Here is a 72,089-nt window from a genome sequence, read left to right on the forward strand (position 1 = left end):
TAGCGGGATGGGATGGGCCTACCGTTTCATCCCATTTATCCCATCCCGTTTCGTCCCGTCCCGTTAATTTTGTCCCGTCCCATCCCGTTGGACAGCCATACTCTTCTCCACTTAAATATTAGGTTTTGGTCTGCGGCATGATTTGAATTCATGACGTGCACCTTACATATGCTCTTACCACTAGACCAAAGCTTTGAGGGGAGTGATCCCTTTAAACTTCACAAATATCTTTCTTTCACAGTGATGCATTAAGAATATGTCAACATTTGACTAGTCATTGACACATAAGATTGTCCAGGAAAGTAACAGTTCTGAGGTATCCTTGGAGTATATTCTATATAATGCAATGGTAGCAAATAACTTGGAAGAGTGAAATTGATTCTGACAGTTCAAAGCTCAAAAGTTTGAGGCATGTTTAATACGACTCTATATGTTTTGCTCTTAAGCTAGGATACTGACTGATTGAACCGTCCGAGCTCATATCATAACAAATCACTGGTGCAGCACCGACGACTAATTACAGTTGAATCAAACTGAAAAAATGTGAGCTTTGCTCAACCCTGGTCTGCATGTTTGGGGGAGGGGGGGGGAGCTTTGCTCAGCCCTGGTCTGCAAGTTGGGTTTTGTGCCCCCCCCCCCCCCCCCCCCCCCCCAGTGCATTAAGCTCTGTCATGCGTGGAATCTGAAAAAGGGCCGGCCACATTTGAAAGTTAACCAAGACAAAATGTAGTGAAGACCATCACATATAACACCATGATAATGGATCTTTGGAACTGTTAGAAAAAACTTAAAAAGAGTGAAACCTGGTCTACCAAATGCTGCATGAAGTACAAAATGCAGGTGACCCATCACAAGATAACTACAATATAAAGGTGAGGAAGTCATTTAGAGAGGAACTGCAATATTCATGGGACAAAATCAAACCCGGAAAAAAAAATACAAGTTAACAACATTGAGATGATCTTAGAAGTATCTCTCTCAAAGGAAAATGATTGGAAGTTTCAAACATATATATCCGTGTGCACTTAGCAGAAGCACAGAATAAGAGTTAACCCTTTTAACTTGCAATGCATTAGCACTTTTAGCAATTATGAGTATCACCAAGATTTTTCTTTTTAAAAAATTATAACGCCAAACATGATTTGTGTTTGACAAAAATTCCCACATATGACAGTCACCAACTGGGGTTGAATACCAGTGATACTACAACAATTTAGGCCTGGAGGTTCCACACTCATGGGCCTGCAGTGAAATGAGATTCTGCATTTCCTACCTCTTATTGGTTGGGTATACCTGTCCTTAGCATCAGATATCTGACAACTCTTTGTATGCAGGGTCCTGCATGTTGATATTTCTTTCTTTTGATGTTTAGATTATCAGCTGCTCCACGGTTCTTCCCCTGCCATAGCGTCTGCAGGATATTGTCCATTAAACGCTATGAAATTTTGCATATCCCATAGCTCCAGCAATACTTGTAACCCCAGGGGATCCTTGAGCCTCGATGATGATCGATTCCCAGAAGTGAGGGTGCCCCGCGCACTTCTCCAGTGCGATATTGACCCAGCGAGACTCATCTAATCAGCACGAATCAAAAGGCTTGGTGGTTCTCGGAAGATACTGAGTTTTACAGATAAGGACGCCACTAGCACTACAATTAGTTAAGTTAACAGGGAAGTTGACAGGGTACTGTTATTTACATGATCCTGGAGGCTTTGCATTAGAGATGCTGTGGAACCAACCAGACCTGAATCTATTAATTCCTCATAACACTTATAAGTTGAATTGAGATCAACCATATCTTGGTAGCCCTTGAGCAAGACCTTGTACATGCAAAGATTAGGCATAAAACCTGTCTTTAACATATCTGCCTTGAGCATCATGACACTAGTTATGTGCCCGGCTTCAAAATGACGTTTTATCATCATGGCATAAGTGGGTAAATCTGGATACAGATTGTTGCGTCGTAGATCCACGAAAAACTTATTGGCTTTAAAATACTGCCCATCTTTGCATAAACCATGGATTAAGGCAGAATATGTAACATTATTAGGGAAAGAAAGAACACCATTATTGGAGTCTACTTTGACTCCTGCAGATCCAGAACTGGTTACTTTCAAGAAAAATTTGATTGCATCATTAATCATTCCGTTCTTGAGAAATCCATCCACCAAACAAGTAAAAGTGAAAGTGTTAGGAACAACTCCAACCTCCATCATCTCCTTATGTAGCCGTAGAGCAGCTGTCATGCTTCCTTTTTTGAAGTGACCATCAATCAAAGCTGTATAAGCAACCACGTCAGGCTTCAAGTCTTTAATAATCATTTCAGTATAGACACCCATTGCAGCTTCTACATTCCCTACCTTGCAAAAACCATCTATCAATATAGAGAATGTGACTACATCGGGCTGGACACCCTTCTCTATCATCTGAGAACACAATGCCAAAGCCTTCTCCATATTTCTATCCTCGCAGTACCTATTAATCAATTGATTATAAACAACAGAGTTTGCAACCACCCCTGTTTTGTCAATTTTCTGCAAAAGCCTCTCTGCTTCGTCCACTTGCCCCACAGTACAATGACCCTTAATCAGTGTACCATAAGTCACAACATCCAGAGAAATACCAAGCTTTTCCATCTCAGAATGCATCTCTAGCGCTGTTGACACATCATACGAATTACAACAGCCATCAATCAGACAATTATAGACAAATAAATTGGGGCGTACCCCAAACTTCACCATACATGCAAAGAAATTCCTCGCTGCTATCACTTCACCCACTTTGCAGAGCATATCGATCAAGATACCAAAAGTAACAACATTCGGAAGAATTCCATGATTCGTCATTTCTTGATACAGCTGAAAGGCTCTTCCGGCATCAGCCATCTTGCCATAGCCATCCATCAGAGTATTATAAGTGTAAAGATTAGGCTTAACTCCAACCTCCCGCATTTTCATGAACATGCTTTCAGCTTCCAGTATCTTATCCTCACTGCACAACCCGCGTATCAGAGTAGTATATATCACAACATTTGGTTTAATCCCTTTCTCAGCCATCTCATCATATAGCAATTTAGCTTTCAAAATCTCACCTTTCAGACAGCATGCATCAATCAATACTCCATATGTCACTATACTAGGACATAACCCTAATGTGAGCATAGTCCTATAAATACCCCACACGAATTCAAACTTACCCATCTTCACAAACCCATCTAAAAGAGCATTACAAGCAGGCAAAGAGGGTAACTCCCCCATCTTTTTGTACACCCAGTAGGCATCATCAACAAAACCCATTTCTGATAACGCAATAATCAACACCCCAAACACATTAGAACTAAACCCAGAATCTATTTTACCCAGAGCATCGAAAATTAAAGAGCAAACCTTTCTGGGGTTGCTGGTTTTGCTAAGATTTTCGATGAGGCATTTTATCAAACATCTGGCGTCAAGATACAATCTAGCCCGGGTTAAGTAATGAATGATGGCTGAGTGTAGTGTAAGATCCTTTATTGGGTCTAATTTTTTGGATGCTGAGTTGAATAGCTGCATGGCTTGGGTAAGGGTCTTGGCATTGAGGATCGCGGCGGGTAAGTTTGATGAGACAGGGGAAGAAGAAAACGGAGATGCTGAAATAGTTCTTGAAATGGCTGGGGACTTTATGCAGAAAATGGATTTCAAGTTTTGAGAAAAGGACTTCGACATTGCTGCTGATCACGCTGGCGATTGTCAGCTGATTCCATATCTACATCTCCATTGGTTTCTGCTGTTTGAGTTGTATACTGAGATTTGACAATGGAGTAGTAGTATTGACTTGAAACAAATCTTGTTTTGAACTTGAAATGAAATATGCTCAAATGATGAGTGAATGTAATAAAAAATGGTAAAAAAACCTGTTGAAGTTTATAAACTTATATGTTTTGTGAAATCAGCCAAATTAAAATGAACATGTAATATATTTTTTAGTAAACTTCTTTAAACTATGTTAACCTCTTAATTTTGAAATATATTATTACATTTTTCAAAGAAATAAAAGCTCAATGGAATAAAATTGAAATTATATACCTCTCTTCGTTTTTTTTTTCTCTTTTTCAATTAGGTCTTTCAATATCAAGGCATTTTTTATTTTTATGAACTTTGTTCCTTACACTTTAAAAATTCTTAGTATACCTTAATCCTAATTTTTAAGGTGTTATTCGTATATAATTGCATTAAATTATGAAAATTCCACTTTAGCCAGTCATTTTTGCAAAAAACTCTATTTATTATCATGTCAGTTTTAGATGTTTCTTAATCTAACTATTTGATATATTTCGTCAGCAGTTATTTGGGAATTAAGTTAAAAGTTAAAATAGTTTATACATGTGATATGTGTTTGACCAAAAAGTATAAATCTTTGATTAAACTAATTAATTTTATGTAATGAGGGATTAAATCTAGTTGATATTAATATCCCTTTTATAACTAGCTAACACAAATAACGCAAGACATCGTTGGTGGGGGGTTAAATACAGTGTACATTTAATATTTCAAGAGAAGTAGTGATGGAAGAATATCAAACAATAAATAACAATAAATGACATTAACGTAAATAAGGAGAATGATTCACCCAATATCGAATGAGGTGGATGATTCTTCTTTCTAACAGTGATGAGTGATAGACAAATCCTAGAATATTGGAACTATTCTCAGATCTGATGGAAAAGTCCAGAATAATGGATGGTAGAATCATATTAGAAAGGTATCGTTTGTATTTTTTCTAGAGAGAGTCTTCTTCTCAAAAAGTGCTCTTATCAGAAAGAAAATATTACATGCCTTTTTCCCTCATCTCTTTTTCTATTTATACGAGACATATCCACAGTCAACCCTAAAAGTACCAGTACATAGAATTCAGTGGAATATTCTCTTAAATATCCTATTATAAAAACTAGTCGTTAGTATCGTCCTTGATACTTGACCTCGGCCGTTATTGACCGCCCGACTACGAGCCCCGCTGTCCATTAGTCGACCTCGGCCACGTCACTTTCTATAATACCACTCCATGCTAAATCCCATTGAGGCAGATTTTGACATATACAGTTAGTCCCTCCGCTATTGATGTCGACCCTGAGCGACCTCGATGAGCGGACTCTGTTAGTTATGGTCGAGAAGTTTAGATGAGCAGGTCGAGTAGTATAGTTTCAGACGAGGTGGAAATGTGGCCTTCCGTGAGCCGCAACCTAGGGTCACATCGTTTCAGAGAGACTTCATCTCAACACACGTCATTTTTACGCATTCTCGATATTGATGCCTGAACTCTTATAAATAGGGATACAAAATCCTTTGCCTTACTCTTTGTAATCTAAATATTGGACCTTCATACCTTCTTCTTCCTTCCTCATTCAGAATCCTTGCTCTTTTAATCTTACTTCCATATTCTTGCTTTCACTGATTATGGTGGCTCCTGCTACTCTTGACTCTTCTGTGTTTACACCTCCTTTATTTACAAACAAAGATGGTTAACGCGTCTTCCAGTTCTGGGGGGGGAGGGGAGGGGTACCTGGCCATGTTCCCTTGGCAGTGCGCTTGCCCCCATGACGATGGGGTTGCCATTGTTGTGGAGGATGAAAGCTTTCCTATGGTAGAGGAAATAATCCCCCGTAACGAGAAGGCTAGATCTGACTTTTCAAAACCGCCCGAGGACGACCCTGAGGCCACGGAATCGGTAATGGACGCGGTTGCCCTTGCTAATTTCAGGGTGAAATTCAAAATTGTAGCCCACATCAATCTGGTCCCGGCTGGGCGTGACGGGGTGCAGATTCATCGCCGTGGATATTGCGCATTCTATGCGTATCCGTTCTATGTGGGCTACTCATTTCCCCTTCTCCCATTGGTGGAGGAATTTTGCTGCAACTACGGTGTCTGCCCTGCCTAACTTTCACCTTACATCTACAAACTCATCCGCATGTTGATGAAGTGTGCGGAATTGGCCGACCGTGGGATCTCTCTTCGCCACCTGATGCACCTTTTCGCGCCCAATTTCTATAGGGGGACGATGTTGCATCTTCGTCACCGAGGAAGTAAGAGTTTGGTAGTGAAGATGGACGATAAAGAAAATCGTCTGGTCTGGCTTAGCTACTACTAAGCACTTTTTTTGTTCATTTTGATTGTAGACTAAACACTCTGCCCTTTCTTCATTCAGCTGAGACTTCGACCCCTTCTTTGGTTGCGGATATTCATGGATGGGTTAGTAAGGTCTTGCCTCACACGGCGAGGATTCACGAATGGCTGGCCTTTATCAAGAAGTTCAGACCTAAGATTTCAGTGACCAGTGAGTTTACCCGTTTTGAATCTTTATTGTCGTGGCCTTCTGGTTGCTTGCTTCTTATTGTTTTGTGGGGATCGACCTCTTAATCTTCTTTTTCTTCTCTTTTGGTTTTAGCCCGGGGATCCTCGAGGAGGTCGAAGGCCCCTACTCCTGCGTTTCGCTAGATGAACACTACAACGGGGTCCGCCTCTGTTGTGACTGTGGCCAAGCTTTCCGGGCCATTCACTTCTATTCAGCCTCCGATTTTGGCTAGATCGGCTCGATCTTCGACGGCTTCAATACCAGAGACTCCGGCCTCTCCCTTGCTTCATTTAATAGACGAAGAGTCTTCACCGAGTGTTGATACCCAATTTTGCCCTCATATTTTTTCAAATAGTATATATACCTTTCAAAACATCATTTTGCATCATTATTTAGTTTACAAAATCTATACAGGCATTTTCTATGATTTTTCATAATTTTTAGAGCTTTAAAATTGATTTTTCCTTACATTTAAATTACTTGAATACTTATTAATTACTCCTTCAAATTATTTTGTGATGACTTAATTACTTTAAATTATTATTTTTGCATCTATAATGCACGTTTCAAATATTTTTACTTCATTCTTATATAATTACATTAGTATTTATAAGCTATTTGCACAATCTTGTAAATATAGCCTATATTTTACAATTTTTATTACATTTGTCATTTTATTCAAGGTCAAAATAATATCTTACGTTTTTATAATCTTCTACTATTGTTTTAAAGTATTAATTTGCATAAATAGAATTTTTATAGTTTATTTAACTATTTTTTATTAAATTATTTTCCTCTTAATTTCCTATTTTAAAATCTGGCCCAAAATTGGGATTAATTTCGGACCAATTAAGGTCCAAATGAATCCCTGGCCCAATAACCTCAGCAGCCCAAACGACCCTTTAAAAATCCGGGCACAACCCGTTTATAATAACCCGCCCCACCTTCATCTTAATCTTGGTAGTTGATCTCAAATGATCAACGGCCCGAATTAAAACCCCCACTCTCCTTATATCCCCTCACCCAAACCCTAATCCCCATTTTCCTTCATCAGCCGCCTCTAAACACTCCTCCCTCCTTCTGAAACCCCTAGCCGCCCCCTCAATCTTCTTCGAATTCGTCTCAATCATGGATTCCTTCTGTGATTTCTTACCTTTTACGTGTTACCTCAGTATTACTTGCAAGACTATGGTGTCACTTGGTACTTGCCTAAACTTGGCAAGTACCATCTCTCAGATTCGGGCTCGTTCAACTTCAATCGCTAAGATCTGGACAATATCTCGTCCATATACACGGAAGAATAGCTGATTTCTCATACCAGTAGACGGATTTTCAAACGTTGAACCCTAATTAGGGTGTGATTTTCGATTTCTTTCCTTTACTGGTCGCTTTATGATTGCATGTATATTTTTTCTTTCCTTGTTTATGTTTGATTGACTTCTTTCCCTATTTACTCGTCTGATTTAACCACTATATAAATCCCTCCCCACTCCCATTTGAAGGGGATGAAACATCAGAAGGTTCACTAAAAACTGAAGCTGTTGTTCTATCATTCTCTGATTCTCTTGTTCTATATTTTGGTTATTGGCCGGTTGAAAGCCAAGGCCACCAGAATTCAATTTTTCAACTTTTCTTGGTGCGAGTACTGCCTGCGGTTCATCTGAAGCCTTTGAGAACTCTGATGCATTCAGATTCTGGGTTCTTGTTCTTTGTTGGTATTCAGAGTACTGTGGAGTTTTTTCTTTCTTGTTGTATGTTTATTCAACTGGTAACTCGTAAGTCTCCTGGCTTTGTTTTTTACAATTTCGTTCTTCTGTGTTCATGTCTTGTGTACTCACACCTCTGAAATTCCATGATCTAATGTGTTTCTGGGCTGTCTCTGTGTGCAACCTTGTGAGAATTGAACTTGTTTATGATCTGAACTTTTTAGCTTTTGATTTTACTTGAAATTTTCAGTTATGAGATATGTTATTTGTACATGCTTAACTGGAACAATTTGGACACTCTTAAGCTCGTATGTTAGTATCTGAGTATTTACCTTTACTGCCTGGCATGAGTGGCTACCCTTCTTTGTTCTGAATTCTTGTAATAGAATATACTCTAATCTATGTTGAGACCTTCACTCTAGCTGTGACCTGCTCTCATGCTATTTTGTCACTCACTATGCCTTTGATATGCTTAATCCTGTATCTTTAGTGATTAGTTGGGACCTTTAGAGTAGCTATCTTAATTTGTGTTTACTTACAATGTTTGATACTGTTTTTGTCATAATGTAAGTTGGCATATCTGTCTTTCTGATATTGTGATGGATGCCTAACATAATTTGAACCCCCTAGGTTTTAACTCCTTTAAGTTAGTGCTTGGCATTGAGTGCCTATGTATGTTAGTAATCTCATAAAACCTAATTCCCCTACTTTCTGCAAAAAATGTTTTCTGTCCAATCTTCTAAGCGTTTGAACTTGTGATATCAACCTGTCTTTTGAGTTTTTTTGATTCTCTTTGCTTGAATGTTCTTTGTTTAATTACCCATGTCATGTTTGCTTCTAAAATATAAGTGCACCTCTTCAAGTCCTATCATTTGATCACTGTTCTCTCACTCTCATTTGTTACCTACACTATTCTGAATCTATCACTCTTGGCCAGCTGAAAGCCAAGGCCACCAAAACTCTCTCTATTGACCTCTCTAGTGTGAGCACTGCTCGGGGTCCATTTGAGACCCTTGTGAACTCTGACATACTAGGATTTGGATTTTCTCCAGACATTAGTTCAACTGCATTGTTAAAGCATGTTAGCGTGATGCAGCGCGACACTATCTCATCCTCGAGTTTCATTTGTGCAAGTACTCAAGGGTAGATAATGCATGCGCCGCTCCTATCGTCCACCATAATGAGTCTTACATATGTATCTAATATTCGTAAAGTGATAACAAGCGCATCATAGTGAGGGAAAATGAAACCGTGGGTATCTGACTTATCGAAGATGATACTTTCTTCGAGTTCGTCATACCGTTCGTAAGTGATCGACCGTTTGAGCTTGTGGGATGTGGTGAACGTTACACTGTTGATTGAAGCGTTGTCACCGCCTCCGATGATCATTTGAATTATGCGAGTCGGTGAGGGTGGTTTCGACGGTCCCTGGTGGTGTTCACGTCCTCGGGTGAAGTTGGTCTTCCCTCGATCGCTCAGCAATTCTTTGAGGTGTCCTTGGTGAAGCATGTTTACGACCTCCTGCTTTAGGGCGATACAATCCTTAGTTTTGTGACCTCACTCTTGGTGGAACTCGCAGAGGGCGTTTGACTTTCTGGTGCTTGGGTATGACCTCATATTTTGTGGCCACTTTACTTTTGGTCCGAGCTTCTCCAATGCGTAGACTATTTATGAAGATGACACACAAAAATTGTGAGCGGATAATAAATGGGACATACTTCTCTAGTTCTGGTGAGTCCCTGTCCTTGGTCTAGATGGGCCCTCTTCGTGGAGGGAGGGGAGCATGATGGCACTTTTGATTTATGGATGATGCCTTTCTCTGTTAGGTCGTGGAGTTGCAAGTTCCCTTATGGCATAATTTCTTCGATCCTTCCTAGATACGGCCTACACCGAGGTCAACTGATGAGTTAGCCCATTCAGGTCATCTTCGTCTACACGGACCTCAACACAGTAGGCGTTGTGTATTTCATCCCAAGTTGTTAGAGGATATTTTATAAGCCAACTTAATAATTTTCTGGTCGCCCTTGAGCCATTCCTGTTCAGCCCGTTTTGGAAACCTGTTACAGCCATTCCTTCCAATACATTCAGTAAGGTCATCCTTACTCGGTTGAATCGAGCGAGAAAGTCCCTCAATCCCTTTCCGGGCGATTGTTTGATGGCAAATATATCGTTCACTCTTGCCTCCGCCTTTTTGGCCCCAGCATGGGCCGTTACGAACTTATCGGCCATCTCTTCGAACGTTTCGATGGAACGTGTGGTAGTTGTGAATACCAAGTTAATGCTCCTCCGGTGAGGGTCTCGCCGAACGTTTTCAACAAGATGGAGGATACTTATTCTTTGGCGAGATCATTGCCTTTTACCTCAGTGACATAGTGAGTCACATGATCTTCGGGGTCGATCGTACCATCAAATATTTTCAGATAAGGCGGCATTTTGAAGGGTTTGGGTATGGAATGCAGGGCGGCTTCATCACTATCGGGTTGCTCAATGAACCGACCAACATCTCTTTTTGGCAAGAGTTTTGGAGCACCCGGTATTTTGTCGACTCTTTCTTGATGCTCTTTAATTTGGCCCCGAAGCATTTTGTTCTCATTTTTCATTTCTTGCATCTTCCTCAGAATTACAGTGAGGGTGTCGTCACCTGCATTATTAACGTTGTCAGTGATACCTGTTACTGGAGGGAGAGGGTCGTGCTGCTCGGCCATTGTCGGTGTAATGCTAGTCCTTGTGTTTTCTCTAGCTGCCTCCTGAGCGGGATTGTCGAGGATGCTGGTTAGCGTGTTTGTTAGCCAAGCCTCGAGTGGTTTTTATACTGCTGCTGGCGCCTCTTCCGTCGTGGACGTAGAAGCTCCTTTACCGCGGGATGTTGTGATACTGCCGTGGGGGAGGGGCGACCCAACTCGCCTGGGGGAGGTGTTGGGCGTTATATCCTCACCTTCTGTTTCAGAAATCTCATTGATGGTGTTCAAGAGGTTGGTGGTGAGATCGGCTACAGCCTTCGTCCTTTCTTCTCCATTACCTGCCATGTCTGATTCATGTGTACAAGTAAAAAGAAGCTTTGTTTTTTTTTTTTGTAAACTGTGCTAGTTATAGATCTAGGAGAATGAGGGATTAAGCCTAGTTGATATTAATATCCCTGAATTTATAACTAGCTAACACAAATAACGCATGATAGAGTTAGTGGGGGTTAAATACAATGTACATTTAATATTTCAAGAGGAGTAATGATGGAAGAATATCAAGCAATAAATAACAATAAATGGCATTAATGTAAATAAGGAGAATGATTCACCCAATATCGAATGAGGTGGATGATTCTTCTTTCTGACAGTGATGAGTGATAGACAAATTCTGGAATATTGGAACTATTCTCATATCTGATGGAAAAATCCGGAATAATGGATGGTAGAATCTTATTCGAAAGGTAGCGTTTGTATTTTTTCTAGAGAGAGTCTTCTTCTCAAAAATTATTCTTTATCATAAAGAAAATATTTCATGCTTTTCCCCCTTGATCTCCCTTTTCTATTTATATGGGACATGTCCCTAGTCAACCCTAAAAGTACCAGTACATAGAATATTCAGTGGAATATTTCCTTAAATAGCCTATTACAAAAACTAGCCATTAGTACCGTCCTTGATATTTGACCTCGGTCGTTATTGACCGCCCGGCTACGAGTCCCGTTGTCCACTAGTTGACCTCGGTCACATCACTTTCCATAATACCACTCCATGCTAAATCCCATTGAAGCAAATTTTGACCTATACAATATGCAATTCTACAATATTAAAATTTTGAAAATCACTAGAGAATACTAGCTCAAGGTTTCTCTTTTATTCAAAAAGTGGATATGAGGTATTGTTAACTAGAATATAATATTCAAATATACGATACTATTAGGTTCGTTGTTTTTTTTTCATTTTCATATATTAAAAGTATTATAATCCATATAGGGTGTTTTTTACCTTTGGAAAATTTTGAAATTTTAAAAAAAATTATGGTGTTGATGATCTCATTCTATGAATTCACTTAGAGTTCTAGGTTAGAGATTCGTTTTTCTAGACACAAAAGGTTTAGGAGGTAAGCGAAATTCACTCAATATTCGATAAATATAAAGTTTAAATTAAAACGATCTTGAAATGGAAAAAAGAGAGAAGAAATTTAACTTTATAGTTTAAATGCTGAAAATATCTATCTTATATAGATAAAGATTTTCCACCAGAATCGACTGCCTTTTACTCTCATCATCCAATATATAATATTTTCTTCAAGTAACACCTTCATTTAAATTAAAAAAATTACAATACTATTAATAAGCTGACATGAGAGGTCAAAGAAATTGAGGAAGATAAAAAATTTTAAAGAAGAAAATAAAATATGTCGAGAAGAAAATGAAAATGGTTAGAATTGAAATCCAAAAGAACAAATAGAATATCAAACGAATGCCAACTCTCCTTATCTTGTTTGGCTTATATATACAAAGATTAAAGAATACTCCCTCCGTTCACTTTTACTTGTTCAGTATTTTAAAAATAGATTTTCACTTTTACTTGTCATTTTTAACACATCAAGAGAACCCACAATATTAATTACTCATTTCAAATCATTTTCTCAAATCCATTAAAAATATGCATCAATTAGCATGGATATCATAGTAAATTATGCACTTTATTTATTATTTCTTAAGGGGTGTGCAAAGTCCATAATGGATAAGTAAAAGTGAACGGAGGGAGTACATTAAAGTGGGAAAAGAGAGTAATTAGAGCAATTAAGGTGGAGATTGGGAAACTGACTATTGGAATTGCTAGTAATGTAATAGGAGTGATATTTAGTGTAATTACACATTATTACACATTAATAGACATTAATCATAGGAATTAGGGAAGGAGAAGAAAACCAAAATATTTAGAATTATTGGGGAATAATCCAAAAAATAAATAAATAAGAAAATAGATAAATAGGATCCTTGGCCAAAGAGAGGTGCCAACTCATCTCTTATTTTCCCTACTTTATTTTGAATCATGCAGCAGTTATGACATTTCCTTAGTAGCTAATACCCTAAAAGAAGATTTAATAAGAAAATAAGGAACAGACAGAAATTACCTATACTTTATTATTTTACACAATATATTAATATGCTTTAAAATAACAGGTTGATAATCTCAAACCCCTCTCATATATTGGATTTGAAAATGCTTCTTAGCTGCTACATAATAAGAACTTGGTGCATCATGGATCTCCCTATATTCAATTATATAATTAAATACTAATTAAAAGAGTATTTTCTCTAACAATTTAAACTTTTAAATAGTTGATCGCACAAATTAAACGTAATACAAAAACAAACAAATATCACTGCAAGGTGTTTAGCTCATAAAAAGAGAATTACGTACAGTCATACATGAGAGGCGTGTTAAGATATAATATAATTAAATAATTAGCATAAATTTTTAAATGAGATGATCGTAAAAATTTAACATCCTATCAATTAATATGGTGTCTCATTAGTCTCATAATCTCCATCGATCTCTTCATAAAGAACTTGGAAAAAGGCAAGCATAAACCGGACCAAACTTGGAATTCTTTCAAGAATATAAATAGTTTGTTGCAGCTTCATAGCCTTTTTGTGTATTAACACGGTTTCTGATACTTGCTATCAATATACGAAACACGAAAGTAAAAGTAGGGAAAAAATTTCCCTTGATAATGGCACGGTAACCCTATTGTAGACTTATAAAGGTATGCTTTCTTGTAGATGTACGTAATAATAAGCTAACATTTGCTATTTACGGAATAAAAAAGACCTACTTCCTTATTCTACTTTTAGTGGGATTTATAAGAAAACCACCGCCCCTTTTTACTTGAAGTGGGATTTCAACCATGATTATTATGGAATTATTTTTTCTACTAACAGTTGTTACTTTATGGAAAAAACTTCCGACCAATCCCAATGAGCTTATAAAAAATAAATAAAGATCTTACACAATTAATGATATTATAAAGGATGTTTACATTATCATACTACTTAAAAGTTAATAGTAGTAGTAATTCATAGAAAGTATAGATTGACAACTTAAATAGAAGGTTTTCAATTACATACTAAATTTGTTAAATTACATTGAGATATGTCAAAACTCAATTTTTATCTATGTCTAATTGTCTATAACTTAGATTAAATAAATGTTAGTAATAAAATTCTAGATTATATGGAACGAAAAAAAAAAAGAAGCAAAAATCAACTTGCAACAATTAAAACCAAAGCACTAATTTCACCATATTTTTCATTCTTGACATGGGACCAGGGTAATTTTTACTTATGATAAACATAATGGATTATTCAAAATAATCCTCCTCAATTGTAATATTCACACTGATTGACATCTAATAGAAGAATCTGATTCCAGTTCTGCGGAGTTTTCTACATCAACTGCAACTGAGCTCAGGGTTCCATTGGCTGCAAATAAGGACTTCTTAATTAAGAACCTAATTAAATTTCAATACCTGCTATCTCTGTAAGTCATGCCCCTTTTTATTTTTTGATTCACGGAATACAAATATTGTATGACTATAGTGAATAACAAGTTTGTTTTAAAGCTTGAAGTTACAATTTGGAGTTAGTACAAGAGTTAATGATTCTGCTGGTTAACCTAGGTTGAGTTTTGAGGTGGATTTATCACCGCATCTAGGATCGGGTCGGATATGAGCGAGTCGAAAATGGGTAAATGCAAAAATGAATAAATTATCCGATCCGACCCATATTTAATATGGATAAAAAATGGGTTAACACCGGCGGATAATATGGATATCCATATTATCCATGGCTTCTTGAATATGATCACTTGAGAAACTCCCAATTTGAGGCTTTGCAAATGTAAACATTAAACCTGTCACACCTCCTTTTTCCCGAGGGAGCGGGGATAGGGAGTTTTTCCAATTAAAGTGACATTAATCGAAATGGGATTATTTATTAGATTAAGAGTCGTCACTTGGAATAATTTATGGTGTCCCAAGTCACCGGTGTATTTTAAATCCCAAATCGAGTAAATTGACTCTATTTTTACAGTCCGCGAACACAGAAGACCGGGTAAGGAATTCTGTTAACCCGGGAGAAGGTGTGAGGCACTCCCGAGTTCCATGGTTTTAGCACGGTCGCTCAACTATTAATAATTGGCCTAATTATCTGATCTATTACACATTTGAAACCTACTGTGCATTTTTTACTTTTAAAATCGCTTTTAGTATTTATGGACTTCGTTTGAACAAGTCGCGATGTCGCGCACTCGTTTGTTTTTGTACACATTGTGAATCGCATCACGTGAAACGCACCCGCGACTTACAACATGTTTATTTTTATTATTATTAAAAGTTGTGGTCAGGTCACATGAAATGCACACCCGAATGGGATTTACGTATCGTGGCCATGCCACGGGAACCGTACCTATAGTCACGATGATTTATTAATCGCGCCTAAAGTAAGCTACAACTGTACAAGAATTATTTATCTCACTAAGTTTGAGATTGCTTATAAAGTCTTAAACCATGGAGTCATTACTGGAGATTAAAGTAAACCGATTTGGAAACAAAAGGATCGCTATTCACATGTTGAATTACTAGGAAATTACTCCATTCAAGAGTTAACATACTTCACTCTCACTACTGTTTCAAGGAATCAAATGTTAATATAGTATAAGGACTCCATTTCACACCGTGAATCAATTCATCAACTGCATTTTTGGGAAGAAAACTTAACATGCCATAAGGGAAATGAGATTTAGAGAGACCTATCCATGACTTTGACCAAATACAACTAGTTTTTATACATAGTCACAAATGTTACATACCCATATGATGTGATTTAAACATATGCAAAATTGTTGCGTCAAATTCTTTATCCAAAAGCAACCAATATACTTTGAGTTCAACAAAGGGGAAAGAAAATCAAACCACAAACCTCACACCCAATCTTTTACAATAATGACCATGAGAATTCTAGACTTTGCTTAAACTGTAACTTTACAACTGCCTTTCAAAGTCCAGTCACTTTTTATGCGGTCATTAAAATAATTATGTATATAACCAATGCATCAACATAAGATATAACACATATTTATTTGATTCCAAATCGGCAAGGAACATGTTTAATTCAGTAATTTGAATGCCAAAATGACTTGAAGTAAAAGAACAAAGGATCATATCATAGAAATCGTAATCATAAAGTAACAAGTAACATATTCAATAGATCAAACACGGACTAGCAATTTTGAACTAGCAACAGTGACTTTGAAGATTGAAAACAAATGGAGCTAATAAACGATCATTTTACTATAATTCCAGAATTTACATATAGAGTTTGGGATATGTACCTAGGATGTAGAGAGATAATCAGGATTTGCCAAATACGGGCTATATATAAAAATCAACGAGTTTGGAGCTCGACAATGAAGTGAATCGGCATCACTCTACAGCAATTTGAGAGTGTAATCACTCTTAGAAGCCCAGAAATTAACCAACAAATTAACAGAAAACCAAATAGCTCTTTGAAGCTACAGATCTAAACTAGCATTTTTAGGCATTTGGAGCATTTTCAACTACTGCTCTTGTTTTTTTAGCTACCCTCAATTTTCAATCTCAAAAACGAAACTGCAGATGGTGGGGTGAGTCTATGAGTATGGTCTGTGAGGGAGGTGAGAGTGAAAGAATGAGAGTGAGAGAGGGGCGGCGCTAGGGTTCTCTAAAGGGTGGGGGGTCCGATTCTCTATGTCTGGTGTTGAGAATCCAAAGTGAGGGTGAAATTAGGGTCTATTTTAGAGATGAAGGGGGATATTGGGCCGACGGGTAGTGGGCTGGGGCGAATGGAAGGAAAATGGGCCACTAGAAGCACCTGGCCCAAAACTGTAATGAGACCCCATAGCCTTCTCTTTTCTTTCTTTGTATTTTGCAAGACTAATCAATTTATTTAACACTCCTAATTCCAACTAATTTGCAAAATTAACCTAATGACCTATTTTTTTACAATTAACTAATTCAATTATCTAACAAATGCATGTAGACTAAATGTATTTTTTGGTATTTTAGTGTTTTACAAATGCAATTAATTATGCAATTAAAATCTAAAAAATGTAAAAATTAAAAATATTTTTGTATTTTCTTTAGGATTTAAAATGCAACTTAAAAATGCATCAAACATGAATACGTACAAAGCAAACTAAGTAAAAATATAGAAAAATAATTTAAAGCTATTTTTTGGATTTTTTAGGAGTAATTTTATATTAGGGCAAAAATTAGGTGCTCACAAAAGCCCCTCTTTGCTCGAAAACATGAAGAGTTTTCGGGCAAAGACAAAGTGAGCAATTAGGAGTAATTTTTGCCCGTTTGATACTCCATGGGAAGCATTTTAGAAAAGTTCGACCGAACTTTGCTTCGGAGGTTGCCTACATATCCTTGGCTATAAAGGAATCAAGTCAGTGTAGTTCTGGATGTTTTGGTAGATGGGACTACCGAGACGCTGTGATTTCACTGTTGCTGCTGCTGCTCTTTCTTGTTGAGCTTCTTTTTACACCAAAGTCAAAATGAAAAAGAAACTAATTAAGCCTATCAGCTACGAGTTACAAGATTCCTATCTATGAGTCTTGAATGGTTCTTCATGCGGACTTTTGATTTGAACCTTGATGCTTGCTAGCTGCAGGTGCTAGTTCTTTCTTCTTCATCTTTTCGGATCAAGACGGGACATGCAAAGCTTGTGACTTCAGCCATGTCTTGAGTAGTTCACATCTTTCATCGCTTCTGCATTTTGGATTCACTTCTTTTCTTTTTTTCTTTTATTATGGATTGAGACTTCTTCCTTTGGTCATCTCGGACTATCAGCTCGCATTCTTGAGGCGAGCTTCTCCTACTTCTAACTTGAATTGAATTCTAAAATGACTTCCTTCGTTCTTCAGGTGGGCGCCTGATGCTGACTTAAAACCTGAAATGAATTCCCTCATTCTCCAGGTGGGCGCCTGATGACTTACACTTGAAATGAATTCCCTCATCTCCAGGTGGGTGCCTGATGCTGATTTAAAACTTAAAATAAATTCCCTCATTCTCCAGGTGAGCGCCTGCTGACTTAAAAACTTGAAATGAATTTCCTCATTTTCCAGGTGGGTGCCTGATGTTGACTTATCACTTGAAATGAATTCCCTCATTCTCCAGGTGGACGCCTGATGCTGACTTAAAATCTGAAATGAATTCCCTCGTTCTCCAGGTGGGCGCCTGCTGACTTAAAAACTTGAAATAAATTCCCTCGTTTTCCAGGTGGGTGCGTGATGACTTAAAAACTTGAAATAAATTCCCTCGTTTTCCAGGTGGGTGCCTGATGACTTAAAACTTGAAATAAATTTCCTCATTCTCCAGGTGGGCGCCTGATGACTAAAACTTAAAATGAATTCCCTTATTCTCCAGGTGGGCGCCTGATACTACAACAAAATAGACAAAACAAAAGAAACTTTTCTGCCCCAGTTTGCACTAGGAAGATTTGTGAGTTGTTAGCATAACTATAAATCACCTATGCTATTGATGAATGATGCAATGATGAGAGTAAAATTGAAGACTCGACTAGGGTATGCGTCTCTTAAAGAAATAAAAATCTGAAAAACTCAAACTAGGAAGTGCGTCTCCTAAATTTGAGATTGAGCTTGCGGAAAACTATAAACTAAGCTTGACTAAACTAAAAACTAACCCTATTCTCCAGGCGGGACCCCTGATTTCAAGAAAACTAAAGATTGATAACTTAACAAAACTAAAAATTGACCTTTTTTTTAATCCAGATTTCCCTTTTTTTAAAACTTATTATCCTAGGAGAAAATTCATCAGACTAGGTCTTTTTTTTTATGGTATCTTAGGAGAAAGATTCATCAGACTAGGATTTCGATCCTAGGAGAAAATTCATCAGATTAGGTCCTCTTTTTTTGTTATCTTAGGAGAAAGATTCATCAGACTAAGATTTTGATTCTAGGAAAAAATTCATCTGACTAGGTCTCTTTTCTTTTTTTTGGTATCTTAGGAGAAAGATTCATCAGACTAAGATTTCTATCCTAGGAGAAAGTTCATCAGACAAAGATTTCGATCCTAGGAGTAGGTTTTCTATCTTAGGAGAAAATTCATCCGACTAAGATTTTTATTGGGAGAAAATCCATCAGACTAGGAATTTTTATCCTAGGAGAAAAAATGTGAAGAGCAATGGCAATATTTTATGCACACTAGCAAGACAAATAGAGGCAAAGATTTGAGAAACTTCCATTTGTCGGCTCTTCTCTTCTCTTTTTTTTCTTTTGAACCACTTTCCTTGCACTGCTTTGTTCCTGTTTCAAACAAAGAAAATTTTGTCAGTTTTAAAAGTGGTGGTCGGTTTGTAGCCTTGAGTCTTGGGCTGCTTGGCTTTTGCTCAATCAGCTTGAGTCAGTTTCAAGAGACTTTTTGCTTTACATCAACCCTGATCGTTTCACACCTAGTACCATTTGTATTTGTGGCTCAATCAGCCTTATCCCAACTGGAGATCTTTGCTTAGGTGATCTTTTCTATGTCTTGAATGTCTTTCTGCTTTTTGAGCAATTTGTCTGTCAGAGAGAATCACAACTGGTAAGTATCTTTTGCATGATGTGCACACTTCATAGTTCTTGTTCAGTACTACAGAGAGCCAAAGCCCCTGATCAACCTCGAGGTTATCTTTGCTTGCTTTAGTCAAGTAGGCTGACAATGGTATTTTTACTTTGTGCAACTGAAAAGTTAGTAGCAGATTTTGAAATCTTTTCTTGCTTGTTTTGACAAGGACTAACTCAGAGTGAAGGACACAATGATGCCAAGAAACAATATTAACAAGAAATGCCCATGTCGAGAAGGACATAAGGAAGAGTTTATTTTTAAATAGCTAGTCTTAATGAATCATGGTATGCATTTTGGACTTAATGGCCGATCTATCAAACTAATCCAATCTTTCCTTTTACTATTCTTATGACCTTTGAAGTCGGGCTTGCTCGTGCCAATCCTTTACATCAGCTTCACAACTCACTTTCGACTAGTGGTGCCCCGAGAGATTTTCAACAAGCCTCTCTCATTTATTTATCTCTACTTACCGTCGCCTTACAGTGCCCGTGAGGGTTTTTACTAGTAAGACTCTCTCATTTTTCTTTTATTTTCCTCTTTCTTTGCCTTCTTGTGTGAGCAACTTGACGGTGTTCTATGTCGTGTGACAACTGTTGCTCATTGCATGCATCTCTTGGCATTCTTGAAAGTTGATTAGGAGGTCTTTATTTGGAAGGTTTTTGGATAGGGTTGGAAAGAAGGGACGGCACAAGGCTCCACGTAGACTCAATATGATGGGTTGTACACTTACAACTCTCAGAATCGACTCTTTAAAAAAAACTAAAACAAACTCATGCCCCAGTTTTATATACTGGGGATTTTTGGATTTTTTTTTTTGAATTCTTATTTGGTTAGACCGAACCGTGTAAGACTGCCTACGTATCGTTTTTTAAGGAATCAGGTCTAATGTAGTTCAAACATCTGACCTAACTAATTTTTTCATCTTTCTTTCTATTTTTTTTTCTTCTTTTTTGTTTCAAAACAAGTTGCCTTAGCTTTAATTTTCTGGGGACATGGACTTTGACTGTTCTTTTTTTTTTTTTTGAACTTTCTAAGAGTTGTCCCAGTTTGTATTCTTGGGGCATGGACTTTTATTTTATTTTTTTCATTTTTTTTTGGACTTTTAACTCTATACATGATTCCAAAAGAGGGTGGTTGAAGAAAATAACACAGGCTCAAAAGGGGTAACAAAGGGTATAAAGTGTTTGGGTAGCAGAAAAAGGGCCTCCCTGCCTCAAGAACGCCAAACATAGTATCCTTTTGCGGTCACAACATTGATGACCATGTTTGTCTTCTTGGTTTGTCGTGGTCGAAAGACACTTTCCATCCCTTAATGTCAAACTTTCCAACAAACTTCAATTGATTCTTTCTCAAACCCGATCTTCACAATGATTTGAAGGTAAAGATCATTAACCTCCTCGGGTCATTTTATTCGAGCTTAATTCCAAAGTATTTCAACTCTTTATTCATCCCCAAAAGTTCTTTTTTCTCATTTATCCAATTCCAGCTTAAATCAGTTTTCTAAGATCTGGCCAAAAATTCCGCATGCATGTCATATCACTAAAACTAGCTGGAAAAGAACTAAGCATGGAATGACACAAAAGGACAAACTATATTTCATTGAGTAAACAAAAAGATAAACAACCTAAAATCCGAGTTACAACCCTTAAATAACCCGGCTAATGAAAATAGCAACAAAACGGACAAACAAGACTCACACAAACAAAATAGAGGGATAGAAGGGTTTGACTCAATCAAACAAATAAAATCTGGATCACACCCTAGAATAACCCAGATAATAGAAAAAACATCAAAACAAGCTACCAAGATTCCTCCCTGGTGAGGAGGGAATGGCTTTTCAATTGCTAAGCTTGACATTTAGCCACAAATTTGCTCATCAGAATTACCATGGCCTTCTCCAATTTCAGTCGGCAAGTTCTCGAGAGGATTCTCATACTCCATGTCACCACACATCATCCCCACAAAGTGTGCATCATCATGTGCATGTAAAGGATTCTGCGTGATATTCTGGGTGTCGTTATCTTGGATCACAATCAGTTTTTCCTGGATCATCCTTTCTATTTCTCTTTTCAAATCCCGATAACTTTCAACATTGTGACCCTGGGCAATTGGAATGGTATTCATACCTTTTAGAAGGGTCAAAGCTTCTTGCACATGGGTCCACATGATTTGGAGGAATAGGTGCAATCATGTCATAATGCTTTAATTTCTCAAACACACTTGCATAGGACTCTCCTATTGGTGTAAAATTATCTTTCAACCTTTGTTCCCCTCTATACCCCTGGCTTGGATGTGGGTTATAGGGCATTTGAAAATTTTATGGAGGTTGTTGGAGATTTTGCGGTGCTGGTGCTCGCCTTCTGGGGTGTCTTGGTGGCTGGACAACATACTGAAGTGGAGCAATAGAGTATTATGGGTTCTGAGGTGGATAGTAGTGCTCAGGGGAATCATCGGAAACCTGATGAGGCTGCTCATACCTTCGAGATGTTCTCCTAGGACCTCTTCTCGACCTTATTGTCATCATGGTTTCTTCATCCTTCTCATTCGTGTCACTAAAATTATCAGATTCAATCTGGACAGCCTGAGTTGCAGCTTTGAGAACTGCTTGACTTATAATTTTGCCTGTCTTAAGGCCATTCTCAACCATTTCCCCAATTTTGATTGCTTCCGAGAAGGATTTGCCCACCGCGGACATCATATTTTGAAAATAATCTGGCTCTTGAGCCTGAAGGAAGACAGTGATTAGCTCGTGGTCATCCATGAGTAGCTTAACTCTAGCCGCTTGCTCTCTCCATTTAATGGCATATTCCCTGAAACTTTCAGTTAGTTTCTTCTTCAGGTTTGAAAGGGAATTGTGGTCTGGGGCGATATCAATGTTGTATTGAAACTGTTTGACAAAGGCCTGGGCCCTATCATCCCAAACATGCCAGTGAGAGGTTTCTTGATCTATAAACCATTCAGAGGCTACCCCTGTCAGGCTTTCCATGAAATAAACCATTACTAGTTCTTCTTTTCCCTCCACACCTCTTAGCTGTTTGCAATACCTTTTCAGGTGGGCTATGGGGTCTCCATGTCCATCATACTTTTCAAATTTGGGAGTCTTGAAACCAAGTGGCAAACGAACACCGGGGAACATACATAGATCCTTGAAGGCAATACTCTTCTGACTTGCCGACCCTTGTATGTTTTTCAACTTTTGTTCTAAGCTTTTCACTCTTTTGGTCAATTCTTCTTGTGCCATCTTTCGGGTAGGCTTCTCAATCTTTGAAGGAAGATCAAATAGGTACGAGTGGTACTCAGGAGAATGGTATAGTTCTTGCTAGGTAGCAAATTGTGACTCATGACTTTTCTTTTGTACCATTGTTTGCTGTGGGATAGTGAAAACGGGCATAACAACAGTGATTGTCTGATTGGTTGTCAATGTCACACTTTGGGAGCGCGCAACAATAGTTCTAGTTGTAGTCATATAGTTGGGATAAAGACTGAACCCAAATGGATAGGATCGATCAGACAATGAGACATGAGTGGTAATAGTCGAGATGAGTGTGAATTTTGGGAAAACATGAGAAAGGGGTGGTCCTTGACCATTGGCCGATGCTTGACACATTTCAGTCATTTACTGTTTCAGTATTCTATTTTCCTCAACCATAGTAGATTCTTGTTGAACCCTCTGACCTTGAGTGTCTTGACCACTCGTAACAGCTTCAATGTCAGTTGCCAATGACATTTTTCCTTTGGATCTTGTGTTGATAGCTTACCACAAACCGATCACCTCAAACTTTCTTCTATAATTCAAAACAAGAGACAAGTTAGAATGGACTCAATCGGTCCTTATTATCATCATCATTTTTTTTTATTGTTTTTTTGGTCGGTCGATCGAACCTGATGTGGTTTGCCTACATATCATGTGGGAACATGAATCAGATCGTGCGTAGTTCGGGAGGATTATGAATAGGTAAATAAGCTAACACTTTTTTTTACTTTTGAAAACACTTAGACAATGAAAGCATTTAGGAAAAGAATATGTACTTTTCGCAATTGTTTTTTGTTAAATTTTTGAAAGAAAGGCTTTTAAAGAGGAAAGAAAATATTTTTGGATTTTTGGTTTTGGTTTTTTGATTTTTTTTAATTCTTTTTTTAAAAAAAAAATTGAAAAAAAAGACTTCTAAAGAAGAAAGAAAATATTTTTTGTATTTTTGATTTTTTGTTTTTGAATTTTGGGAAAAAGACTTCTAAAAAAAAGTAGAAAATATTTTTTTGGATTTTGATTTCATTTGTTTTCTTTTTCTAATGAAAGACTCCTACAAATAAAATATATTTTGGTTTAAAATTTCTTATTTTTTATTTGTTTGGAATTTTCTAAAGAAAAACTCCTAAAGAAGGAATTAAAGGAAAATATTTTTGGATTTTTAAAAAATGTGGGCCGAAACCGATTAGGTTTGCCTACGTATCTCACATCCGGTGAGAATCAGACCCGCGTCGTTCTGTCAGTTTTGACGGAATAGGGGAAATATGAATTTTGAAAATATTGGCTTATTTTTTCTCCTTTTTTTTTTCAAAATTTCGACAGAGTTTTGAAATGTTTCAAATACGTACCTCACTCTTGTTGTTTTCTCTTCTACTTGATTTTCTTTCCCTATTCTAGAAGTCGATCAACATACAACCCTAAGCAAATGAATACACAAGTAGCATGTAATGCATCAGGATGGTCTTTTAATTTGGGTACACCTGTTCAGGACGGACCCAACCCATGTGTTGAGTCCCAAAGTCAAATGTACGTGATGCAAATAAACGTTCCTACTAGGGATCCGACATGAGGCTATGTTATTCTAAATTTAAATCCTAGGTGTATTGTTCTAGACCTAGCTTACCTGAGCGGACAACTCGAGCCGGGGGGGGGGGGCAGCGTACCGGGAATACAGAAGCTTCTCCGGCTTTGCAACTTGTCCGAACCTCGTTCTAAAATTAGGATTTGACTCTAACAAAAAAGAAGCCACGCGAAGCGCACGCTTCCCATAAGATTTAGAAGACTCAGAGAGAAGAAGGGTTTCGTAGCAGTTTATATACAATTCACACAATATCAAAGCAGAAAAAGCGACATTTAGCACATTAGGCTCAAACACGTAAAAATCAGACAATCATGAAAGCCAATCATAACAGTTATTCTAAGCTCGAATTCTGAACCCTGAACCAGAGATTCAGGGTTCTCGTCCCCAGCAGTGTCGCCAGAGCTGTCACACCTCCTTTTTCCCGAGGGAGCGGGGATAGGGAGTTTTTCCAATTAAAGTGACATTAATCGAAATGAGATTATTTATTAGATTCAGAGTCGCCACTTGGAATAATTTATGGTGTCCTAAGTCACCGGTGTATTTTAAATTCCAAATCGAGGAAATTGACTCTATTTTTACAGTCCGTGAATACAGAAGACCGGGTAAGAAATTCTGTTAACCCGGGAGAAGGTGTGAGGCACTCTCAAGTTCCGTGATTTTAGCACAGTCGCTCAACTATTAATAATTGGCCTAATTATCTGATTTATTATACATTTGAAACCTACTGTGCTTTTTTTACTTTTAAAATCGCTTTTAGTATTTATGGAATTCGTTTGAACAAGTCGCGATGTCGCGCACTCATTTATTTTTGTACACATTGTGAATCGCATCACGTGAAACGCACCCGCGACTCACAACATGTTTATTTTTATTATTATTAGAAGTTGTGGTCAGGTCACATGAAATGCACACCCGAATGGGATTTACGTATTGTGGCCATGCCACGGGAACCGTACCTATAGTCACGATGATTTATTAATTGCGCCTAAAGTAAGCTACAACTGTACAAGAATTATTTATCTTACTAAGTTTGAGATTGCTTATAAAGTCATAAACCATGGATTCATTACTGGAGATTAAAGTGAACCGATTTGGAAACAAAAGGATCGCTATTCACATGTTGAATCACTAGGAAATTACTCCATTCAAGAGTTAACATACTTCACTCTCACTACTGTTTCAAGGAATCAAATGTTAATATAGTGTAAGGACTCCATTTCACACCGTGAATCAATTCATCAACTGTATTTTTGGGAAGAAAACTTAACATGCCATAAGGGAAATGAGATTTAGAGGGACCTATCCATGACTTTGACCAAATACAACTAGTTTCATACATAGTCACAAATGTTACATACCCCTATGATGTGATTTAAACATATGCAAAATTATTGCGTCAAATTCTTTATCCAAAAGCAACCAATATACTTTGAGTTCAACAAAGGGGAAAGAAAATCAAACCATAAACCTCACACCCAATCTTTTACAATAATGACCATGAGAATTCTAGCCTTTGCTTAAACTGTAACTTTACAACTGCCTTTCAAAGTCCAGTCACTCTTTATGCGGTCATTAAAATAATTATGTATATAACCAATGCATCAACATAAGATATAACACATATTTATTTGATTCCAAATCGGCAAGGAACATGTTTAATTCAATAATTTGAATGACAAAATGACTTGAAGTATAGGAACAAAGGATCATATCATAGAAATCGTAATCATAAAGTAACAAGTAACATATTCAATAGATCAAACACTGACTAGCAATTTTGAACCAGCAACAGTGACTTTGAAGATTGAAAACAAATGGAGCTGATAAACGATCATTTTACTATAATTCCAGAATTTACATATAGAGTTTGGGATATGTACCTAGGATGTAGAGAGATAATCAGAATTTGCCAAATACGGGCTATATATAAAAATCAACGAGTTTGGAGCTCGGCAATGAAGTGAATCGGCAGCACTCTGCAGCAATTTGAGAGTGTAATCACTCTTAGAAGCCCAAAAATTAACCAACAAATCAATAGAAAACCAAATATCTCTTTGAAGCTACAGATCTAAACTAGCATTTTAGGCATTTGGAGCATTTTCAACTACTACTCTTGTTTTTTTAGCTACCCTCAATTTCCAATCTCAAAAATGAAACTGCAGATGGTGGGGTGAGTCTATGAGTATGGTCTGTGAGGGAGGTGAGAGTGAAAGAATGAGAGTGAGAGAGGGGCGGCGCTAGGGTTCTCTAAAGGGTGGGGTTCCGATTCTCTATGTCCGGTGTTGAGAATCCAAAGGGAGGGTGAAATTAGGGTCTATTTTAGAGATGAAGGTGGATATTGGGCCGACGGGTAGTGGGCTGGGGAGAATGGAAGGAAAATGGGCCACTAGAAGCACCTGGCCCAAAGCTGTAATGAGACCCCATAGCCTTCTCTTTTCTTTCTTTGTATTTTACAAGACTGATCAATTTATTTAACACTCCCTAATTCTAACTAATTTGCAAAATTAACCTAATGACCTATTTTTCTACAATTAACTAATTCAATTAGCTAACAAATGAATGTAGACTAAATGTATTTTTTGGTATTTTAGTGTTTTACAAATGCAATTAATTATGCAATTAAAATCTAAAAAATGTAAAAATTAAAAATATTTTTGTATTTTCTTTAGGATTTAAAATGCAACTTAAAAATACATCAAACATGAATACGTACAAAGCAAACTAAGTAAAAATATAGAAAAATAATTTAAAGCTATTTTTTGGATTTTTTAGGAGTAATTTTATATTAGGGCAAAAATTAGGTGCTCACAAAGGCCCCTCTTTGCTCGGAAACATGAAGAGTTTTCGGGCAAAGACAAATTGAGCAATTAGGAGTAAATTTTGCCCATTTGATACTCCATGGGAAGCATTTTAGAAAAGTTCGACCGAACCTTGCTTAAGAGGTTGCCTACATATCCTTGGCTATAAAGGAATCAAGTCAGTGTAGTTCTGGGTGTTTTGGTAGATGGGACTACCGAGATACTGTGATTTCACTGCTGCTGCTGCTGCTGCTCTTTCTTGCTGAGCTCCTTATTACACCAAAGTCAAAATGAAAAAGAAACTAACTAAGCCTATCAGCTACGAGTTACAAGATTCTTATCTATGAGTCTTCTGAAGCTTGATCTTGAGTCTTGAATGGTTCTTCATGCAGACTTGTGATTTGAACCTTGATGCTTGCTAGCTGCAGGTGCTAGTTCTTTCTTCTTCAGCTTTTCGGATCAAGACGGGACATGGAAAGCTTGTGACTTCATCCATGTCTTGAGCAGTTCACATCTTTCATCGGCTTCTACATTTTGGATTCACTTCTCTTCTTTTTTTTCTGGATTGAGACTTCTTCCTTTGGTCATCTCGGACTGTCAGCTCGCATTCTTGAGGCGAGCTTCTGCTACTTCTAACTTGAATTGAATTCTAAAATAACTTCCTTCGTTCTTCAGGTGGGCGCCTGATGCTGACTTAAAACTTGAAATGAATTCCCTCATTCTCCAGGTGGGCGCCTAATGACTTTCACTTGAAATGAATTTCCTCATTCTCCCGGTGGGCGCCTCATGCTGACTTAAAATTTGAAATAAATTTCCTCATTCTCCAGGTGGGCGCCTGCTGACTTAAAAACTTGAAATAAATTTTCTCGTTTTCCAGGTGGGTGCCTGATGTTGACTTATCACTTGAAATGAATTCCTTCATTCTCCAGGTGGACGCCTGATGCTGACTTAAAACCTGAAATGAATTCCCTCGTTCTCCAGGTGGGCGCATAATGACTTAAAACTTGAAATGAATTCCCTCGTTCTCCAGGTGGGCGCCTGATGACTTAAAACTTGAAATAAATTCCCTCATTCTCCAGATGGGCGCCTACTGACTTAAAAACTTGAAATAAATTCCCTCGTTTTCCAGGTAGGTGCCTGATGACTTAAAACTTGAAATAAATTCCCTCGTTCTCCAGGTGGGTGCCTGATGACTTAAACTTGAAATGAATTCCCTCATTCTCCAGGTGGGCGCCTGATACTACAATAAAATAGACAAAACAAAAGAAACTTTTCTGCCCCAGTTTGCACTAGGAAGATTTGTGAGTTGTTAGCATAACTATAAATCACCTATGCTATTGATGAATGATGCAATGATAAGAGTAAAATTGAAGACTCGACTAGGGTATGCGTCTCCTAAAGAAATAAAAATCTGAAAAACTCAAACTAGGAAGTGCGTCTCCTAAATTTGAGATTGAGCTTGCGGAAAACTATAAACTAAGCTTGACTAAACTAAAAACTAACCCTATCCTCCAGGCGGGACCCCTGATTTCAAGAAAACTAAAGATTGATAACTTAACAAAACTAAAAATTGACCTTTTTTTTTAAAATCCAGACTTCCCTTTTTTATAAACTTATTATCCTAGGAGAAAATTCATCAGACTAGGTCTTTTTTTTTATGGTATCTTAGGAGAAAGATTCATCAGACTAAGATTTCTATCCTAGGAGAAAGTTCATCAGACTAGGATTTCGATCCTAGGAGAAAATTCATCAGATTAGGTCCTCTTTTTTTTGTTATCTTAGAAGAAAGATTCATCAGACTAAGATTTTAATTCTAGGAGAAAATTCATCTGACTAGGTCTCTTTTTTTTTTTTGGTATCTTAAGAGAAAGATTCATCAGACTAAGATTTCTATCATAGGAGAAAATTCATCAGACTAAGATTTCGATCCTAGGAGAAATTTCATCACACTATGTCTTTTTTTTTGTATCTTAGGAGAAAGATTCATCAGACTAATATTTCTATCCTAGGAGAAAACTCATTAGACTAGGTTTTCTATATTAGGAGAAAAATTCATCCGACTAAGATTTTTATTGGGAGAAAATCCATCAGACTAGGACTTTTTATCCTAGGAGAAAAAATGTGAAGAGCAATGGCAATATTTTATGCACACTAGCAAGACAAATAAATGCAAAGATTTGAGAAACTTCCCTTTGTCGGCTCTTCTCTTCTCTTTTTTTTATTTTATTTTGAACCACTTTCCTTGCACTGCTTTGTTCCTGTTTCAAACAAAGGAAATTTTGTCAATTTTAAAAGTGGTGGTCGGTTTGTGGCCTTGAGTCTTGGGCAGCTTGACTTTTGCTCAATCAGCTTGAGTCGGTTTCAAGAGACTTTTTGCTTTACATCAACCCTGATCGTTTCACACCTAGTACCATTTGTATTTGTGACTTAATCAGCGTTATCCCAACTGGAGATCTTTGCTTAGGTGACCTTTTCTATGTCTTGAATGATTTTCTGCTTTTTGAGCAATTTGTCTGTCAGAGAGAATCACAACTGGTAAGTGTCTTTTGCATGATGTGCACACTTTATAGTTCTTGTTCAGTACTACAGAGAGCCAGAGCCCCTGATCAACCTCGAGGTTTTCTTTACTTGCTTTAGCCAAGTAGGATGACAAAGGTATTTTGGGGGGAAGCCTTTGCATGAATCCTCAAGGCATGTTGACTGTAACACCTGACTGTGCTGGCCAAATTTACTTTGTGCAACTGAAAAGTTAGTAGCAGATTTTGAAATCTTTTCTTGCTTGTTTTGACAAGGACTGACTCAGAGTGAAGGACACAATGATGCCAAGAAACAATATTAACAAGAAATGCCCATGTCAAGAAGGACATAAGGAAGAGTTTTTTTGTTTTTTAAATAGCTAGCCTTAATGAATCAAGATATGCATTTTGGACTTAATGGTCGATCTATCAAACTAATCCAATCTTTCCTTTTACTATTCTTATAACCTTTGAAGTCGGGCTTGCTCGTGCCAATCCTTTACATCAGCTTCACAACTCACTTTCGACTAGTGGTACCCCGAGAGATTTTTAACAAGCCTCTCTCATTTATTTATCTCTACTTACCGTCGTCTTATAGTGCCCGTGAGGGTTTTCACCAGTAAGACTCTCTCATTTTTCTTTTATTTTCCTTTTTCTTTACCTTCTTGTGTGAGCAACTTGACGGTGTTCTATGTCGTGTGACAACTGTTGCTCATTGCATGCGTCTCTTGGCATTCTTGAAAGATGATTAGGAGGTCTTTATTTGGAAGGTTTTTGGATAGGGTTAGAAAGAAGGGACGGCACAAGGCTCCAAGTAGACTCAATATGATGGGTTGTACACTTACAACTCTCGGAATCGACTCTTTAAAAAAAACTAAAACAAACTCATGCCCCAGTTTTATATACGGGGGATTTTTGGAATTTTTTTTTTAATTCTTATTTGGTTGGACTGAACCGTGTAAGGCTGCCTACGTATCCTTTTTTTTAAGGATTCAGGTCTAACGTAGTTCAAATATCTGACCTAACTAATTTTTTCATCTTTCTTTCTATTTTTTTTCTTCTTTTTTTTTTCAAAGCAAGTTGCCTCAGATTTTATTTTCTGGGGATATGGAGCGGGGATATGGAGTTTTTCCAATTAAAGTGACATTAATCGAAATGGGATTATTTATTAGATTCAGAGTCGCCACTTGGAATAATTTATGGTGTCCTAAGTCACCGGTGTATTTTAAATTCCAAATCAAGGAAACTGACTCTATTTTTACAGTCCGCGAACACAGAAGACCGGGTAAGGAATTCTGTTAACCCGGGAGAAGGTGTGAGGCACTCCTAAGTTCCGTGGTTTTAGCACGGTCGCTCAACTATTAATAATTGGCCTAATTATCTGATTTATTATACATTTGAAACCTACTATGCATTTTTCACTTTTAAAATCGCTTTTAGTATTTATGGAATTCGTTTGAACAAGTCACGATGTCGCACACTCGTTTGTTTTTGTACACATTGTGAATCGCATCACGTGAAATGCACCCGCGACTTACAACATGTTTATTTTTATTATTATTAAAAGTTGTGGTCGGGTCACATGAAATACATACCCGAATGAGATTTACGTATCGTGACCATGCCACGGGAACCGAACCTATAGTCACGATGATTTATTAATCGCACCTAAAATAAGCTACAACTGTACAAGAATTATTTATCTCACTAAGTTTGAGATTGCTTATAAAGTCATAAACCATGGAGTCATTACTGGAGATTAAAGTGAACCGATTTGGAAACAAAAGGATCGCTATTCACATGTTGAATCACTAGGAAATTACTCCATTCAAGAGTTAACATACTTCACTCTCACTACTGTTTCAAGGAATCAAATGTTAATATAGTGTAAGGACTCCATTTCACACAGTGAATCAATTCATCAACTGCATTTTTGGGAAGAAAACTTAACATGCCATAAGGGAAATGAGATTTAGAGGGACCTATCCATGACTTTGACCAAATACAACTAGTTTTCATACATAGTCACAAATGTTACATACCCATATGATGTGATTTAAACATATGCAAAATTGTTGCATCAAATTTTTTATCCAAAAGCAACCAATATACTTTGAGTTCAACAAAGGGGAAAGAAAATCAAACCATAAACCTCACACCCAATCTTTTACAATAATGACCATGAGAATTCTAGCCTTTGCTTAAACTGTAACTTTACAACTGCCTTTCAAAGTCCAGTCACTCTTTATGCGGTCATTAAAATAATCATGTATATAACCAATGCATCAACATAAGATATAGGACATATTTATTTGATTCCAAATCGGCAGGGAACATGTTTAATTCAGTAATTTGAATGCCAAAATGACTTGAAGTAAAGGAACAAAGGATCATATCATAGAAATCGTAATCATAAAGTAACAAGTAACATATTCAATAGATCAAACACGGACTAGCAATTTTGAACTAGCAACAGTGACTTTGAAGATTGAAAACAAATGGAGCTGATAAACGATCATTTTACTATAATTCCAGAATTTACATATAGAGTTTGGGATATGTACCTAGGATGTAGAGAGATAATCAGGATTTGCCAAATACGGGCTATATATAAAAATTAACGAGTTTGGAGCTCGGCAATGAAGTGAATTGGCAGCACTCTGCAGCAATTTGAGAGTGTAATCACTCTTAGAAGCTCAGAAATTAACCAACAAATCAACAGAAAACCAAATAGCTCTTTGAAGCTACAGATCTAAACTAACATTTTTAGGCATTTGGAGCATTTTCAACTACTACTCTTGTTTTTTTTAGCTACATTCAATTTCCAATCTCAAAAACGAAACTGCAGATGGTGGGGTGAGTCTATGAGTATGGCCTGTGAGGGAGGTGAGAGTGAAAGAATGAGAGTGAGAGAGGGGCGGCGCTAGGGTTCTCTAAAGGGTGGGGGGGTCCGATTCTCTATGTCTGGTGTTGAGAATCCAAAGAGAGGGTGAAATTAGGATTTGTTTTAGAGATGAAGGGGGATATTGGGCCGGCGGGTAGTGGGCTGGGGCGAATGGAAGGAAAATGGGCCACTAGAAGCACCTGGCCCAAAGCTGTAATGAGACCCCATAGCCTTCTCTTTTCTTTCTTTGTATTTTGCAAGACTGATCAATTTATTTAACACTCCTAATTCCAACTAATTTGCAAAATTAACCTAATGACCTATTTTTCTACAATTAACTAATTCAATTAGCTAACAAATGCATGTAGACTAAATATATTTTTTGGTATTTTAGTATTTTACAAATGCAATTAATTATGCAATTAAAATCTAAAAAATGTAAAAATTAAAAATATTTTTGTATTTTCTTTAGGATTTAAAATGCAACTTAAAAATGCATCAAACATGAATACGTACAAAGCAAACTAAGTAAAAATATAGAAAAATAATTTAAAGCTATTTTTTGGATTTTTTAGGAGTAATTTTATATTAGGGCAAAAATTAGGTGCTCACAAAACCCATTAGTTATCCATTGATTATCTATTTTCTAAGTGGATAATATGGTTTTTACGCATATTTGACCCGTTTTTTAAAAAGTTTATTATTATCTAACCCATTTTTAATGGATAATATGTGGATAACTATTTTCTTTTATCCATTTTGCCTCCACTACAACTATGTCAATTCCTGTATGCAAATTGATAATCTGGCTTAGAAGCGATATGTGGATATCACATTGTTCGCGCATGCTCAGGTTGGACATTTGGAGCGGGTACAATATAACATGAGGGCCAACATTAGGTAAACCAAAAATATGGATGGTTCTGGTATACCAGATAAAGAAAATGGACCATGGGTCGAACTTAACCCAAAAAGTTAGATTATGAGGTGAGAATTGATTTAGAGGGATATAACAACACATTTCGTCAACTAACGTGAGATATTCTAACATATTTGCTTTAAATAAGCTAGCTCTCTCTTTTATTATACATGGACTAGTGATTATGCTTAAATTCAATTTATTGAAAACCAAAAAAAGTTTTGCTTCCTGATGACTTAGTCTTGAGCCGAGGGTCTATCGAAAACTTCCTCTCTACCTTCTCAAGGTACGAGTAGAGTCTGACTCGTCTGCACACACACTACCCTCCCCATACCTCACGTGTGAGATTGTAATGGATTTGTTGTTGTTGTCACGACTTGGTCAGCGAGGATTCATATAGGCCCTAATTGCTTGGGATTGAGGCACTATTGTTGTTGTATGGAGTTGATAGTTGATGTGTGCTTATGAGATAATTGTTTGCGTTTAAAATTGGAATGATACATATAACTATTTGCGTTTTCGATTTTCATCTTATACATTTGCGTTGCGTGTGAGGCTGAATATGAATAATGCATTGTGCACATGGAAAAAGTCATGCACGTGCTTTTGTTAATCAAAATCTACTAATTATGTTAATAATCGATGTGTTGCTAAATTCGATCACAAAACTAAATCCTCAAAAACTCACGTCCCCTACGTACGTCCATAGCATTAGTAGTAAAGTAAGTGAATGATTTATCATATAAAACCTGAATAGCAGTTGATTGTCTTTCATTGGACTTAGAATTGGTTAGGTGATCCAAAGATAAGTAGTATTTGATTTTCTCCAACACGTGAATCTGATGCAAAATGATAGATTGGTGGCTATCTTTTGATTTGCTGTGTTTTTGTTTGGTGACAACAAGTAATATGTGCTTTCAGAACGAAAGCCGACTAACCTTCTCCTTCCTATCATCACATGCGATGATGTGATGCTTCCAAAATGGTCCCCATTGCTAAATACTGTGGGCAATGAGAAGCTGGCCAAACTTTTCCCAATGTGATTATAGCAATCCTAATAACTTGAATGTAACCTCTGTACTTTTTGATCAGCAATCTCTCAACTTATTTGACTATTTGGCTGCATGTATAGTCTTGAAGGGGAGCTTTGGCGTAACTGGTAAAGTTGCTGGCATGTGACCAGCACGGGTTCGAGCTGTGGAAACAGCCTGTTGCAGAAATGCAAGGTAAGACTGCGTATAATAGACTCTTGTAGTCCGGCCCTTCCCCGACCCCGCGCATAGCGGGAGCTTAGTGTATCGAACTGCATATATAGTCATCCCCCTCAATCCCTTTAGAAAAGCTTGAGTGCCTTTGAGAAGCGATGAGTATGAACATCAGTGGCCGAGAGTACGAGGATTCTTCTTCGTATTCTTCAGATTTGATCTCAGGAATAAGGAACGAAAAGGGAAGAGGAATTAAACTGAAGGGTTTAGTATTTGTTGAGTTTTCTCCAATTGAAACTGCAGCTATACAATCCACAAATGGAATTAGCAAAACCGCTTGTCTTCTTTTCTGCTAATTGGAACTAAGCCTTTCATTCTTCCAATTACAAATGAAGCACAAGGGACAAACGTATATATCCATCTAAAAGTTAGGTCAGCTTTAAAAATTTGGTAAACCAAACTCATTGTTGGCTATTGCTCATGTATATAACAAACACAGCTTCGCTAGAATATTGAGAGTTCTCGTTGGCAAACTATATTGTTATTATTTCATCCAAACTATTATATAGTGTCTATGGACAAGGGTGAGAGCATTATTTTAAGTGGAAATTGTAGTAACCGAGATCATCTTACGAGCAATGATCTGATAGATTTGAGCAATGTGAGGGTTCTGCTTTGCGACACAGATGCTGAGAGTTGCCAGGAAGTATTAGCCCTTCTTAAGAAATGTTGTTACCAGGGTAATATCTCCGGCGCGGTACCTTATTCTATATGTTGGAAAACATTGCTTCCTAATTAGCATTGGCACCCCATATTGTAGTACTGCAAAATTTATAAACCTTGTTGTTGTGTTTTCCAACATTACTTTCAAAACCATTCTGTTATATTTTCCATTTTGAGGAAGTATTAGATTAGGTATGATACTCCTTAATTAGGTTTCTGTTTTAGGGAAGTATTAGATTAGGTATGATATGCCTTATTATGGTTTCCAACATTACTTTCTAAATCACTCAGTTATATTTTCCTTTCTAGGAATGTGTTAGATTAGGTAAGATACTTCCATCATAACAAGTTAAGTGAGATAACATTGAGACAGATAGTTAGCAGACTAAATTAGTCAAGTTGTTCATTGCTGTATAAACCACTTTTCCCTTTTCCTGTTTATGGATATATTCTGTGTGCATAATTAATACACAATTAACCAAATTGATTCCCCAATGGGAACAGAGACATTTCTTATTTAAAGTTTAAGCGCACAATCAAGAAAGATGATCGTTGCTCCGTGTTTCCATTTAGGAAGACTTGTCAGTAGATAAGTCACATGATTTAACAGCAATTAGGCCAGCTTTAATACTTGGAAAAATCTCATCCTTGAGATTGGAGAGTGTTTTTTTCATTACTGTCTTACTATCTCTTAGAACTTGAGGGGAAGTATGTCATATAAATGCATGATTTGTAACTTCTTGAGTCAAAGACACTTAACTCTAATTGATTCAACGGAAAAAGGCAGAACTGTCCTTGAAGTATTAGAATTGGTACAAAATTACCCTCCGTCCACCTATTTGAATAAAAACGCCTCTATCTTTCTTTTTTTGGCTCAACATTACCCTTATTACTAACAGAAAATTCATAAAAAAAAGAAAATTTAATTAATATCCACGTGTCACCGTCCCATTGGCCTAACATAAACCCCAACCCGTAACCCGCCCAGATATTGACCCGCTCCAATTTTAAAACATAACTCTCTCTTTCTTCGCTATTTCATTTTAGTGAGCATTTACTTACGAGTGTATGTCTACTATTATTCATGAGGCAAACTCAAAATTGAGTTCTCTATTAGAATTATTTTTATGGAAGATGAAAAGAATTGTCATATACTTCTTAATGCAAAAAGTTTAGATTCTTTTTGTTTATGCAATGGGTGTTCTTTATTATATAATTTTTCTTTATTTGAAATTTGTGGGGGATTTCTTCACTATTTTTTGTCGTTCCTCCGTGAAAATTTGAGGATGTTTTTTCAATTTTTTTTATTGTTTATGTGATGTGTATTTCTATTATTTATTTATTTCATTATTTATTCAATTTATATGTAAGCTTTTCTACTCCGTGTAACGGGTATTGTGCAATTGTCATATTTCATATACACTGGGTTCATATGATGTACTAATAATAGTTAATAATTTTTTTAGATAATTTCTTCACTAGTATTTGTTTTCTTATTTTGATTGTTATCATGGATTCAATTTTCTTGATTAGATTACTGTGTTAAGTCTAGTAAAAAAAAGATTTTCTACTCATAATTTGTAAATGAGATAGGCTACTGTGTACGTTGCTATTTCCGACGGATCCACCGGTGAATTCCGCCCAAGTAACAATAAGGCAGAGAGAGAGAGTTGTGTTTTGAAATCGGAGCAGGTCAATATTCAGACGGGTTAATGGTGAGTTTAGTTATATTTTAGTTGAAGTTTAAGTTAGGCCAATGGAACGGTGACACGTGGATATTAATTAAATTTTCTTTTTTTCCCCAGAATTTTCTGTCAGTAATAAGGGTAATGTTGAGCCAAAAAAATAATGGGACATTTTTATTCAAATAGGTGGACGAAGGACATTTTTGTACTAATTTTGATACTTTAGCGGCAGTTTTGGCCCTTTTCCGTTGATTCAGTGACTATATGTAAATGCCTCATTTTTCTTCTCTAATATAATATTGAGATCTGTCACCTTTTATTTTCTTCTTGCTGCGCAGTTATCCCAGTGTCTTCAGTAGTAGACGCGTTAGATGCACTGAACTCTCAGGGGCCGTGTATAGATATCATACTTGCTGAAGCCTCTCTTCTTATTTCCAATGGCGCGAAGATTTTCAATTTCATCAAGCTGGACATCAATTTAAAACACATTCCTGTGATCAGTAAGCTCTTTTTTCTTCTTTTATTTCTAACAGAGACACAATCAGACCTCTCTATAACAACATCTCTATATAACAGTCATTCATTATAAAAGCAAAGTTTTCTCAAAACCAATTTTTATGCTAATATATGTCCTCTATAACAATACTTCACTATAGCAGCCAAAAACTATCGGACGAGACTTTTATAAAGAGATTTGACTGTAGTAGAAATCACTTACAAGCGCAGTTCACAAAGCCTAATGTAACTTTATGTTTTGGCTTCAATTCTGTTGTGGAAGTGATGTTGGACGAGGATGAGGTCCCTCTCGTCTTGAAAGGTTTGGTGCTTGGAGCAACAGATTATCTTGTCAAACCATTCAGCAGTATTGAGCTAATGAAGCTGTGGACTCACATGAAAAGAAACAGCTCAAAGTTAGTATATTAATAAGATTCTCTTAGTGATTGATGTTAAATGTGTTATTCTTACTTAAGTAAAATAATGGAGAGTTTTCCAACTGATGGAATATCACTTCGTGAAATTCTTCCTCTGAAGTACAACCTTTATGTGGTGGAAAACTACTCTTGATGATATTTACCAATTATTAGATCAAATGTTTGGCATAAATAATAGATGCCAAGGGACTGAAATTGAAAATGTTCTTTATTAGTTTCTCAAGTTATTTAAGTATTGGTTTGATTATAAAGGACACTGTTTGTTGCTTCTTATTAATGCATTTTCTTTCTCTTTTTCTTCCCCTTCTTATTAATGCCATTTCTTTTATAGTTCAATTGCTTTGAGTTTGTAAGATGAAGATAACAGAAATACCTGTTGGCGTCACTAAATCATTTTATTATTTTCTTAGTTTACCTTATTTTGTTGTTGTTATTGCTTGGTGCTACTGCTTTTCTTTTCGTCTTTCGTGAGCCGAGGATCTATCAGAAACAATCTCTCTATCTTCAAGGTGGGGTAAGGTCTGCGTACACACTATCCTCTCCAGACCCAACTTGTGGAATTACACAGGAATTTTTTTTTTTGGTTGTTGTTAGTTTACCTTATTGATTAGGAAGCATAAATGAAGCGACATGCACCGTGATCATTCGTATAGTTGACTTCAATTTGTTTGAAATTAAGGCCCAGTTGTTGTTGTAAATTGTAATGATAGTTTAACTTATCCTAATGTTATTTAGTTAAACTGGGAAGACATGAGAGGAAAGATACAACTCATACATTTGGTACTTTGCAGAAAACAGACCCAACAAAGAAGTATGATGGCCTTTCTTGGTTCTCATCTTTTCCAACTTAGACTTTGAAAATGACTCTTGCTCCAATTATGTCGTTCCAACTTGAGAAAAGAAACTAAAAACCTTTCTTGCCAAACCAATTTTTAGTAATAACATAAGTAGAAATATTTATCTCAATGAGTAATTTAAGGCACGGATGAGAGTCTTGGAATAATGATAAAGTTGTCTCCATACGACCTATAGGTCATGGGTTCAAGTCGTGAAAACAGTCATTAATGCTTGCATTAGGGTAGACTGTTTACATCACACCTCTTGGAACATGACCTTTCTCGTGAATGTGGGATGTTTTGTTCACCGAACTGCCATAATTTAAGGCACATGACACTTGAAAGGCCACTCCACCCATACAATACAAGAGCCGCCCTTGTTCCTCTTTTTTTATACTCATTCCTCTATTTCTATTAGTGGAAATTCAAATCTTGTTTATCACCTTAATTATTAGTTAATGAGTATATGACTCCTAAATTGCCTGCAAAACAACATCCAAGTAAGGTAATGAGTAGATGACTCCTAAGTTGGTTACAAAACAAAATCCAACTATCTACATCAAATATTTTCATGCATATGAATACAAAAATCTTTTGAAAAGACAAGGAAAAAATAAGTGGATGAGAAATGAACATGGTTATATTTATTGGTAATTTAGGAGAACCGGAGAACCACAAGAAATAAAAGACAAGAAGCAAAAAAAGAGAGTGATATACATTGTCAAGCTAAAGATTGATTACAAAAAAGTCATTTCTTTGTCGGTTTTGGGACAATTTACTATTAGAAAAATATTAATTCCAATTTAATGGACAATTTTTAATGAGAACAACATTGGATAAAAGGATATCCTAAAAGGTTTTAATTCCATTTCCTTGTTGCTTTACATAACTTTGAAGTAAAGAATACACTATAGCGTTATTATTTAGATAAAATTTTCATATAAATAAAAGTATCTCTCTAAGTTTTGAGCATTACTCTCTTAACTCAATATGAACTTGAATTGGTGAAATTCTATTTTCTCAATGGAAAAAAATTACTTTGATGTTTAGTCAAATCAATATATGTATGTCATATGTTTTTAAGAAAATATAAATATAAGCGAAATTTTCCTACTATACCAAGAAAATATTTACTGAATAATTAAAAACATTTCATATTTTCAATATTCAGACAGGTACGTACTTACTACTTAGTTGTACTAGAATATTGTTAACAATTAGTATTGCGGGAAAATAAATCAGGTGTACAACAGACTGAGTAGTAAAGATTCCCTTGCATTTTTTTTAGTTTTGTGAAAAAATTGGTTCCTCGCGAAAGGATAATGTTGTATCAACTTTCTTATATTAATTGAACTCGAAAATCTACCAGATTACTCGGTTGAAATTTGTGACATTGTAGTTCAAAGTGGAACACTTTAGGTCGGCGGCTTTCCAGCCATGCCCCATGACCCCTGGACGCGCTCTATGGCGTTCTGGCAAGCCTCCCAACGCCTAGCTCCATGGTCGGTTCCGTGGTCTTGGTCGCGCCAAGTGACAAGCGCGTGTGCCTATGTCGCCCCACCGATAGACCTCGTCAGCTCCCAGCCGCAGGCATATGCCAACAGCGCCGCGTGCGCAGACTCTGATGCTAAAGACAAGGTCGCTGCCAACAGATCGACTTCTACTTGGTAGGAATCTAAGTCCTTTTCATTGTAAATATAGAGTAGTTTTATTTCATGTATTTCCATTTTCTCTCTCTAGCTTAGTTAGGTCAAATCCTGTAACTTTGGTTTTTTTTTTAAGCACTATTAGAGGGGATCAAGCAATCAGACTTTCTAGCAAGCAAACAATTCTCTGTACTGGTGTCTCTTTCTCTCGACACCGTATTGCTTTTCTGTAGTAGCTTTCATTAATGCAATCAAGGTTTCTTTCATTCTCAATTCTCTTTTCTGTTCTTTCAATTGCTCTTGACATTGGTTTTTCCGTATGGCACTGACAATCTCCTCTAGCGTACGGAGGGGACCTCAGTTGGCGGATAGTAACTACACAATACAACAATTCATATCACAATTTGCCCACCTACCACAACCAACTCCAAAGATACAACAAAAATCAATAAATTTTAAAGCAAATAGCCCAAGGCTCCACACAACGTATATAAAACCTCAAAAATAACAACAGAGATGGAAAAGTAACTCAGCATAGAACAACACCTTCTTTAATCCAAATTTTTGATAAATATATTAAAGCCTCTTTTTAAGCTTATTTAATTAATTATTTGCATATGGAAAATCCATAATGAAATTAATTCCAAGAAATATCAAATTAACAAACACACAAAATTCACATAAAATTCAAGTGGCAATCACCCCAAATTATCATATAAAATACAAACCCGTCAAACAAGGGACGAGGTATGACAAATAAAGGATTTACTATGTTTCAATAATTTTTTAATTTAATATATAAGGGTGTCTACAAATTTTAACCGGTATAAATTACACATATAAACCAAGTACGTACTCGTCACCTCGCGTATATGATTTTCAATCACATAATTTTCAAATAAGACTCAATGTCTAAGGGGTAATTCCCCCACTCAAGGTTAGGCAAGATACTTACCTTTTTGAAGTTATGTCGATATTCCAAAATAGCCTTTTTGCTTGAATTGACCTCCGGACAGCTCATATCTATCCAAATTGATTGTATAACTTCATTAAAATTCATCGAAAATAATTCCGGATATTAAAATATCAACTTAAAATTTTGCATTAAAAAGTCAACGCAGGGCTCGCCTCTCGGAACCTGACAGAATTTTTACGAAATCCGAACACCCATTTCGATACGAGTTCAACCATACCAAATTTATCGAATTCCGATAATGAATCGACCTCCAAATCTTAAATTTAAGGTATAGAAAATTTCTATCATTTTCAACTCAATTCACTAATTGCATGATAAAAACAACAATAGATTCATGTATTTTAACCAAAACCGAGTTAGGAATTCTTATACCCCCTCCCCCCCCTTTCTTACCCTAATGTTTTCCTTGAAAAACTCTCGAAAAATCGCCTCACCCGAGCTTCCTTCGTCCAAAAATGGAAGAATGAGATGAAGTCTCATTTTTTGACTTTATTCTGCTGCCCATGGATTTGTTCTTCGCGTTCGCGACCCTCCCCTCGCGTTCGCGATGAACAAAATCCTCAACAGTCATTTCCAAACTCTTCCCAGAGAGCCTCTAGTATAATGGTCATAATTTTTTGTATAAAACTAAAAATTATGAATAGTTTGACTTTTTGAAACCTAGACATCAAGGGCTACAAATTTTATGATTTGCTTATCTCCCAATTCCTTATAGATTTTGAGCTTTAAGCTTTCAAAGTCAGCCCTGTGCAGCAGCAATTGTTTCTTCGCGATTTCCAAACTCTTCCTAGACAGCCTGTAGTGTATCCATCATAACCTTTTGTACACAACTCCAAATGCCAAACAGTTTAATTTGCTGAAAAATAAACACCTACAACTTTTATTTTTGGATCATCTCCGAATTCCTTATAGATTGCAATATATAAGCTTTCGAAGTCGGGTGACGGACAACAACATTTCCTTCTTCACGAACGCGAAGAACAAAATCCCAAAAGCCAAATCCTTCTTCGCGAACGCGAAGAACAACACTAGACATCAGAAAACCAGCATCCAAAGTAGTCCAAAATGATCTGAAACACACCCAAGGCCTCCAGGACCCCAACCAAATATACCAACAAGTCCTAAAATACGATACGAACTTAATCGAGTCCTCAAATTATCAAACAACACTGAAACTACAAATCGCACCTCGAATCAAACTTATGAGTTTATGAAATTTCTAAATTCTATAACTTATGTCGAAACATATCAAATTAATCCGGAATGACCCTAAAATTTACACACGAGTCCTAAATGACATAATGGGATTGTTCCAATTTGCGGAATCGAATTTTGACCCTGATATCAATAAAGTCAACTCCCGGTTAAACTTTTTAAAAAAATTTCATTTTCCAACTTTCGCCATTTCAAGTCAAAATCAATTACAGACTTCCAAATAAATATTGGGACACACTCCTAAGTTCAAAATAACCATAAGAAACTATTGACATCATCAAAATTTCATTCCGAAGTCGTTTGCTCAAAATTCAAACTCCGGTCAAACTTTAGAAATTCAAGCTTTATAAAATCAAACCTTTTATTTTAGTTTTTTTTAAAAAAACTAACGGAAAACGTGCTTATGCACCTCGGAATAACTTCAAATTTTGTACATAAGTCATAAATATTGCTATGAAGTTGATCGAACTCTCGGAATCCAAATCTGGACCAGGTATCAACAAAAATTCAATTATGGCCAAATTTAAGAATTGTTTAAACCTTTAAATTTCTAGTTTCCGTCAAATGGCGATAATTCAAACTAGGGACTTCCAAATTTGATTCCGGGAATATGCCCAAGTCCCAAATCACGATCCGGATCCGTTTGCTCAAAACACTAATTTGGATCCGTTTGCTCAAAACATTGACCGAAGTCAACTCAAATGAGTCTTAAAGGCAAAATTTCACATTTTCTTTATTTTTTCACATAAAATTTTTCAAAAAATGATACGGCTTGCGCACATAAATTGAGAAAGGCTGAATGGAGCTATTCGAGATCTCAGAATACATAAATGAAGGTTAAAATTAAAAATAATATATCGGGTCATCACATCTAAATACCATCCCAGAACTGGAGTCACAAGTGCACGAGCTTTTAGAATAATACAAACAAGGGTCTGAATAAAAAAAGGTGTCTGAAAGAAAGCACACAGCTAAAATAAAATAGAAGGGGACTTCAGAGTTGCGAACGCCGTGCAACTATACCTCAAGTCTCCTCTGATAGCTAAATCCAAGCAAAATCTACAGTACGCCGCTGGGACCAACTCCGATATCTGCACAAGAAGTGCAGAGTGTAGTATGAGTACAACCGACCCCATGTACTCTATAAGTGCCGAGCCTAACCTCGATGAAGTAGTGACGAGGCTAAGGCATGTCGCTTACATTAACCTATACGCAATAATAATAATAATAATAATAATAATAATAATAATAATAATAATAATAATAATAATAATAATAATAATAATAATAATAATAATAATAATAATAATAATAACAAGAATAGAGATGAGACGGGTATATCATATCAATAATTGAAGTCAATTCGGCAGCCATAACCAATTATTTCTTTTATCATTGTGTTGCGGCGTACAACCCGTTTTCACAATATAATCCTTCAATTAATTTTTGTTGCGGCATGTAATCTGTTCCAACAATATAAACTTAAAATAATTTCCGTTGCGGCATGCAACCCGCTCCAACAATATAACTAAAAATAAAATTCGTTGCAGCGTGCAACCCGATCCAACAATATAATTTAACAACACTTAAAAGTAAAATTTCTCCAATAAATACCATGATTAATAAGAAATTATTAGGCAACAAGGTATATAACAATTATGTATTATGTAGAAAACAACTAAGGGCAAGTAACAATTAAATGTAGAATCAGAGAGAAGATATGGAATTTAACATATAAAATATTAATTTTTTAAATAAAAATTATGGCACAAAAATCACATAAGCATGTAGCAATTAAGGCATGATAGTTGGCAATAAGAATAAGAGATCCAATTAATATAACAATTAAATCATGAAATAAGGTAATTAATGAAATACGTAAAAACATGGAAACAAGCAAATTGACGATGTATAGACACTCGTCACCTCGCCTATACGTCGCTATTCATAAAATTCACATAACATGTAGTTCAGTGGTTCTATTCCCTCAAGTCAAGGTTAACCACGACACTTACTTCGCTTAACAACCAACTCACGATTCCAATAAACCTTTGCCTCGCGAATTAGTATCTGAATGCCTCAAATCTAGTCACAAACAATTCAATATACTCAATATGAATTATAGAAACCAATTCAATATGAAAATACTAAATTTTCCAATTAAAATCCGAAATTAAATTCAAAAATCGACAGTGGAACCCACGTTGCGAAACCCGACAAAAGTTACAAAATATGAACGCCCAATCAACCACGAGTCCAACTATACAGATTTTACCAAATTCCGACATTAACTCGACCTTCAAATCCCCAAATCTTATTTTCAAATCTCTAGGCCCAAATCCCCAATTTCTACCATGAAAATCCTAGCTCTTGGAAAAATCGCCTCTAAAGTTTCTAGGTTCGAAAATTTGAAGAAATGAGAAAAATCCCGTCTAACTCAGCTTAAGTCCAGGCCCAGATGTCGCAATGCGAAACCTGCAAATGCAAAAAATATTTTGCAAATGCGAAGGTCTCACACCTCTAGTATCATCGCATTTGCGATGAATTGTTCGCAAATGCGAACTGGGACCTATCACAAATGCGACTGATTTGATCGCAATTGCGAACTAGCCTTCCCCTAGCAGACATCGCAAATGCGAACTGCTTGCCTGCAATTGTGAACTTTCCTCTATCGCAAATGAGACAAAGTACTCGCAAATGCAAAAACCAGCCCCCTTGACCATGCTCGCAAATGCGATGTTATGCAGCAGACACCAGAAGCACAAAGGCTTCCACTATGATTCCAAGTCCGAAAACCTTCCGTAGCCTATCCGAAACTCACCCGAGCCCTCGGGACTCCAAAACAAACATGCACACAAGTCCAAAAATCTCATACGAACTCGCTCGGGCGATCAAATCGGCAAAATAAAACCTAGAACAACGAATCTGATGTCAAACCAAATGAAATTTTTCAATGAGCTTAAGAATTTCTATTTTAACAGTCGGACGTCCGAATCACGTCAAATCACTTCCTTTTGGCACCAAATTTGGCATACAAGTAATAAATATGGTAATGGACCTATACCGAGTTTCGAAACTAAAATACGGACTCGGTATCAACAAAGTCAAACTTGGAAACTCTTTAAGCTTTCAAACTTCTAATTTCCAATAATTAGCTAAAACTCAAGCTAGGGACCTCCAAATTAAATTTCAAGTATAATCTCAAGTCTCAAATCACGATACGGATCCACAAGGACCGTCAAAATACTGATCCGGGTCCATTTTGTCACGATCCCAAATTTCATCCGTAAGATATCGCGATGGCACCTAGTCTCTAAGACTAGGTAAGCCTATCAATGCAGAATAATAATAAATATCTGAAATAAATAAACTACAATTCAAACAATTTCAACCCCCAAAATTCGGTAGAAATAAGTCACAAGCTTCTAAGAATTTATTCTCTATGTCTCTATACATCAGAATCTAAAGAAAATAAGGAAGACAACATAGTAAGATAGAAGGGGACTCCAGAGTCTGCGGACGCTGGCAGATATACCTCGAAGTCTCCTCGTATAGCTAGTTTACAGATGCGTGGTCTGATAAGATGTACCTGGATCTACACAAAAGGATGTGCAGAAGCGTAGTATAAGTACACCATAGCGGTACCCAGTAAGTGCCAAGCCTAACCTTGGTAGAGTAGTGACGAGGTCAGGTCAGACCCTACTAGAGAATAAATAATGGCATGGTAAAATGTTTAAACAATATTATAAGATAAAATGACAATGGAAATGAATCAAATAGTATGTCACATTTAATTACATCAAATAATGGCAAATAAATACCTCGTGAAAACAAAACAGAGTTCTTTCCAACTTTAAGAAAAACACAACAATAATCAAAAGCAAATACGGCCATAAATAAATATCAACAAGGGCACTCCCGAGGTACCGCTTCATAGTCCCAAATCATAAACAAATTCACAATATCTCATTTCCTTATCTCACCGCGGGAGCCTTCACAATTTATTTGAAAGAAAATATTTTTCCCGAAATAGCATCCCGCGTTTTAGCAATCCTTATCACACCGCATGACTTCTAGTAGTTTCCCCTACTAGCCACGAGTATCAAGCTACCCTTATATCACCGCATGTATTTCAATACCCAGACTTTATACCACCGCATGCGTATCAATATCACAATTTGCATCTCAGGTGCTTAAATAATTTAACTTGCAAAAATAATTCAACAACAATATTTTTCCACAATAAAGAGCTCACGGCTCATGTCAAAATAATTCAACAATAATATTTTTTCACAATAAAGAGCTCACGTCTCATGTCAAAATAATTCAACAACTCCAACCACCTCTGCTGCCGCAAATTAAGATCATTCTGTTTAAATAGATACTATAGATTTCGGTGATCGGTGTAGACCTCACAGTGGACACCGTACTAATAATGCCGCCAAATCTTCAAGGCATGAACAATAGTTGCTAACTCAAGGTCATGGACCGGATAATTCTTCTCATGTACCTTTAACTGTCGGAACGCGTAGGCAATCACCCTACCATCTTACATCAACACTGCGCCGAGACCAATACGCGACAAATCACAATACACAGTATAAGACCCTGAACATGCAGGTAATACCAATATTGGGACTGTAGTCAAAGCTGTCTTGAGCTTTTGGAAGCTCTCCTCACATTCCTCGGTCCATCTGAATGGAGCACCCTTCTAGGTCAATCTGGTCTAAATAGTTGTTCATAATCAATTACAGAATCGTCAATTAACTTCATGTTAACAAAAATCTCATTTCAAACTTTCACAATACTGATAACGAGACACGAGGCATGAAGACCTCAAAATTATTTACCCGAATTAATGAGTCACATTTAACATCACCTGGGCGGGAACCTATCTCGTAGGTTAAAACTCAATAATTACAACACAAATTTGGCAAGTATGCACAGAGGATTTCATATAAGTATTTTCAAATAAGCTTAACAGGCATGACTCCCTATTAGTACTATAGTACAAATTGGATCTCACAAGGGAGAACTTAAACACAAGATTTTTCCTCACAAGGATCTCGTCCTTATATAACTTCCACCGCAGCTCGTAGCCCGGTTTAAACATATCATTTTATTTTAAAAATGCGAGGATCTCGTCCTCCGTTCTGAATCACAAGTAATATGCACATCGTGCCAATCGAAACTTTCCATTTGCTCATTCTAAATAATTTCCGTTAAACAAAATCACAACACATAATGAACCCCACACCGGTAGGGCATATAATTCACAATTTGCAATTAAGTATTCAGAATTTACATCAAAACTTACCGAAATGAGTAACAGCAAATCACATTTAGTCTCACAGGTCTTATTAGTGACCAACATGGAATGATAGGCGTAGTTATCTCCATGGAATCTCCCAACAGGAGTAAACACATAAGTAGATTATAGAATTATGAAACTCACTCATAAGTGGAGCACAATAGGAGGAATCGTCTTGATACTCAGAACCGAATCAAGTTAAGGAAATTACTCCTTTATATTATATCAAGGTCGTACCTATAACGACACGAACTGATTTAGCGACCTCCGCCATACCATAAAGAAAATATATCAACGGTTGGGTCTCCACCTCTAGGACGCCTTCTATGCGTCTGTCTTCCACCCCTAACTGGTCATGTGGGTGGTGTAGTAACTGCAATGGGCATGTAGCCTGAGTGCTTTGATGAAATAAGTCTCTCCCAAGTTTGGGACAATTTTCTCATGATATGCCTAGTATCACCGTATTCATGTCGGTGGTGCATTAAAAGAACTTACTATAGCACCCCGAGTAATCCGATGTGCGGACTGGCCTGGCCGACTGGCCGAGCCCCCAACATAATGATTTATACTTGCAGAGTAGAATCCACTGAATCCCCCAGAACCTCAAGACGTATTGGTCTCCTTAGTTTCCTTTTTCCTCACCCCGAACACATTCTAATATCTTGGTAATTTGTACAACTAGCATAAATGAAGTATCAGTTTGTAGCTCCCGAGTCGTACAAAATTTTACGATCATAATTGAGTCCTTTAATGAGTCTATGGACTCGCCCTCTAGCTGTAGGAAGCAAAGTAGGAGTATGACATGCTAACTTAGAACTTGATGGCATATTCTGACACTTTCAATGGTGACATGACGCAACCGTTCAAACCTTTTGCGCCATGCATTACCGAGAGTCCGGGAAACAAACTCTTTCAAAAGTGTTTCTGAGAACTGAGCCAAGTGGGCGGTGTTGCATTGGCTGGTCTGCCCTCTTCATAGGCTTGCCACGAACACTGATAGAGAATTATCTCTCCCAAGTCAAATTTCTTCTTTTGTTATGCTGACTCAATACTGTTGAGCTGACCAATTTCTTAACATACTCTTCGATTCTTCTTTGGGGTAACCCTTACCCCTATTTATACACAACGATCACAAAAGTAGAGCTCCATACAGACAAATCTTGTCACGAACCACATAGTCCAGACTCTCGCCAACAAGTGTACTTCCTCCGAAGCACCCAAAAATCCGCAACAGTGACGTCCATGCTGAGTAGACCTTCTACAAATTTAGAGTTATTTCTATAACTCCTTTGGTATTGAAGTATAGGATTATTAAGGAGGCGCACATACCGCAAGTCCCAACCTTATCCTCTACAAAATCTCAGGTCTTAAACATGTGTAAATTTTAGGGAACCTTTCAGTACCACATATATACATTTCAGGCCAAAACTGATATAACACATGACCCCGCAATCCACCCATTAGTAGTGGACTCCCCCCACTCGGTGCGAAGTCATAGGTCACAACGTCCGATGATCCACAATAATAACCTTCACAGCTCGTATAAATCAACCATACGCCAACGTCCGTTGCACCCCCACATGATTCACTAGGTGATCTCTCAATACGCCCACATCTTCAGTCGGAACAACACGTTGAGGCAATGTTTGAGCATCTCTGGCTCTCTCGTAGTCCATCTGCGGCATCACGAACCGTCGACGCACAACTGATACCAAGTGCGCAATGTCATACAAGAGTGGATAAAAAGGAATATAAGATATATGTTTCAAGCTAAATCAATGCCACACGATAAGGAATGAAAGAAGTGAATATTTCCTAATAGTTCCATAGCCTCTCGAAGATAAGTACAGACGTCTCTGTACCGATCCGCAAGACTCTACTAAACCTGCTTATGACTCATGATACCTATGAACCTAGAGCTCTGATAAAAACTTGTCACGATCCCAAATTCCCTCCGTAGGATGTCGTGATGGCACCTAGTCTCTAAGACTAGGTAAGCCTATCAATGAGGAATAATAATAAATATCTGAAATAAATAAAGTACAATTCAAATAATTTCAACTCCCAAAACCCGGTAGAAATAAGTCACAAGCTTCTAAGAATTAATTCTCTATGTCTCTATACATCAGAAACTAAAGAAAATAAGGAAAACAACATAGTAAGATAGAAGGGGACTCCAGAGTCTACGGACGCTGGCAGATATACCTCGAAGTCTCCTCGTATAGCTAGTTTACAGATGCGTGGTCTGATAAGATGTACCTGGATCTGCACAAAAAGATGTGCAGAAGCGTAGTATAAGTACACCATAGCGGTACCCAGTAAGTGTCAAGCCTAACCTCGGTAGAGTAGTGACGAGGTCAGGTCAGGCCCTACTGGAGAATAAATAATGTCATGGTAAAATGTTTAAACAATATTATAAGATAAAATGACAATGGAAATGAATCAAGTAGTATGTCACATTTAATTACATCAAATAATGGCAAGTAAATACCTCGTGGAAACAAAACAGAGTTCTTTCCAACTTTAAGAAAATCACAACAATAATAAAAGGCAAATGCGACCATAAATAAATATCAACAAGGGCACTCCCGAGGTACCGCCTCGTAGTCCCAAATCATAAACAAATTCACAATATCTCATTTCCTTATCTCACCGCGGGAGCCTTCACAATTTATTTGAAAGAAAATATTTTTCCCGAAATAGCATCTCGCGTTTTAGCCATCCTTATCACACCGCATGACTCCTAGTAGTTTCCCTTACTAGCCACGAGTATCAAGCCACCCTTATCTCACCGCATGCGTTTCAATACCAAGACCTTATACCACCGCATACGTATCAATATCACAATTTGCATCTCAGGTGCTCAAATAATTTAACTTGCAAAAATAATTCAACAACAATATTTTTCCACAATAAAGAGCTCACGGCTCATGTCAAAATAATTCAACAATAATATTTTTTCACAATAAAGAGCTCATGGCTCATGTCAAAATAATTCAACAATAATATTTTTCCACAATAAAGAGCTCACTGCTCCATCACAATGAGTACGAAAATCTTACAAAAATATTTAGGAGTAAATAATTCAGGAAAAATAATATTTCAAAATCTTTAATACGTTGCTTCAATATCAAGTTTAAAAATGTCAAATACTGCATATTAATAATATTTAATTTAAAGATAATCAACCTTCAAATAATGCACAAAATAAAAAAATTCAAGTTTCAACTAACAGATAAAATAATTAGTAGGAGAAGGTCAAACAAATTAAAAATATAAACATTTAATCAATGATGAAGAATATAACAAGATAGAATATTTTAATAAATGCGCAACAATGATCTACACAATTTAAAAATATAATCCTTCACATTTAGTCCGTGTACACACTTGTTACCTCGTGCACACGACTTTCAACACATTTCAATAATCACATCAATACCAATCCTAGGGGAAATTTCCCCCACACAAGGTTAGACAAGTCACTTACCTCGACTTGCTCCAATTTAACCAAGTATTATGCTTTTTTCTCGATTTTTCCGACTCCGATCGACTCGTATCTAGTCATAATTAATTCGATACAGTCAACAAAATTTATAGGAATCAATTTCATAAGAAAATATTACACTTTTCAATAAAATCCGAAATTAGCTCAAAAATTACCTGTGGGGCCCACGTCTCGGAATCCGGTGAAACTTACAAAATCCGACAACCCATTTAATTACGAGTCCAACCATACCAGTTTCACTCAAATCGGACTCCGGATCAACACCGAAATCTCAAAAATTCGTTTCTATGAGATTTCTAAAATTCTCCCAAATTTCTATCTCAAAATACTAATTAAATTGAAAACAATGATGTATTCGTGTATATTGACCAAATCCGAGTTAGAATCACTTACCCAAATGTTTTTCCTTGAAAATATATCAAAATCGCTTCTCCTCAAGCTCCAATTCGTCAAAAAGGCAAATGGGACGAAGACCCTTGTTTTTATAACTTACAGATTTGTCAGGGAGCTCGATTTTGTGAGGGAGTTCGATTTGTCAGGGAGCTCGATTTTGTCAAGGAGATCGATTTTGTCAGGGAGCTCGATTTGTGAGGGACCTCGATTTTGATAGGGACCTCGATTTTTGTTAGGGACCTCGATTTTGTCAGGGACCTTAATTTTGTCAGCATTTCCAGCAGAAAAATTGCAGCAGCTTTTGCAGCAGCTAAGTCTAACTTTTGATCCGTTAACCATCCGAAACTCACCCGAGGCCCTCGGGACCTCAACCCAATACACCAACAAGTCCTAAAACATCATACGAACTTATTTGAAACCTCAAATCACATCAAACAATGCTAAAATCACGAATCACACATAGATTCAAGCCTAATGAACTTTGAAACTTTCAATTTCTACAAACAACACCGGAACCTATCAAATCAAGTCCGATTGACCTCAAATTTTGTTTGCAAGTCATAAATGACATAACGAAGCTATGAAAATTTCCAGAATCGAATTTCGACCCCGATATCAAAAAGTCAACTCCCCGGTCAAACTTTCAAACTTTAAATTCCAATTTTAGCTATTTCAAGCCTAATTTCACTACGGACTTCCAAATAAAATTTCGATCATGCTCCTAAGTCCAAAATCACCATACGGAGCTGTTGGAATCATCAAAATTCTATTCCGGGGTCTTTTGCACAAAATTCGACATCCGGTCATTATTTGAACTTAAACTTTTAATTTTTCATCAAAATTCCATATCTCGGGCTAGGGACCTCGGAATTTGATTCTGGGCATACGCCCAAATCCCAATTCACGATACGGACCTACCGGAACTGTCAAAACACTGATCCGAGTCTGTTTGCTCAAAATGTTGACCAAAGTCAACTCAGTTGAGTTTAGACCTCTAATTCACATTTTAATCCATTTTTCACCTAAAAACTTTTCAAAAAATTTTACGGACTGCACACGCAAGTCGAGAAATAATAAATAGTGATTTTCGAGGTCTTAGAACACAAAATAAATTATTAAATATAAAGATAACATTTTGGGTCATCACATTCTCCACCTCTAAAACAAACGTTCGTCCTCGAACGGAGTTAGAAAAAGTACCTGAGCTGGTGAATAAGTGTGGATAACGGCTGCGTATATCAAGCTCAGTCTCCCAAGTCGCCTCCTCGACCGGATGAGCCCTCCACTGAACCTTCATTGAAGCAATGTTCCTTGACCTCAGCTTTCGAACCTGCCTATCTAAAATAGCCACTGGTTCCTCAACAAAAGATAAATCTTTGTCCACCTGAACCGAACTGAAGTCTAACACATGAGACGGATCATCGTGATATTTCTGAAGCATGGAGTCTTGGAATACCGGATGAACTGCAGAGAGACTAGGTGGTAGTGTAAGTCTATAAGCCACATCTCCAACTCTTTCAAGAATCTCAAAAGGCCCAATATACCTAGAGCTCAACTTGCCCTTCTTTCCGAACCTCATCACACCTTTCATAGGCGAAACCCAGAGAAATACCCGCTCACCAACCATGAATGCAACATTACGAACCTTCCAATCCGCCTAACTCTTCTGTCTAGATTGGGATGTACGAAGCCGATCCTGAATCAACTTAACCTTTTCCAAGGCATCCTGAACCAAGTCTGTATCCAATAGTCTAGCCTCGCCCGGTTCGAACCAACCCACTAGGGACCGGCACCGCCTACCATACAAGGCCTCATACAGAGCCATCTGAATGCTTGACTGGCAACTGTTGTTCTAAGCAAACTCCGCAAGTGGTAAGAACTGATCCCAAGCACCCCCAAAATCTATCACACACGCAAGAAGCATATCCTCCAGTATCTAAATAGTGCGTTCGGACTGCCCGTCCGTCTTAGGGTGAAATGTTGTACTCAAATCTACCCGAGTATCCAACTCACGCTGTACTTCCCTCCAGAATCCTGATGTAAACTGCGTACCCCAATTATAGATGATAGATACTGATACGCCGTGAAGTCTGATAATCTCCCGAATATATACCCGAGCCAGCTGCTCTGAAGAGTAAGTAGCAATCACAGGAATGAAATGAGCTGACTTGGTCAATCTATCCACAATCACCCAAACTGCATCGAACTTCCTCCGAGTCCGTGGGAGCTCAACAACGAAATCCATAGTGATCTGCTCCCATTTCTATTATGGAATCTCTAACTTCTGAAATAATCCACCCGGTCGATGATGCTCATATTTCACTTGTTGACAATTTAGACACCGAGCTACATACTCCACTATGTATTTCTTCATCCGCCTCCACCAATAGTGCTGTCTTAAATCCTGATACACTTTTGCAGCACCCGAATGAATGGAGTATTGCGAACTGTGAGCCTCCTGGAAAATCAAGTCACACAAACCATCTATATTTGGCACACATAGCCTGCCCTGCATCCGTAATACATCTTCATCTCCAATAGTGACTTCCTTGGCATCGCCGTGCTGAACTGTGTCCTTAAGGACAAGCAGATAGGGGTCATCATACTGACATTCCCTGACACGGTCATAAAGAGAAGACTGAGAAACCACACAAGCCAAAACTCGACTCGGCTCGGAAACATCCAATCTGACAAACTGGTTGGCCAAGGCCTGAACAACCAAGGCTAAAGGCCTCTCTGCTACCGGTAAATTAAGATCATTCTGTTTAAATCCTTAAGTAACTCCAACCACCTCTGCTGCCGCAAATTAAGATCATTCTGTTTAAATAGATGCTATAGATTTCGGTGATCGGTGTAGACCTCACAATGGACACCGTACTAATAATGCCGCCAAATCTTCAAGGCATGAACAATAGTTGCTAACTCAAGGTCATGGACCGGATAATTCTTCTCATGTACCTTTAACTGTCGGAACGCGTAGGCAATCACCCTACCATCTTACATCAACACTGCGCCGAGACCAATACGCGACAAATCACAATACACAGTATAAGACCCTGAACATGCAGGTAATACCAATATTGGGACTGTAGTCAAAGCTGTCTTGAGCTTTTGGAAGCTCTCCTCACATTCGTTGGTCCATCTGAATGGAGCACCCTTCTAGGTCAATCTGGTCTTAATAGTTGTTCATAATCAATTACAGAATCGTCAATTAACTTCATGTTAACAAAAATCTCATTTCAAACTTTCACAATACTGATAACGAGACACGAGGCATGAAGACCTCAAAATTATTTACCCGAATTAATGAGTCACATTTAACATCACCTGGGCGGGAACCTATCTCGTAGGTTAAAACTCAATAATTACAACACAAATTTGGCAAGTATGCACAGAGGATTTCATATAAGTATTTTCAAATAAGCTTAACGAGCATGACTCCCTATTAGTACTATAGTACAAATTGGATCTCACAAGGGAGAACTTAAACACAAGATTTTTCCTCACAAGGATCTCGTCCTTATATAACTTCCACCGCAGCTCGTAGCCCGGTTTAAACATATCATTTTATTTTAAAAATGCGAGGATCTCATCCTCAGTTCTGAATCACAAGTAATATGCACATCGTGCCAATCGAAACTTTCCATTTGCTCATTCTAAATAATTTCCGTTAAACAAAATCACAACACATAATGAACCCCACACCGCTAGGGCATATAATTCACAATTTGTAATTAATTATTCAGAATTTACATCAAAACTTACCGAAATGAGTAACAGAAAATCACATTTAGTCTCACAGGTCTTATTAGTGACCAACATGGAATGATAGGCGTAGTTATCTCCATGGAATCTCCCAACAGGAGTAAACACATAAGTAGATTATAGAATTATGAAACTCACTCATAAGTGGAGCACAATAGGAGGAATCGTCTTGATACTCAGAACCGAATCAAGTTAAGGAAATTACTCCTTTATATTATATCAAGGTCGTACCTATAACGACACGAACTGATTTAGCGACCTCCGCCATACCATAAAGAAAATATATCAACGGTTGGGTCTCCACCTCTAGGACGCCTTCTATGCGTCTGTCTTCCACCCCTAACTGGTCATGTGGGTGGTGTAGTAACTGCAATGGGCATGTAGCCTGAGTGCTTTGATGAAATAAGTCTCTCCCAAGTTTGGGACAATTTTCTCATGATATGCCTAGTATCACCGTATTCATGTCGGTGGTGCATTAAAAGAACTTACTATAGCACCCCGAGTAATCCGATGTGCGGACTGGCCTGGCCGACTGCCCGAGCCCCCGCCATAATAATTTATACTTGCAGAGTAGAATCCACTGAATCCCCCAGAACCTCGAGATGTCTTGGTCTCCTTAGTTTCCTTTTTCCTCACCCCGAACACATTCTAATATCTTGGTAATTTGTACAACTAGCATAAATGAAGTATCAGTTTGTAGCTCCCGAGTCGTACAAAATTTTACGATCATAATTGAGTCCTTTAATGAGTCTATGGACTCGCCCTCTAGCTGTAGGAAGCAAAGTAGGAGTATGATATGCTAACTTAGAACTTGATGGCATATTCTGACACTGTCAATGGTGACATGACGCAACCGTTCAAACCTTTTGCGCCATGCATTACCGAGAGTCCGGGAAACAAACTCTTTCAAAAGTGTTTCTGAGAACTGAGCCAAGTGGGCGGTGTTGCATTGGCTGGTCTGCCCTCTTCATAGGCTTGCCACGAACACTGATAGAGAATTATCTCTCCCAAGTCAAATTTCTTCTTTTGTTATGCTGACTCAATACTGTTGAGCTGACCAATTTCTTAACATACTCTTCGATTCTTCTTTGGGGGTAACCCTTACCCCTATTTATACATAACTATCACAAAAGTAGAGCTCCATACAGACAAATCTTGTCACGAACCACATAGTCCAGACTCTCGCCAACAAGTGTACTTCCTTCGAAGCACCCAAAAATCCGCAACAGTGACGTCCACGCTGAGTAGACCTTCTACAAATTTAGAGTTATTTCTATAACTCCTTTGGTATTGAAGTATAGGATTATTAAGGAGGCGCACATACCGCAAGTCCCAACCTTATCCTCTACAAAATCTCAGGTCTTAAATATGTGTAAATTTTAGGGAACCTTTCAGTACCACATATATACATTTCAGGCCAAAACTGATATAACACATGACCCCGCAATCCACCCATTGGTAGTGGACACCCCCCACTCGGTGCGAAGTCATAGGTCACAACGTCCGATGATCCACAATAATAACCTTCACAACTCGTATAAATCAACCATACGCCAACGTCCGTTGCACCCCTACATGATTCACTAGGTGATCTCTCAATACGCCCACATCTTCAGTCGGAACAACACGTTGAGGCAATGTTTGAGCATCTCTGGCTCCCTCGTAGTCCATCTGCGGCATCACGAACAATCGACGCACAACTGATACCAAGTGCGCAATGTCATACATGAGTGGATAAAAAGGAATATAAGATATATGTTTCAAGCTAAATCAATGCCACACGATAAGGAATGAAAGAAGTGATTATTTCCTAATATTTCCATAGCCTCTCGAAGATAAGTACAGACGTCTCTGTACCGATCCGCAAGACTCTACTAAACCTGCTTGTGACTCATGATACCTATGAACCTAGAGCTCTGATAAAAACTTGTCACGACCCCAAATTCCCTCCGTAGGATGTCGTGATGGCACCTAGTCTCTAAGACTAGGTAAGCCTATCAATGCGGAATAATAATAAATATCTAAAATAAATAAACTACAATTCAAACAATTTTAACTCCCAAAACCCGGTAGAAATAAGTCACAAGCTTCTAAGAATTAATTCTCTATGTCTCTATACATCAGAATCTAAAGCAAATAAGGAAGACAACATAGTATTATAGAAGGGGACTCCGGAGTCTGCGGACACTGGCAGATATACCTCGAAGTCTCCTCGTACACCTAGTTTACTGATGTGTGGTCTGATAAGATGTACCTGGATCTGCACAAAAAGATGTGCAGAAGCGTAGTATGAGTACACCACAGCGGTACCCAGTAAGTGTCAAGCCTAACCTCAGTAGAGTAGTGACGAGGTCAGGTCAGGCCCTACTGGAGAATAAATAATGTCATGGTAAAATGTTTAAACAATATTATAAGATAAAATGACAATGGAAATGAATCAAGTAGTATGTCACATTTAATTACATCAAATAATGGCAAATAAATACCTAGTGGAAACAAAACAGAGTTCTTTCCAACTTTAAGACAATCACAACAATAATAAAAGGCAAATGCGACCATAAATAAATATCAACAAGGGCACTCCCGAGGTACCGCCTCGTAGTCCCAAATCATAAACAAATTCACAATATCTCATTTCCTTATCTCACCGCGGGAGCCTTCACAATTTATTTGAAAGAAAATATTTTTTTCGAAATAGCATCTCGCGTTTTAGCCATCCTTATCACACTGCATAACTTCTAGTAGTTTTCCCTACTAGCCACGAGTATCAAGCCACCCTTATCTCACCGCATGCGTTTCAATACCAAGACCTTATACCACCGCATACGTATCAATATCACAATTTGCATCTCAGGTGCTCAAATAATTTAACTTGCAAAAATAATTCAACAACAATATTTTTCCACAATAAAGAGCTCACGGCTCCATCACAATGAGTACGAAAATCTTACAAAAATATTCAGGAGTAAATAATTCAGGAAAAATAATATTTCAAAATCTTTAATATGTTGCTTCAATATCAAGTTTAAAAATATTAAATACTTCATATTAATAATATTTAATTTAAAGAAAATTAACCTTTAAATAATGCACAAAATAAAAGAAATCAAGTTTCAACTAACAGATAAAACAATTAGTAGGAGAAGGTCAAACAAATTTAAAATATAAACATTTAATCAATGATGAAGAATATAACAAGATAGAATATTTTAATAAAAGCGCAACAATGATCTACACAATTTAAAAATATAATCCTTCACGTTTAGCCCGTGTACACACTCGTCACCTCGTGTACACGACTTTTAACACATTTCAATAATCACATCAATACCAATCCTAGGGAAAATTTCCCCCACATAAGGTTAGACAAGTCACTTACCTCGACTTGCTCCAATTTAACCAAGTATTATGTTTTTTCCTAGATTTTTCCGAATCCGATCGACTCTTATCTAGTCATAATTAATTCGATACAGTCAACAAAATTATAGGAATCAATTTCATAAGAAAATATTACACTTTTCAATAAAATCCGAAATTAGCTCAAAAATAACCCGTGGGGCCCACATCTTGGAATCAGGCGAAACTTACAAAATCCGACAACCCATTCAATTACGAGTCCAACCATACCAGTTTCACTCAAATCGGACTCCAGATCGACACCGAAATCTCAAAAATTCGTTTCTATGAGATTTCTAAATTTTTTCCAAATTTCTATCTCAAAACACTAATTAAATGGTGAAAACAATAATGTATTCGTGTATATTGACCAAATCCGAGTTAGAATCACTTACCCAAATGTTTTTCCTTGAAAATATATCAAAATCGCCTTTCCTCAAGCTCCAATTCGTCAAAAAGACAAATGGGACGAAGTCCCATGTTTTTATAACTTACAGATTTGTCAGGGAGCTCGATTTTGTCAAGGAGCTCGATTTTGTCAGGGAGCTCAATTTTGTGAGGGAGTTCGATTTGTCAGGTAGCTCGATTTTGTCAGGGAGCTCGAGTTTGTCAACATTTCCAGCAAAACAATTGCAGCAGCTAAGTCCCACTTTTGATCCGTTAACCATCCGAAACTCACTCGAGGCCCTCGGGACCTCAGCCCAATACACCAACAAGTCCTAACACATCATACGAACTTATTTGAAACCTCAAATCACATCAAACAATACTAAAATCACGAATCACACATAGATTCAAGCCTAAAGAACTTTGAAACTTTCAATTTCTACAAACAACACCGGAACCTATCAAATCAAGTCCGATTGACCTCAAATTTTGTACGCAAGTCATAAATGTCATAACGGAGCTATGAAAATTTCTAGAATCGGATTTCGACCCCGATATCAAAAATTCAACTCCCCGGTCAAACTTCCAAACTTTAAATTCCTATTTTAGCCATTTCAAGCCTAATTTCACTACGGACTTCCAAATAAAATTTCGATCACGCTCCTAAGTCCAAAATCACCATACGGAGCTGTTGGAATTATCAAAATTCTATTCTGGGGTAGTTTGCACAAAATTCGACATCCGGTCACTATTTGAACTTAAACTTTTAATTTTTCATCAAAATTCCATATCTCGGGCTAGGGACCTCAGAATTTGATTCCGGGCATACGCCCAAGTCCCAATTCACGATACGGACTTACCGAAACTGTCAAAACACTGATCCAAGTTTGTTTGCTCAAAATGTTGACCAAAGTCAACTCAGTTGAGTTTTAAACCTCTAATTCACATTTTAATCCATTTTTCACCTGAAAACTATCCGGAAAATTTTACGGACTGTGCACGCAAGTCGAGAAATGATAAAATAGTGTTTTTTGAGGTCTTAGAAAATAAAATTAATTATTAAATATAAAGATGACATTTTGGGTCATCACACATTTACTCAAAATGTTGACCGAAGTCAACTTAAGTGAGTTTTGAAGCACAAATTCACATTTTTATCATTGTTTTCACATAAAAACTTTCCAAAATATTATATGGATTGCGCACGCAAGTCGAGGAGAGCTGAATGGTGCTATTTGAGGTCTTTGAACATAGAAATATATATTGAATTTAAAGATGACCTATCGGGTCATCACACTTTTTTGGAGTTTAGTGCTGAAGAGCAACCAAAAATCCCCCTTAGCATCTTAAGGTTGTTTATGTCCAAAACGATTTGAATTATATATGCAGATAGCGTAAGAATTTTTTGCATTGTCAATATAGTTTAACATGTGATACAAGTTAATTATCATTTTTACACGGTTATCAAGTAATGCTTAATTGTAAATATTTATATAATTACCTCACATATCATTTCATAATGTACTGTATCGTATTATATTTATATTTTACTGTATTGTTTAGATTAATACAATATTTTGATAGATTATAACTTTTGCCATTATTTTATCATATCATGCACACACAATATGAAAAATAAACTTATAATATTACAAAGAAAAAGTATGGTACGATGTAGAATTATTATATAAAGAGGTAGTGCAAAGAATAAAATATGATTATTTAATAATAATGAAGGGTAAGATGAGAGAAAAAGACAAGGTAACGATGTCGTGATGGCACCTAGTCTCTAAGACTAGGTAAGCATGTTAATGCGGAATAACATAATAAAAATCTGAAATAAATGAAACTGAAATTCAAATAATTACAACTCCCAAAACCCGGTAGAAATAAGTCACAAGCTTCTAAGAGAAATACTAAATGTCACAAGCTTCTAAGAGAAATACTAAATGTCTCTATACATCAGTGTCTACTAAAATAAGGAAAACGACACAATAAAGATAGAAGGGGACTCCGGGGTCTGCGGACGCTGGCAAATGTATCTTGAAGTTTCCGTGTACAGTCAAATTCATTGATGCCTGGTCTGATAGGGTGTACCTGGATCTTCACAAAAAAGATGTACATAAGCGTAGTATGAGTATACCACAGCGGTACCCAGTAAGTACCAAGCCTAACCTCGGTAAAGTAGTGACGAGGTCAGGTCAGGCCCTACTGAAATAATAAAAGACATGGTGAAGAGTTTAACAATATAATAATAATAATAATAAAATAACAATGAGAATGAATCAAGTAAGTAGTATGTCACAATTTAACTTCACAGAATAAGGACAAATAATACCTCGCGGAAAGAAAACAAAAATTTACAACTTTAAAGAAATTACCAAAATAACCAAAGGCAAATGCAGACATAAAGAAATATCAACAAGGGCACTCCCGAGGTACCGCCTCGTAGTCTCAAATCATAAATAAATTCACAATATCTCATTTCCTTATATCACCGCGGGAGCCTTCACATTTAATTTTAAAGAAAACATTTTTTTCCAAAATAACATCCCGCATTTTAGCCATCATTATTACACCGCATGACTTCTAGTAGTTCCCCTACTAGCCACACGTATCAAGCCACCCTTATCTCACCGCATGCGTTTCAACTATCTTAGTTGTAGTAGATCGGTTTTCCAAGTATGCTACCTTTATAGCTGCCCCACAATATATATCCGCAGAAGATACAACTCAACTCTTCTTTTCTCATATTGTCAAATATTGGGGTCTGCTTTAACATATCATTAGTGATCGCGATTATCGCTTCACTGGCAACTTTTGGACTCAGCTCTTTAAGTGCCTCGGGTCAATGGCCAGACGGAGCGGTTCAATGGCATGCTGTAGGAATATCTCCACCATTTTGTTATCGGATCGCAGAAAAATTGGGTGAAGCTTCTAGATGCTGCTCAACTGTGTTTCAATTCACAAAAGAGCTCTAGTACAAACAAAAGCGCTTTTGAAATTATTACCGGACAACAACTGCTACTCCCACATACTATGAATGCCCCAAACATGTCGAAATCTCCTCGAGCTGCTAGCTTCTCGAAGGAATGGAAGTGGAATTTGGAGATAGTGCGGAGCTATATGGTCAAAGCTCAAAAGCGGATGAAGAAGCATGCTAATAAAAATCATGGCTTTATTGAATAGAAAGTAGGAGACAAAGTGATTGTAACACCCCGTACATTCAGACTAGGTGTGGATATGTTAAATGGGTATTAATTTGTTATTTTAGATATGTTAAGTCCTATCGGGATGAGTATGGGTGGAAATATTTGTTTTGGAATCAAGACGGAGAGTGAGGAGCATAAGATCCGATAAAATCTACTAATTTTATGGAAGGTCTATCTTCCACAACGATTTTGTAACAATATGTAAGGAATTTGGGAAAACACAAAATATAAAAGTTGTAGCCCTTTGAAATAGCTTTCCAACGATATATTGTGGAGCCTGAAAAAATCTCTATGAAAAATGATATGTGTGTTTTACTGGACAATGCACAGTATGCATGCCCAGGTGCGTGCTCAGATGGTCCCGTGCGCGGCCGCGAACTTGTGGAAGTGCCATAGCCCTGCTGCGCATCCAGGTGCATGGGATTACACCCGGGGATTCATTTTTAAATCCCTACTTTGTCCCCCACACCCCAAAACAAAAAAACTTGCTCTAGAAAGGGAAGCTCTCAACAACCTAACTCGTCAAAGGTCCCTCCACCATCCAAGGTAAGTTCTAATGGTGATTCTAAGTTAATTTCAATTCCCTAACACCTTATTAACATGGGTAAACCCTCCAAATCATTAGATATTTGATCGAGACATCATTGTTGAGAGAAGAAACCCTAGAACTCGAATTCAAGAGGATTGAACTTCAAAAGGTAATATCTTCACCCTATAATTGGTTATAGCATTGGATTAATGATTATAGACTCTAAGTTCATGAGATATGAGTTAATGAGTTTGAAATAAAAGCATGATGTAACGACCCGACTTGTCGTTTTATGAATTAGCGTCTCGTTCGGTGACTTAAGGTCTCGAGCAGCTTTGTGATGTGTATTATGACTTGAGTGTGTGGTCGAGTTTGGTTTTCGGATGATTCGGGATCCAATTGGAAGAACAATTCTTATTTAAGAAGCTTAAAAGAAAAGAGTTGACCGGAGAGTTGACTTTTGAGCAAACGACTCCATAGAATTTCGATGGTTCCAATAGCTCTATATGCTGATTTTGGACTTAGAAATGTGTCCGAATATTTATTTGGTAGTCCGTAATTGATTTTGTCTTGAAATGGCGAAAGTTGGAAATAGAAGGTTCGAAAGTTTGACCTGGAGTTGACTTTGGTGATGTCGAGGTCGGAATGTGATTCCGAGAGTTGGATTAACTCTGTTATGTCATTTAGAACTTGCATGCAAAATGTGACGTCATTCTGGGTTAATTTGATATATTTAGGCATGAGTTTTGGAAGTTGGAAGATTTGGAAATTCATGAGTTCGATTTGTGGTGTGATTCATAGTTTCGACGTTGTTTGATGTGGTTTGAGGCCTCGAGCAGGTCCGCATTATATTTTAGGACTTGTTGGTATGTTTGATTGAGGTCCCGGGGGCCTCGGGTGTGTTTCAGGGTGAGGTTTGAACGAGTTTAGGCATTTCAGCACTTTGATGATGTTCTGGAACAGTTGAAGTGCGGAGGGAACATATTGGAGTGCTGTGGCAAAGCCTCATGTGCGGACCTTAGAGGGAAATTGCGGACCGTAAAAATCCTCTTGCGGCCGCAGAAATCCTCTTGCGGCCGCAGAAAGGAGAATCTGCAGGTTCGATGGTATGACTTCGGAAACTTATATCCTTTGATCTATGAAGAATTTGGAGATGATCCAAAAATGTAAGTTGTAGCCCTTTGAGTCTGTTTTCAGAAAGTTAAATCATTCATCATTTGGACATTTGTACAGAAAGTTATGGTCAATTTACTGAAGCCTGGTAGTGCAGTCATTGCTGGACTGCGACCGCACAATTTGGGTTGCGGCCGCAGAACCGGGAATGTGAGGACCACACAAAAAATGTATGGTCAACACTTTGGAGGTCAGATGTGGTACCATATAAACGAGGTTTTCATCTCATTTTTTATTTTTGGACCTAGAGAGCTCGGTTTGTGGCGATATTTCGTGGGGTTTTCAAGAAAATTATCGGGGTAAGTGATTCTAACTCGGTTTTGGCTATATTACACGAATTCATTGTTGTTTTCATCATTTAATTAGTATTTTGAGATGGAAATTTGGGAAAAATTATAGAAATTTCATAAAATAAAATTTTGGGATTTGAATGTCGATTCCAAGTCGGATTTGAGTGAAACTAGTATGGTTGGACTCGTATCGGAATGGGTGTTCGGATTTCGTAAAAATTCTATCGGGTTCCGAGAGGTGGGCCCCGCGTTGACTTTCGGTTGAGTTTTTAATGAGAAATTTTAAGTCGATGTTATATTATCCGGAATTATTTTCGATAAATTTTAATGAAGTTATAAAATTAATTTGGATAGATTTGAGTTGTACGGAGGTCAATTGAAGCAAGAAGGCTATTTTGGAATATCGGTCTAACTTCAAAAAGGTAAGTATCTTGCCTAATCTTGAGTGGGGAAAATACCCCTTAGGCATTGAGTCGTATGTGGAAATTGTGTGATTGAAATCCATGTACGGGAGGTGACGAGTACGTACTTGGTTTATATATGCAAATTATATCGGTTAAAATTCGTAGACACCCTTAAATATTGAATTGGAAATTTGTTGGCACTTATTAAATCCTCTATTTGCCATGCCTAAATCCTTGTTTGTTAAATTTATTTTTATATGATAATTTGGTGTTATTGCCACCTTGATTTTTATGTGAATCCCGTATTTTTGTTGAGTTGATATTTCCTGGAGATAATTTCATTATGGATTATTCATTTACAAATAATTTATTAAATATATTTAAAAGGAGGCATTAATCTATTTGCCAAAAAATTGGATTAAAGAAGGCGTTGTTCCTTGATGAATTACTCTCCAGTTCATGTTGTTGAAATTGGTATTGCGTTATAAAGGCCGTAAATCATATCTAGGCAAAGTGTTAAATTGTGAAATATTATTCTGTTGAGTTGTTCACTCCTGGATATTTTTGTTAAGATTTTGTGCACATTATGGTTGTAACGACCTGGCCGGTCGTTTTGAGTATTACAAACCACGTTCCCCCATTTACTGCTTAATTTGTTCTTTACAACTGTTACGTGACTTGTCGGGATAATTGGTTCAGGTCCGGTGAGGTTTCAGAATGAATTGATACACTTAGTCTCAAGGATGAAAGCTTAAGTTAAAAAGGTTGACCAGATATTGACTTATGTGTAAACGACCCCGGAATAGAGTTTTGATAATTCCAATAGCTTCATATGGTGATTTTGGACTTAGGAGTATGTCCGAAAAATTATTTGGAAGCCCATAGTTAAATTAGGCTTAAATGGCAAAAATAGGAAGCTTAAGTTAGAAGTTTGACCAGAGAGTTGACTTTTTGATATCGGGGTAGGATTCCAGTTCTGAAAATTTTCATAGGTCCATTATAACATTTATGACCTGTGTGCAAAGTTTGAGGTCCATCAGACTTGATTTGATAGGTTTCAGCATTAAATGTAGAAGTTGGAATTTCTTAGTTTCGTTAAGCTTGAATTGGGGTATGATTAGATGTTTTAGTGTTGTTTGATGTAATTTGAGGTTTTGAATAAGTTCGTATGATATTTTGGGACTTGTTGGTATGTTTGGTTGAGGTCCCGAGGGCCTCGAGTGTGATTCGGAGTGGTTTCAGACCATTTTTCCTTGTTTTGCAAATGTTGGAGCTAGTGTCTGGTGTTGTTCTTCGCGTTCGTGAAGTAAGATTTTGGGGTGCTGGGAATTTTCCCATCGCAAATGCGATGCGGTATAAGCGAACGCGGAGCAGAGGTTGGGCAAGCCTACGCGAACGCGGAGAGGAAGGAGAGCTGGGGGCCTGCCTGGCATTACGCCTTCGCGAACGCGTAGGGCAGAGATCGGAAGGTTTCGCGAAGGAGGAGATTATGGCAGCACATTTTTGTGCTTCGCGAACGCGAGGCAAGGGCCGCGTTCGCGAAGAAGAAAAGCCTAGGCAGAAACTTTAAGTTCTGAAAATGGGACTTCGTCCCATTTTCCATTTTTGACGGACTGGAGCTCGAGAAGAAGCGATTTTTGGGAGATTTTTAAGGAAAACAACAGGGGTAAGTGTTCTTAACTCAATTTTGGTCAAATTTTCTGAATCTATGGTTGTTTTTAACATTTAATGGTTGAATTAAGTTGGAAAATTTAGAAAACCCTCTTGGTTAATTATAAGATTTGAGTAAAATTTGTATGGTTGGACTCATGATTGAATGTGCGTTCATATTTCGTAACTTTTGTCGGGTTTCGAGACGTGAGACCCACAGGCAATTTTTGAGTGTAATTTTAAATTTTGTGGAAATATTAGTATTTTGATATGGAATAAATTCCTATAATTTGTGTTGACTGAATCAAATTAATTGTGACTAGATTCGAGCCATTCAGAAGTTGATACGCGCATAATGGAATTTCTGGAGTATTGTTTAGCTTGCTCGACATTGGATTCTACTTGTTCGAGGTAAGTAACATCTCTAATCTTGGAGCTGAGAGTATGAAACCTGATTATGCGTGTTATGTGTTTGGTGTTGAGGTGACGCACATGCTAGGTGACAGGCGTGTGGGCGTGCACCGTGTGAACGGTGACTCCGTTATTCCTGTGGTATTGTGTAGTTACCTGAACTTATCCGTAATCATGAAATCTCTACGTACTAGAGTTATCGAGCTGGGATTCATGTTAGAAATCATGTCTAGGCTACATGCTTATTCTGTTGAGACCCATTGAGGTCGTTACTGCTGTTGAGTTATTTGCTTACATTGCAATTTCATACTCAGTCATGTTAATTCATTTCATATCATATCTCAGTCTCTGTTGCTACATATTGACACATCATATCATCATTTTTGGGCTAGTTTCCTGACATTGTGAGCCCGGGAGACTGGAGAGATTGATGACTGAGTGAGGTCGAGGGCCTGATTGTGAGGATATTGATATTATAGGACGTGAGTTGTCCGTGCAGCACATGATTTGTCCGTGCGGTTTATAGCGCTTGGGCTGAAGGAGCCCCTCCGGAGTCTCCACACACCCCCAGTGAGCGTGATTGATTTATATTGAGAGATGGACCTTCCCTGGACATGGATATTGTCCGAAGCATTTATACCTGAGGATGGATCCTCCCCACGGGCTGGATCGGCCTTACTCAGTACTTAGTGACTGATGGTCAGTTGATGTATATATTCCGGGATAGATCTTCCTTGGGCCGGATTGGCCATATACAATACTGAGTGATTAAGCATGATGGGCGAAAAGTGTGAGATAGTGAGATTGAGTACTCTAAGAGTGTGAGTACATGAGTTCATCTTTGAGATACGTTGCATTGACATGCACACATGACATACATGCATAGAGATGTATTTTCCTCATGTTGTACAGTATCACGTCATTCATGACTTCTCACACATATTGACATATAGGCATAGTGATGCATTTTACACTGGTTATCTGGAAAGAAAATGAAACATCTTATTTATTGTTGGAATGAGTTTTGGAAAAATTACTGTTTTCAAACTTACTCATATTTTTGGCAACTTCGGTAAACGACTTGGGCTTTCACTGATACACTTGAAAGGCGTAACTATTTTTAGTAATCATGATTAAGCTGAGCATTTTATCTCTGAGTTACTTCTTTTATTACTTGCTTTACGTTGTTATGGACTGTTGTTGGCTATTGGTGTTGGACCCGACCTTTATTCCAGCTCGTCACTACTTTCAACCTAAGGTTAGGTTTATTTTTTCTTATTGAGTACATGGGGTCGGTTGTACTCATACTATACTTCAGCATCTTACGTGCAGATGTTGGTTGTTGATGTTGCTGCGATCGACGAGAGCTGTAATTGAGGACGTACCTACGTTCCGGTTGTAACTGCCTCTTGTTCATGATGGACTTAGATTTATAAAAATCTGTTTATATACATTTCGAATAGATGATGTATTTATTTCATACCAGCTTTGTAAATTCTAATCTTAGAAGCTCATGATTTGTACTACCAGTTCTTGGGGAAATGTATCACTTTCAGATATTTTCTTTTAATTAATTGCCTTATTAATTTCATTGGAATTGGTTAGTTGTTAATTGGCTTACCTAGCGGGTTGGGTTAGGTGCCATCACGACTAGTTGGATTTTGGGTCATGACAATGGTCGAGCCATGGGCTCCTTATTATGGAAAATAATGCATTGTTGATTTCCGTGGCAAGTTGTAATATTTGAGCACTTGAGATGCAATTTATGAGATGTTGTGATATTCTAGCATTTGATCTGCAATTTGTGATATGTTGTGATAATTAAGCACTTGAGGTGCAATTTATAATATGTTGTGATATTTGAGCACTTGAGGTATAAGTTGTGTTATGGTGTGATATTTGAGCACTTGAGATGCGATTTGTGAAATATTGTGATATTGATAAGCATGCGGTGATATAAGGTCAGGGTACTGAAATGCATGTGGTGAGATACGGTGGGCTTGATACGTGTGGCTAGTAGGGAAACTACTAGAAGTCATGCGGTGTGATAAGGTGGGCTAAACGCAAGATGCTATTTTTAAAAAAATGATTTTTAAAAACTAAATGTGAAGGCTCCCGCGGTGATATAAGGAATGATTGAAATTTATTTATGATTTGGGACTACGAGGCGGTACCTCGGGAGTGCCCTTTGTTGAAATTTATTTATGATTTGGGACTACGAGGCGGTACCTCGGAAGTGCCCTTTGTTGATATTTCTCTATGGCTGCACTTGCCTTTGGTTATTTGTACTTGCCTTTGGTTATTTTGTTTTTCCGTGATGTGTAAATTCTTGTGTTCTTCCGTGATGTATTATGTGTTTTGTATTCTTTGTTGTATTGTGTTGGCTTTGGCTCTTCGTACGAGACTCTGAGGATTTGTGTTTCTGGTTTTTACTGGTTTTCGAGGTTTGAGTTGTTTTGAATAAAAGAAATTGCTATTATGTTTTAATTTAATAAATTTTACATCCAAATCAGTAGCTATCGGATGCTTCATTTTAATTGAAATATCATTTTCTTCATCCAAATGAGTTCTAAAATAAACTCATTTCTTTGTTGATTTCTTACTTGGTTTAAAAATTGTAAACTTACTTTATTAAAAATAAATTGATCATGCAGATCTTATATACATTGATATTTTGGGTACGTGAGTTATCCGTGCGGTTGTAATAGAGATATGGGCATGATCCGTGAAAATATGAAAGTGGGCTGAGACCCGTATTTTATGATTATGAAATGAGGTGTCACAGAGTGACTTTTATTTGAAAGAATTATATTCGAAATATTTTTTTTGAAAAACTTATATGTGAAAGATTTATATTTGAAGGACTTACATTTGAAAGGTGTATATTTGAAGGACTTGATTAATTGGTTGTACTTGTGTTCCTTATTCGTTTGAGTAATATTTATGGTGTTCTTGTTGCCTTGTTGTTCATATCCCTAATTGATCTTTGTTGCCGTCTCTGCTATTTGTTTTCTATTATCCTTGTATATTACTATATTGCACAGGTTAAATGACTAGTGAGTGTCTTGACTGTACCTCGTCACTACTCCACCGAGGTTAGTCTTGATACTTACTGGGTACCGACTGTGGTGTACTCATACTACACTTCTACACATTTTGTGCAGAGTCAGGCATTGGAGATATCGGATTCAGACAGAGTTAGTGTGTTGATCGCAAGGATTCAAGGTAGAGATGCTTGGCCATCGCAGTGCTTTGGACTCTTTCCATTTTATTGTACTGTCAACTCTTATTCGAACAGTATTGTATATTCGATCCTTGAGATCATTGCATGTATTCAGTTAGAGTTCGTGACTCAGTATTACCAGTTTTTGGAGGTTGTTATATTTGTTTCCGCTTTTGGTTTTGACACTTGTATTAAATTATATGTTTCCAAAAAATAGCTCTAAATGTAATTGTATTCGGCTTACCTAGTCTTAGAGACTAAGTGCCATCACGATGCCTGTGGTAGGATTTTGGGTTGTGACACATGAACAGTTATAGATTTGGGTTGTTGGTTGTTGATTATTGATTAAGAATGTTGTTTATCTTATGGGTGATGAAGAATGATGTTGATTATAATAATATGAGATTTTAGAATTTATCTTGGAGCAAGAGAATGGGTTGTTGGGTGTAGAAACATCAGTAATGAGGGTTATGAGACTTTACGCCCATAAAGTGTTTGATAAAATATCCAAGTGACCAAAACATGAGTATTATTGCTAATATGGAATCTCTTTGACTTGTATTGATATAGATTAAAGTTGAAAGGGTTGGCGAATATTGTATTACGCTCAAGAGTAGGAAGTTAAGGTATGTGAGGTTAACTCTCTATGTTTGAAAATTTTAATGATTCTCCCTATACTACATTTCTTTTACAACGTTACTAATTGCCTCTAAAATATAGCTAAGCTTAGTGCATTGAATAGCTGCAGAACTTCTATTCTCTAGCTTCGTAATTCGTTCATGACTTTCATTCTGAACGTTGTGAGCTCAGTGCGTAATCAATATAGACTTGGGTTTAATTCCCATGAGTCTCAGTCTAGATTACCAGCATGTCATAAATAGTTGAAGCATAAGTTCTCATAATCAATTCATGAATACATGTCTCAGTTTAGTTCTATTCAGCATTCAAGTATCATGTAACTCAATATTGTTAAGTATTTCAGTATCATGTATTACACTACGATTCCTAGTTCCTGTTTTTAAATCCCTACATGTTGAACACCTGCATTTGGTCCTGAAGTCGCAGTTTATGCTTTATGCATGTTTGGGACTGGGGCCGTAGTTTATGCTTTATGCATGTTTGGGCCTGATGCCGCAGTTAATGTTTTATGCATCTTTGGGCCTGAGGCCGCAATTATGTATACGTATACTTGGGCCCGAGGCCGCAGTTTGTGCACATATATATTGGGTCTGAGGCTGCAGTTTATTTATTCAGATAAACAGGTTGTCCATCATTTAGAAGAGGGAATATTCATATCCTTACTTCCTTTGTTCAGTCATCAGTTATCAGTTATCATTTTAGTTATCAGTTATCAGTTATCATTTCAGTTATCGGTTATCAATGCAGTTTCAGTTTCAGCAGTTATCATTTTAGTTATCATTTATCAATTATCTATTATCAGCTTAGTTTCAGTTTCAGCATTTACAGTTCTTTCTTTCGGTTGCTTTACACACCAGTGCAATTCAAAAGTACTGACATCCATTTTGCCTGAGGCCTGTGTTAAGTGGGGATTTTGACTACTTATTAGCACCTTTTAGCTTTCGTTGTAGTCCAAAAGTATTT

At 37.2% G+C, this 72,089-nt stretch overlaps 2 protein-coding genes across 2 annotated transcripts; one reads left to right on the forward strand and one right to left on the reverse strand.

The window, feature by feature from the left end:
• Positions 1 to 890: 890 nt before the first annotated feature.
• Positions 891 to 3,863, reverse strand: LOC107765663 (uncharacterized). The gene has a single exon (XM_016584331.2). It carries the CDS (start codon positions 3,702 to 3,704, stop codon positions 1,659 to 1,661), a length of 2,046 nt encoding a protein of 681 aa, XP_016439817.2. The 5' UTR covers positions 3,705 to 3,863; the 3' UTR covers positions 891 to 1,658.
• Positions 3,864 to 35,318: 31,455 nt separating this feature from the next.
• On the forward strand, positions 35,319 to 38,439 carry LOC142175678 (two-component response regulator-like APRR1). Its single transcript, XM_075242595.1, has 3 exons — positions 35,319 to 35,562; positions 37,569 to 37,730; positions 38,009 to 38,439. The coding sequence occupies exons 1-3, from the start codon at positions 35,397 to 35,399 to the stop codon at positions 38,152 to 38,154; spliced, it is 474 nt and encodes a 157-aa protein (XP_075098696.1). The 5' UTR covers positions 35,319 to 35,396; the 3' UTR covers positions 38,155 to 38,439.
• The last annotated feature ends 33,650 nt before the right edge of the window (positions 38,440 to 72,089 follow it).

The sequence above is a fragment of the Nicotiana tabacum genome, chromosome 22, assembly GCF_000715075.1.
Source record: "Nicotiana tabacum cultivar K326 chromosome 22, ASM71507v2, whole genome shotgun sequence".
NCBI lineage: Eukaryota > Viridiplantae > Streptophyta > Magnoliopsida > Solanales > Solanaceae > Nicotiana > Nicotiana tabacum.

Excerpts from the sequence above, each read along its gene's own strand:
- LOC107765663 (XM_016584331.2), bottom strand. The coding sequence starts at position 3,704 with ATGTCGAAGTCCTTTTCTCAAAACTTGAAATCCATTTTCTGCATAAAG.
- LOC142175678 (XM_075242595.1), top strand. The coding sequence starts at position 35,397 with ATGGACAAGGGTGAGAGCATTATTTTAAGTGGAAATTGTAGTAACCGA. Across the intron at positions 35,563-37,568 it reads TAAGAAATGTTGTTACCAGG|TTATCCCAGTGTCTTCAGTA; the intron begins GTAATATCTCCG and ends CTTGCTGCGCAG. Across the intron at positions 37,731-38,008 it reads AAAACACATTCCTGTGATCA|TGATGTTGGACGAGGATGAG; the intron begins GTAAGCTCTTTT and ends CTGTTGTGGAAG.